Source organism: Vombatus ursinus, unplaced genomic scaffold (assembly GCF_900497805.2).
Source record: "Vombatus ursinus unplaced genomic scaffold, bare-nosed wombat genome assembly UNPS02014833.1, whole genome shotgun sequence".
NCBI lineage: Eukaryota > Metazoa > Chordata > Mammalia > Diprotodontia > Vombatidae > Vombatus > Vombatus ursinus.
In genome coordinates, this window is record NW_020954611.1 from 8,171,412 (window position 1) to 8,243,500 (window position 72,089).

The 72,089-nt window shown below is 40.1% G+C and overlaps 1 protein-coding gene across 1 annotated transcript; it reads right to left on the reverse strand.

The window, feature by feature from the left end:
• Positions 1 to 26,869: 26,869 nt before the first annotated feature.
• PPP1R3C (protein phosphatase 1 regulatory subunit 3C) lies at positions 26,870 to 32,090 on the reverse strand. The gene is made up of 2 exons (XM_027839827.1): positions 31,965 to 32,090; positions 26,870 to 29,265 (listed from the first exon to the last, which is right to left on the reverse strand). The coding sequence occupies exons 1-2, from the start codon at positions 31,976 to 31,978 to the stop codon at positions 28,326 to 28,328; spliced, it is 954 nt and encodes a 317-aa protein (XP_027695628.1). The 5' UTR covers positions 31,979 to 32,090; the 3' UTR covers positions 26,870 to 28,325.
• Positions 32,091 to 72,089: the final 39,999 nt, after the last annotated feature.

Genomic DNA, 72,089 nt, shown 5'->3' on the forward strand with positions numbered 1-72,089 from the left:
AGGGGAGGCTTTCTAGGCAAAGGATGAGAGCAGTATGTGTGTGGGAGGATGTCCAGCTAGGCTAGCACCAAGAGCTCATAGAATAGTAGGGAGTATGTCTATGCATTAATGTGCTTTGTAAATTGCAAGTTAAGTATCTTCTCTATGCTTGTCTGATTTGGGAAATCAGCTATATTTGCTCACTTGGACATTTAGGTACCAGGTAAAGATTAAGTATCAGAATGAATGTGTGAGTCAACAAGTCACTCACTTGTGCCCTGAACGAGGGTACTCTGGCTAGCATCCTTTGGCATTAACATCATAAAGCCCCACAGGAGAGTCAAAGAACACCCAGCTGACAGGTTGATTGCTCAGAGAACATTGTACCTATAAAACTAGCTGCCCCCTCCAATGCTGTTTCAACTAATGTGTTTTTTATGGAACCACTTAAGGACAGGCAGAATATGTTTGTACAGTGTGTTCAGTGAATCCAGGGGTGGAAGAAAAATAGGCTTTTAGGACATTCTGAGATGGTTTGACCCCAGAAAGAAAGAAAGAAGCTCTTCACCAAGAAACTCTTCTGTAAATCTGCTTTAAAAAAAAAAGGAGTAAAAGTGTCCTTGTAAGTAGGAAAAGACAAATATGTTATTGGAAATGATGAATATTTCTGAAAGCGAAAAATTTGCATTATTCAAATAATCAGGCCCCAGTCCAATAGATTCAGGGGCTCCAATGATCACCATCCCCCCTACCCAAAGATAAAAATGGATCTTTATTTTTTCTATTATCTTTTATTTTTTGATACCTAAATCCACTATATTTTCTTCCTTTTTCCCTTTCTCTCCATCTCCTTTCCCCCTTTTCCTTCTCTCCTTTTTTCTCTTCCCCTCTTCCCTCTCTCTTTTCCTCTCTCTTCTTTTTCTCCTCCTCTCCTCCTCTTTCCCTTCTCTCTCCTTCCCACTCCTCTTTCTCTCCCCCTTTCTCCTTCCTTCTTCTCCTCCCCTCCTTTCTCTCTCTCTTTTCCTCTCCCTCTCCCTTTCACCTCTCTCACTCCTTTCTCTGGCTCTCTCCTCCTTTGCTCCTCTCTCCCCTCTCCTCTTTCCATTTTCCCTCTCCCTTTCTTTCTTCTCTCTCTCTCCTCTTATCCCCCTCTTCTCCTCCTCCCTTTTCCCTCCTGCATCATGGCTGATTTCCTCTGCACAGGAAGCTCTCAGTGTGCATCCATCCATGCAGACAATATACTCAAGGCATGACTCCAACTCCCCTGTCCAAAACAGTACCAGAGAGAAGCCTGAGAGCAATGACAGGGTAAGCAGCTTGCCCATCCATGGTCACTCAGCTAGTGTCTGTCTAATATAGAACCTGAACTAAGGTCTCCCTGTCAGATGCCAGCTGCCTCTATCCATTGTACCATGTTGCCTCTCCATCTTTTCATAATGCAAATTTTTCACTGCCAAAGATATCCATCCCCAGCAACACTTGAATCTGTGAGCCCTTCCCTGGCAGGACCCCTATGTTGAACCTATTTGCAGCACCTAGGATAGAGTTGAGCCTCAGCAAATAGCCCTTGAGGTTGAAGATCTTGCTTCAAGGCCATCTCCTCCAGAAAGCCTTCCCCCACTACTCCACCCATACCAAGAGCCCCAAGCCTCCCTAGTCAGATATCCTGCAGCACCTCCCTTCCCCACTCATTTCCTCGCTTGAATAATAATAGTATGAAAGGTTATGGAATTCATTGTTTTACACAGATGTGTCATCCTTTCCCTGTGGCTGTGAGCTCTTTTAGGGCACTTGGACTTATGAGTGCAAAGCTTGGAGCCTAGCACTGTACAGGACACAAGCAGAGGTCCTCAAACACTAGTCACTAGTCACTAGTCACTAGTCAAACACTAGCCAAATTGACCAGCCTGAAAAATGACAAAGTTCTGAGAAAAATAACGACATGAGTTTGCAGCTTAGATGGTACTGTGTCATTATAAAAGAAATTACAATAGTAATTTCTATAGCATTTTAGAGTTTGTGTAGCACTTTACTGGTATTACTTCATGACTCTCACAACAATCCTAGGAGGTGGGTGCTGTTATTATCCCCATTTGAAAGGCAAATTTGAACTCAAGTCTTCCTGACTCCAAGTCTAGCATACACACACATACACACACACACACACACACATACCCCACACTTAATCCACCCCACCCCATGTCACTTTGATATCAAGCTACTTCATAATGAATAAGGCTAAGGTGACCCTTGAGCTATATCTTTATCCTCGATTAATGTTTGCCAATGGTCTACAATAGAGGTGTCAAACATGTAGCTTCACTTCCACTGTGGCCTGAGCCAGATTAAAATGTAATTGGGAAATGTTCAACAAAATAAATAAAAATACAATGAAATATAGATGTTAATATTATTATTTATGTGTTACTTATTATTTTAATATCTAATATTAATCAATATGGTGTTCTAAGTCAATGTGCAGCCCACAGGGATCCTCATGGTCAATTTGGTGGCCCCCATTTCTATATGAGTTTGACCCCACTAGTCTACTGTACTGTGGGCAGGGTAAAGAGCTAAAGTACGGGATTCCTTCCCTAGTCACAGCTATGTAAGTTGGGCTCAAACTCAGTAAACCTAGCCCCTTCAAATAAAGGGGAAATGGAGATAGCCACTTCTTCTGATAATTCCTTTGGCTTTTGAGTGAACCTCGTCTGTGTATTTTGGATGTTCTTTAATCCACAACAACACTTTCCCTCTGCTGAGTCTGTCTTCTCCATTGTTCAGTAGGGTCAAGCCATCTATAGAAAATGGGCGTTTGGCTGAATTTCAAGACTTCTAACTACAAAGCAGCAACCTCCTAGTTACGGCCCTGTCCCTTCTGGTGAAGATGGATTCTACAAAACAAAAATTATTTATTAACATTAACTGTCCTGCCACTGCAAAGGGAAGGGGGCAGCAAGGACTGCTAATGAGAGGCCACCGTGCCAATACGCGGGGCTGTGTTAGAAAGCCGGGGCCTTTGCGCTTGTATTGCTATGCCCCAGTCCAACAAGCTGAGTCAAAAACAGCAGGCTGTCACAGACGAAGGACGAACATGTGCAGCGGCTGAACAGGGCTAACAGACCAAGACAATTCCTGTCTTTAGCCAGCTCCCTGGGAGTGTGGGAAAGGGCAGAAGTGCTGGCATGATTCCTGAAAAGGCCAGTCAGAGCAGGGGATGGAACAGGGAGGCCCAGGATCATAACGAGAAACTCACATTTCGATGTAACTTTTAACGCTTCAAAACTGTTGTTGCCACAACCATTCGGCAAGGTGAGTAGTATTTCAAGGGATCTATGACCCTACTGATGTGGACCACAGTCCAGTCATATTTTCTTATCCTGTGCCATTCTTATCTACAGTCTCCATAACATCTACCCATTGGGTTCAACCTTCCAAGTGCTACTCCGATACACATAAAATGTTTAAAGACCTAAGGGATGGCATCCAGAGTACTATCTAGTGGTAGGTAGTATAAGCACTCATCTCTGTTTTATAGGGCCAGAGTTTTCACAGCTTGTAAGTGTCAAAGCCCAACTCCAAACCCTAGTCTCCTGACTCTAATTCTAGCATTCTTTCCACTACACCATGAGACAAACATGGTGCAGATCTTCATAAAAGTGCCAATGGACCACAGAGTATCATCACTAGAAAGTACCTTAAAGACAATTTGGCTTATATATCCCCTTCTCCCATACCTGTTTTACTGAGAGAGAAGCTGAGGTCCAGAGAGGTTAGCCCATGTATAAATACCTTGGCAACCAATACTGGATATAGACGTAGTTTGAGTCAAGACCACTTGGGTTCAAGTCTGGCCTCTGATACATACCGGCAGTGGAACATTGGGGAAGTCATGCAACCTCTCAATGCCACAGGCAAATCTTCAACACTGTAAGTTGTAGAACAGGAACTAATCTGCTTTGGTTTAGAGATTTTCATCACCAGAGAGTTCCCTATGAACCAAAAAGCACTTTAAACTCCCCATCCTCCTCTGGAGCCTCTCTATCCCCTCTCACTCTCCACCTCCCTCTTCCTCCCCCATCTCTTCCCCCTCCCTTAGCACATAATAAGCACTTGATAAAGTCTTGACGATCAAATGACTGACCATTTCCTACTCAATGTACTGAAAAGTATCCTCGTCTATAAAATTAAGAGGTTGAACTGGATGACCTCTGAATCCTATAAGTCTAATGATCTCTGACTCTGATTCCCCTACAGTCATAGGATATGGGACAGAGCACAAACTGACTAAGTTAGGAAGAATATGGGTAGTTTTCAATTATCCAGGTCAACCAGTGTTCCCCTACAAGGCACAGAAAATTGAGAGCTGGTGCCAATCCAAAACAGAAAATTATCCTGTCCCCAAGGAACCAATAAATTCCGAGGCAAGAATCTGCCAAACAAAAACTCTTTATATTGAGCACAAACTAGTTACAAACTAATAATTTCATCCCTATGAATCTCAGTTTTGTAATCTGAAGAATTGGGTAGGGAGCGGTGCTAATTGCTCCCAGAGAAGTTATAAGGGAAATGTTTTGTAATGTCATCTTAGCTATTATTGTTCAGTCATTTCAGTAGGCCCAACTCCACATTACCCTATTTGGGGTTTTCTTGGCAAAGATACTGGAGTTGTTTACCATTTCCTTCTCTAGTTCATTTTACAGATGAGGAAACTGAGGCAAACAGGGTTAAGTGATTTGCCAAGGGTCACACAGCTAATAAGTCTCTGAGGCCAGATGTGAACTCAGGTCTTCCTGACTCAAGGCCTAGCACTTTATCTATTGCACCATTTAGTTGCCCCATTTAAACTGTAGGGATCAGAGCTAAACATAGCTCTACAGGTGGAGTCTGACCAGGGCAAAGTACACTAGGACCATCTCCATCCTGCTTCTGGATAACATAGCTATCTTAATGTACCCTAATATTGCATTAACTTTTTTTGGTTTCCATGTCACACTTGCAATTCATTCTGAGTTTAAAATCTATTAAAATCCCCTGATTTTTTTTCCACCAAAAGTGTGTTCTAGCCACAGTTCCCAGCTTGATTTTTTTAAATCATTTTTCCATCAGCAGCTTTATTGATTTTGACTCTAGGGAATATCACGTCTCCTCCAGGATGTGATGATCACCCAAAGTCTCATCACTGTGCAGACTGATTCAGTTTTTTATCCTCAGTGTTGACTCCCTCAGTTTCTTTTCCCCTCTGATTGGAGGGTAGAGCAATAAACTCCTCACAAAATCTTCCTTTATAGAGAATTCAGAACTTTCCAAGTAAACAAGAACAAATCATAGAAATAAACAATTATTTCATTAAAGAGAATGACAACAACGAGACACATTCCAAAATTTGTGAGATAGTACTTAAGGGGAAATTTATATCTCTTAATGCTTACCTCAATAAAAGAGAGAAAGAGAAGATCAATGGGTTGGGCATGCAACCAAAAAAAAAGTAGATAAAGAACAAATTAAAAATCCCCAATTAAACACCAAAGTGGAAATCCTGAAAATCAAAGATGAGATTAATAAAATTGAAAGTAAGAAAACTGTTGAACTAACAACTAAAACTGGGAGTTAGTTTTACAAAAAACAAACCATAAAATAGATAAATTAATTGGTTAATTTGATTAACAAAAAAGAAAAAAGAAAACCAAATTATTAATATCAAAAATGAAAAGGGTGAATACACCACCAATGAAGATAAAGTTAAAGCTATTATTAGGAGTTACTTTGCCCAATTATATACCAGTTAAATTGACAATCTACGTGAAATGGATGAATATTTGCAAACATATAAATTGCCCAGATTAACAGAAGAGGAAATAGAATAACAAATAACCCTATCTTAGAAAAACAAATTGAACAAGCTATCAATGAGCTCTCTAGGAAAAAATCTCCAGGACCAGATGGATTCACAAGTGAATTCTACCAAATATTTAAGGAACGATTAATCCCAATACTACATAAACTATTTGAAAAAATGGATAAAGGAGTCCTACCAAATTCCTTTTATGACACAAATATGATTTTGATACTTAAACCAGGGAAAACTAAAATGAAGAAAGAAAACTATAGACCAATTTCTTTAATGAATATTGATGCAAAAATTTTTAAATAAAATACTAGCAAGGAGATTACAGCAATATATCACAAAGATCATACACTATAACCAGGTGGGATTTATACCAGGAACTCAGGGGCAGTTCAATATTAGGAAAACTATCAGTATAATTGATTATATCAATAATAAAAACAGCAAAAACAATATAATCATATAAATAGATACAAAAAAGCCTTTGACAAAATGTAATCATTCTTATTAAAAACACTAGAAAGCATAGAAATCAATGGAGCCTTTTTTATTAATTTATTTTGATTTATCAACAATCACTTCCATAAGCTTTTGAGTTTTAAATTTTTCTCCCCCTCCCTCCCCACCCCTCTCCCCAAGATGGCACGCAATCTGATATAGGCTATACACATACATTCCTATTAAACATATTTTCACATTAGTGATGTTGCAAGAAAGAATTAGAACCAATAGGAGGAACCACCAGAAAGAGGAAACAAAATACAACAGAAGAAAAAAATAGCAAATAGTATGCTTCAATCTGCATTCAAACTCCATAGTTCTTTCTTTGAATGTAGATAGCATTTTCCATCATGAGGCCTTTGGAGATGTCTTAGATCCCTTCTATTGCTGAGAAGGGTTAAGTCTATCAATATTAGTACCTAACTGAATATGTTATTCCCTTCTTGAGCCAAATCTGATGAGTGTAAGGTTCAAACAATGTTCATCTCCCTCCCTTCTTTCTCTCTACTGTAACAGGTTTTTGTGCCTTTTCCTGTAATGTAATCTACCCTTGTCTGCCTCTTCCTTTCCTTTTCTCTCAGTATATTTTCTTAGTTAGATCGGATTAATCCACTTACTTGGATCCATTTAACCCACTTGATTAGATTTTTTTTATCTTTATATCAAAGTCAACTTATACCCACCCCCCTTATGTATACCCCTTTAACATGGTGTAATAACAATACAGGTCTCAAGGGTTACAAGTGTCATCTTCCCTTGTAGGGATGTAAACAGTTTGCCCTTATTAGTAACATGTTGTTTCTTTCTGTCTCATTTACCTTTTCATGTCTCTCTTGAGTTTTGTATTTGAAGATCAAATTTTCTGTTGAGCTCTGGTCTTTGGTCTACTGCCAAAACAAACCCAGGGATTATATGAACATAATTACAAAACACTTTTCAAACAATTACAAACATCTAAACAATTAGAGAAATAATAATTGCTCATGGGTAGGCTGAGTCAATATAGTAAAAATGACAACTCTACCATATTAATTTACCTATTCAGTGCCATGCCAATCAAACTACAAAAGAACTATTTTACATAGCTAGAAAAAAATAGTAACAAAATTCATCTGGAAGAACAAAAGGTCAAGAATATCAAAGGAATCAATGAAAAAAAATAGTTAAGGAAGGTGGTCTAGCAGTTACAGATTTTAAACTGTATTACAAAGTGGTAGTCATCAAAACAATCTGTACTGGTTAAGAAATAGAGTGGTGGATCAGTGGAATAGATTTAATATATAACAGTAAATGACCACAGTAATCTAGTGTTTGACAAACCCAAAGATCCAAGCTTTGGGTGTAAGAACTCAATATTTGACAAAAATTACTGGGAAAACTGGAAAGCAGTTTGGCAGAAACTAAATAGAGATCAACATCTCACATCTTATACCAAGATAAGGTCAAAATGGATAAATGATTTAGACAAAAAGGGTGATATTATAAGTAAATTAGGGAAGAATGGAAAAAATGTACCTGTCATATCTATGGATAAGGGAGGAATTTATGACCAACTAAGAGACAGAGAGGATTACAGGAAGTAAAAGACATAATTTTGATTGCATGAAATTAAAAAGCTTTTGCACAAATAAAACTAATGCAGCCAAAAGTAGAAGAAAACCAGGAAACTAGGGGAAATATTACAGCAAATTTCTCTGATAAAAGTCTCCTTTCTCAAATATATAGGAAACTGATCCAAATTTATAAAAGTAAGAGTCATTCTCAGTTAATAAATGGTCAAAGTGTATGAACAAACAGTTTTCAGAAGAAGAAATCAAAGCTATCAATAGTCACATGAAAAAATGCTCTAATCACTACTGATTAGAGAAATGCACATTAAAACAGCTCTGAAATACTACCTCACACCTATCAGATTGGCCAATATGACAGAAAAGAAAAGTGAAAAATGTTGGAGGGGATATGGAAAAATTGGGAGACTAATTATTACCATTTTGGAGAACAATTTGGAATTACACCCAAAGGGCTATAAAACTTTACTTTTTGACCAGCAATACCATTGCTAGGTTTGTGTTCCAAAGAGATCAGAGAAAATGGGAATGGATCTATTTGTACAAAAATGTTTATAGAAGCTCTTTTTGTGGTGGCAAAGTATTGGAAATTGAGGGGATGCTCATCAATTGGGAAATGGCTAAACAAGTTGTGGTATATGATTGTGATGGAATACTATTGTGCTATAAGAAATGACAAACAGAATGGTTTCAGAAAAACCTGGGAAGACTTAAATTAACTCATGCAAAGTGAAGTGAGCAGAACCAGGAAAACATTGTACATAATAATAGTAATATTGTAAGGATGATCAACTGTGAAAGACTTAGCTATTTTGATCAAGACAATGATCCAAGGTAATTTCAAAGGACTTATGTTAAAAATGCTATCCACCTCCAGAGAGACAACTGATGAATTCTGAATACAAAGTGAAGCACACCTTTTTTTAAACTTTCTTTATTTTTCTTGCTTTATTTTGTGTTTTCTTTGGCAACTTGGCTTATAAAGAAATGTATTTTGCATGCCCTCGCATGCATAATCGATATCAAATTATTTGCCTTGTCAAAGAAGGGGAGAGGCAGGAAGGAAGGAGAGAATTTGGAACTCAAATTTTTCTAAAATGATTTACATGCAATTGGGAAATATCTAATGAAATAAATTTTTACAAAAGAATTTAAAGAAAAAATAAAAACCTTTCCTGCCCAAAAAAAAAACAATAAACCAACTAAACTTTCCAGGTTACTCTGAATTTTCCATCACCTTGGTTTGGACTCTTCAAAGATCATAACCTTTTTTAGTATCACTTGGAGACTCCCCCACACCCCCTTTCAGCTCCCTTTTTGTGTGTTATCTTCCCCCCCCCATTAGATTGTAAGTTCCCTAAGGTCAGGAACTATCTTTCTTTTTCTTACTTGTACTTCCAGCGTTTAGTTCAGTGCATGGCACATAGTAGGTGCTTAATAAATGTTTATTGAATTGAATTAAAAACAATCATCTCTGTTAAACTTCAACTAATTGAGGTTGCTACATGCAGTCTTTTTGTATCCTGATTGTCATCCAGCATTAGAAATCTCTCCCAGCTTTGTACCATATGCAAATGTTATAAGTATGTCCTCTCTGTTCAACCAAGTCATTGATTAAAAATGTTAAACACCTAAGACATACCAGTGAAGATGTCTCTTTAAACCAGGGTTTCTTAACCTTTTTTAAGTCATCGTCTTTTTGGCAGTCGGGTGAAACTTACAGAGTCCTTCTCAGAATAACATTTTTAAATGAATAAAATAAAACACTTAAGAATGCAAAGAAAACAAATTATATTGAAATAGTTATACTTTTTCTTTAAGTTCACTTATCCCAGGTTAAGAACCCTTTCTTTAAATTAGCATTAGCCTGTTTATGACTACTCTTTGGATCTAATCATTCAATTGGCTCTGAATCTCCTGAAGTAGACTGTAGTCATTGAGCACATGTATCTTCATTTTGTTTAGAAGGATACAATGAATTTGTCCAATGCTTTTTTCCGAAATATGGCTATGCTGGATCCACAGTTTCTCCTGATCTACAAATTAGTAATGTTATCAAGAAAGCAATGGTGTTATTAGTGCCAGTGAGTAATAGAACCACAACTTGAACAGAGATCTTTGGCCTGTCAGGCTAGTGTTTTTCCACTAATAGATGTTACTTTGCTATTATTTATGAAACTAAAAAAGTATAAATCCTATTTAGTTAAAAGCTAAAAGATTCATTGGCACAGTAGATTCTCTTGAAATGATTTTTAAAACATCAGCTATAATGGGCCAAAAAGCACAACTAATTAAATTAAGTCATATCAACAAATATTTATTGAGTGCCCAGCATCTTGGAGGGACTTTGTTTGGGTAACATAAACCCCAAACATTTGCTCACAGAGACCAGTTTCTAAGGGTTGACACAAAGCACAGCCATATTTTTTTGGTTAACTTGTCTCTGCAATCTGAAAACTGGATTTAGAAAAATGCCATTATGCTATGGAATTAATTTACTTAGTTGACAAAAAGATCCATTGCAATCCAAAATGTTGATTCACATAGCCTCTCTTGGATATTTTACAAAAGGGTTTAGATTTACATTATACTAAAAGAAGCAGTCATCTAACATGAAGTAGATTTTATTATGTGACTACATTGCACAGGGCAGTAACTAGAAATCTAAGTGCTAGAAGATATGCAAAAATAAATGATTCTGTAGAAGATGGATCTCAGAGGCTCCAATGAACAGCATAAGAGGATAAGAAAGTAGGTCTTTGGGACTGATGAAAAGTATGAACATGCCCACACTCCCTCAATGGGGTTAAGTGATTGAGACTCAATGACTGGCAATCACTGGAGATAATATGGTTAGCACAAGCTATTGTGGGTATGACCAAACCCTTAATGCTGGCAACAGCTATTATAGGAGAGAAATCCTAACATAGTAAAAAATAATCTCTGCCTTGAAGGAACTTGCAAGAAGAAAGAGGAAGAAGAGGAGGAGGGGGAGGAGGAGGAGGAGGAGGAGAAGAAGAAGAAGAAGAAGAAGAAGAAGAAGAAGAAGAAGAAGAAGAAGGAGGAGGAGGAGGAGGAGGAGGAGGAGGAGGAGGAGGAGGAGGAGGAGGAAGAGAAGGAGGAGGATGAGCAGAAGGAGGAGGACGAGGAGGACGAGGAGGAGGAGAAAGAGAAGAAGGAGAAGAATGACAGCTGGTTTAGTTGAATCATAGTGAGTAAAAAGGGGGAATAATGGGGAACAAAGCTGGAAGAGTAGGTTGGGGTCAATCTATGATAACTTTAAATGCATTAAATTAAATTAAATTAATTAAACTAAATGCTTTAAATGTGTTTTTCCCATTCATGTTCATAGACCCCAATTAGGAACTCCTGTTATAGATACAATATATGGAAGTTGCGGAGGTAGATGCAGTTCTGATATAAAGACAAAAATTCTTAACAATTAGAATAATTCCAGAGTAGAATGGGGTAAGATGGCACACTTCGTTGTATCCCCAGTACTAAGTCCAGTTCTTGGCACATAGTAAGTACATAATAATTATTTGTTAAATAATTGATGAATTAATCAGTCCCTTTGCACAGGGTATCCCATGCTTGGAACAAAGATCTTCCTCATTTCTATCTCTTGGAATCCCTAGTTTCCTTCAAGGTTTCACTCAAGCAGTACCTCCTGCATGGACCTCCTCATCTGCTACTGCACTCCCTCAAAAGATGATATTGCATCTATTTTATATATACCTATTTATGCACATGTTATTTCCCCAGCTCCTGGAGGGTGAGGACTGTCTCACTTTGGTCTTTATGTCCTTGGTGCCTAGCACAGAGAAGGCACTTAATAAATGCTTATCATTTTGACTCTGCCAGTGAGCTTTAACTGTCACGATTCTGGGAGTGATTCACCTTTGCTGAGATAGAGCATGCCCTTGACTATGACATGGAGGCAGGAGGGAAGGGGCCCTGAAATAGTACCTGAAGAGGGGGAGCATGTACGGAAGGTATTTGTCCCTTATTGAGAAGCTGATGCAAGACTGAACCCAGAGTCCCAGACAAAAGAGATAATCCACTGAGGTTATCTCCCCTACCTCCTGAAAGTGTTTCTAAAAATAAAAAGGAATGCTCTGAGCCAGCCAGAGGATAGTGTTAATGATTAACCCTTGTAGAGGCCTGCTTGGGGGAGTACATTCAGAGGAGTGTAAACGTACATCACATTTAACTAACAGGTGATCTACCATTAGGAAAAACATTGTTTTGGTCATTGACATGCTGGAAGAATATGGCGCTTAAAATAGTTTGTCACCCTGATAAAATCAGCACTGGTTCTCACCCATATTGACAGTCACCCCATTTTCTGAGCTTTCTAGATTCCCCAACAAGGCAAAAATCAGTAATGGGATGTAGGGGGGAACCATAAGATGAAGAGTGTGGAAACCAGGGTTCCAGTTCCAGTTCTTCCACTGACTGACTAAGTGAACTTGGGCAAGTCCTTTCAAATCTCTGGGCCTCAGTCAGTGTCCTCATTTATACAATGAGAGGTTGGGACTAGGTGATTTCTAACAGTTCTAACATTCTATTTTATAATTTCCAAGATTATCAGACCCCAACCTGAAGGTAAGACACTCAAAAATTCCCTCCTACAAACCCATGGGACGTCACAAAAAGTATAAAAGAAGTGCTCTGCAAACTTTAGAGCACTACATAAATAATAACTGTTATTTTCATTATTAATTATTATTGTATAAAAATAAATGGATTGTAAGTGTACTAACAGGAAAGATGCCTGATTCTCACTTGATTTACCTTGGAGGCCTCCAGCTCCTGACTATGTGGGTCAGTGTTTATTTTTAAATGTTGAGCTTGGGTTGGGTTTTTTTAACCTATGAATTCCCTTAAAGCTTCTGACTAGGATTATTGTTAAGTCACCCAGCCACTCTGAGTAAACATCATTCAGTCATCCCCTCTCCACCAGGGATCTAGTTTCTGCAAATTAACAAAATGATTTTTTAAGGCCTCAGAATTTCAATGTATTCCATTGCAATTCACATTACACACAAACTCTGAATCTAGGGGACCTAGATGGCATGAATGAGTGTAATTTAGTGGTAAAGAATGATATGATATTAGAATGGGAAGGGACTAGAGGGGACATTAAGTTCCAAACCCTTCATTTTTAAAAATTATCTGAAGTTTTTTAAAAGTTTGATTGATGCTTTTTTTTTAATGCCACAATCATTTGTCCCTAATCATTTTCCTAAGAAAAACATTTAAGAAAAACTGACAAACAGTGACTGGATGTGGTAGCACCTATCATCTTCTTTGTCTATATTCCTCCCACTTTTTTACTGCAAGTAGAGAGGTATGTTTTATCATCCATTCTCTGGGACTGAGATTGGTCTTGGCAACTAATCAGAACTCAACTGTCTTTTGGGCTTGTTTTCACTGCAGTCAGTATATACATATACAGACATATATATATATATATATACACACACACACACACACACATGTATGTATGTATGTATATGTGTACATGTATATATGTATGTATATGTGTATATGCATATAGATATCTGATGCCACTCACTTCATTCAACATCAGTTCATACAAGTCTTCCCATGTTTTTCTGAATTCCTCATATTCATCAATTCTTATAGTTCCATAATAAGCCACTATGTTCATATACCACTGTATATTCAGCCACTTTCCAATTAATGGGTACCCATTCCGTTTCTGGAGTTTTGATACCACAAAAAGTGCTACGGCGGATATTTTGGTACATTTGGCACCTTTCTGTCTTTGACTTTGTGGGGAGTAAGGTCCAAAGGGAGAATTACTGCATGAAGTATCATGAATAACTCAAAATTTCAAAGTCTTGTTTTGTTAGATGAGCAAGTTAAGGCCCCAAGGGGAGAAGTAACTTGACCAGGGACACAATACGGATTACAGACAGAGCTAAAACTTAGAACAGCTCATGTCTCAGCTATGCAATGAATGAGAATGTTTATATTTTAGGTGAAGGGACAGTTTGCACTATATTAAAGTCAGTATTGAATGGATGAATAAAAAAGAATTTATGAGACATTTACTGTGTACAGAGTGCACTAGAGAAGGAAATGGCAAACCACTCCAGTATCTTTGTCAAGAAAACCCCACACAGGGTTGTAAAGAGTTGAGCATGACTGAACAACTGAACAGTAACAATACACAAAGCACTGTCCTATTTGCCAGGAAAAGAAATAGAAAAGTAGGAGTCCCTGTTCTCAAGCAGCTCACATTCTAATGAGAGAGATACCACTCCAAGTAAGATGGAAAAGTCCCATGGTTCTTAGGGTATGCAGCAAAATCTAGGGTAACGTACTTTCTTTAACTTCATTTCTATTGATTATATCATATCAGTTTCTGATGTTGAACTATTCAAAACCACCAAGGACTTTGGTGACTAGAACTTTCCTTTTCTGGGTCTTCATTAGCTGTGGCTACAGTTCCTACAGAAGCAGTTACCATGTTTCAGCTTAATGGGAGTTGCTTCCTGGGATGATGATTTTGGGGGCTGGGTTAGAAGCGTGACCAGCAGTTTGGGAGTCATGGCCACTCTCAGAGCTCTAGGGCTTACCTGTTCATTGGTAGCAGTTGACCAGTAGTTGGCGATGGTGATAAGAAAGGTGGATCCCATAGTGATTGTTCCCTTAAGTGATGGCTATGGGTCCAGCCTGGAAGCAGGGCCAGTGGTCTGGGACGAGGGGGAGGGGTACTGCTATTTCCAAGACTCTTGGGTACAGGGACATGGGCTCTCCCCATGGGGGTTTGAGGTGAAGTGGCATGGTGGTAGTGGTTTGGCTTCCCTGACACATGCCACCTCCTGTCTCTCCATCAGGAGACCTTGCTACTTCAGGTAACCTAGCCTCCACCTTTCCAGTTTTCTTATACCTTATACCCCTGCCCCCCTTATCTCACCTCACCTCCCAAGTACTTTTGGACCAGTAACATGAGCATCCTTGCCGTTTCCCAAACAAGACACTGTATGTTCCAACTCTGGGCGTTTTCCCTAACTGTCCCCCATGACTAGAATGCTCTCCCTCTTTAACTAGGCCTCCTGAATTCACTGGCTTTCTTTAAGTCTTAGCTAAAATCCTAGTTTCTACAAGAAGCCTTTCTTGATCCCTCTCAACTCTAGTGCCTTCCCTCTGTTAATTTTCTCCAGTACATCCTGTCCAGAGCTTGTTTGTGCATAGTAGTTCACACGTTGTCTCCCCCATCAGCCTGTGAGTTCCTTGAGAGCTGGGGTTGTCTTTTGCCTTTCTTCATATTCCCTCGCTTAGCACAAGCGCTTGGCATATGGTAGGTGCTTAATAGAAGTTTATTTACTGACTGACTGACAGAAGTAGGCCGGCTTTCCCCAAGTATTGAGACTTGCTGAGTATCTGGGAGAAGCTAACTGACTCAGTTTTTTAGCACACAACCATCAGTGGGATAAGGCGTAATATGGAAAGAAACTCGTTTTGACAAATATCTCTATCTTCTGATTTGGGTTGGGTTTTTTGTTTTTTTTTTTTCACTGAACTCACTTTCTACTAGAGACCAAAATAGCAAAATCATTATAATCATTTTGATGTGATATTGAACACATTTAAATCAAAGAGGCTAAACATTAAGTGCCTACCTCAGGGTATTTACTAGAAGTAGCAGGGAGGGAGGGGCAGAGGCAAAGTTTAGATGAGACAGAGTCCCTGCTACCCTCATGGGATCGAGTAGGGGATAAGACAGTTACAAAAACAATTGCACAAAATAATACATGCTAAGGGAAATGTATCCAAGGGGAGAGGGACGCGCAAAGTGTTACCTGATAACTAAGGGAGTCATTGCAACAGAGGGTGGGATTAAGGGAAGCTTTCAGGCATTTGTGCTGGGTTTTAGAGGATTGAAAGGCATCTAAGAGGCAGGTGTGGGAAAGGCATTCCATTCCCTTTCACCATGAACAAAAGTGCAAAGGTATAAAGCCCTGGAGCTACATGGGAAAGAGTGAGTTGAGTACACAGCTTGGCTGCAGCATAGAGTGCATGAAGGGGAATAATACACAATAAGGCTTGGAAACTAGTGTGGCACTGGATCATGGAGGGCTCTGAATGCCTTGTAAAGCAGTTTGAACTTTATTTAATACATATAAACTTCTCTATCAGGCATATTAAGTTCTTCACAACCTTACCCCTTTTCTACCTTTCCAAGTCTGTTGGCATTATTCTTCTCTACACACTGCAATTCAGCCCTATCAGCCTAGTTGGTATTCCCCACACAGATTGTTCGGTCTCCCATCTCTGTACCTTGGCATTAGCTATCCCCCATGTTTGGAATGCAATCCCTCCTTAATCTCTGCCTCTTTTTTTTTTTTTTTTGGTGAGGCAATCAGGGTTAAATGACTTGCCCACAGTCACACAGTTAGTAAGTTGACAAGTGTCCGAGGCCAGATTTGAACCTGAGTTCAAGGCTGGAGCTTTATCCACTGTGCCACCTAGCTGCCCCTACCTCTACCTCTTGAAGCCCTGGTTTCCGTCAAGATTCAGGCTCAACAGGCACCTTCTACAGGAAGCCTTCCTTCATTCCCCCAGCTGCTAGTTCTGGTGCCCTCCCTTCCAAAATTATTTTGAAATTGTTTTCAATATATTCTGTGTTTACTTTTATATGTATGTGTCGTCTCCCTTGGCTACAGTATAAGTTCCATGAAATTCAAGGACTAGTTCACTTTTGTCTTTATATCCCCCATAAATGCTTATTAATTGATCAATTGATGGACATTATGGAACCATTAAAGGTGTTTTAAGGAGACCGGTAACAAGACCCATTCTATACATAAGGGAAATTCATCTGGTAGAGGTGACAAGGATGCTTTGGAGGGAGAAGAAATGGATACAAGGAGTCATAATATGTTATAAGTAAGCAAAAAAAAAAAAAGAACCAATGTAACTTCTAATAGGAGAGAGTTTAGAGTTCTAAGATGTAAATAGCAATTTTTTCTGTTTGGCCAGAAACCCTGAGGATCTTCCCCTTCCAGACTAGGAGACTTTTTTCCAGACTTACAGACTTTTTTTTTTTTTGACTAGGTAAAAGGGGCCATTTTTTGCTTCATTTCTTACCTAGCCTTAATCACTGAATAGGCATTGCCTCAGACAAAGTGAGACCTGGGAAAGACTTTAGCTTTTAAAGGCCAAGGTCTTCTACTGCATCCAGCGCCATCTCCTGTAGTCCTGATCTATATCTTGCTACCGAACCCAGATGGCTCAGGGGGAGAGACTGAGGCTGGTTATTTTACATAGCCCTGCCTCATTTAAATCCAACTCACTTGCAAGTCAGAATATCACCTTCCCAATGTCATGGTCCTCTTTGAGAACAGAGGACAAACAACAACAATTTTCAGAAGAAGAAATCATAGTAGCTATAGTCATATGAAAAAATGCGCTAAATCACTAATAATTAGAAAAACACAAATTAAAAGTACTCTGAGATACCACCTTACACCTGTCAGATTGACTAACATGATAAAAAAGGAAAATAATAAATGTTGGAGGGGATGTGGAAAAATAGGGCATTGGTGGCATTGTGAACTGATGTAACCATTCTGGAGAACAATTTGGAACTATACCCAAAGGGCTACAAAATTGTGCATACCCTTTGAACCAGCAACACCGCTAGTAGGTCTGTATTTAAAGAGATAAAAGAAAAAAGGAAAGGATCTATATGTACAAAAATCTTTAAAGAAACTCTTTTTGTAGTGGCAAAGAATTGGAAATTGAAGAGATGCCCATCAAGTGGGGAATAGCTGAACAAGTTGTGGCACATGATTGTGATGGAATATTATTGTGACATAAGAAATGACAAGGGGGTGGGCTTCAGAAAAAACTGAGAAGATTTATATGAACAAAGTGAAATCAGCAGAACCAGAAAACATTGCACACAGTAATAGCAATATTGTAACAATGATCAATGGTGAGACTCAGCTACTCCAATGAATACAATGATCCAAAACAATTCCAAAGGACTAAAAATGCTATCCATCTACAGAGAGAGAACTGATGAACTCTGAGTACAGATTGAAGCATATTTTTTTTCACTTTACTTATCTGTCTTGCTTTTTTTTGGTAACATGGCTAATATGGAAATATGTTTTGCATGACTTCACATGTATAATAGGTATCGTATTGCTTGCCTTCTCAATAGATGAGGGAGGGGCTGCAGGGAGAGAGAAAATTTAGAACTCAAAATTTTAAAAAACAAATGCTAAAAAAATAATTAATTAAAATAATAAAACTCCTAGTGTAAGAGCTGGCCCCAAACCTAGTAACTTGTCCAAACTTTTTTCAGAGGAAGGAAAAGCTTTTAATTCTCATTTCTAAAGAATAGAAGGGGGGGCATCACAATTCCTTTCAGGTAACAACAATGTCCCAAAAAAATGTTCTATCTTAAACCTTGACTCAATCTGAACTTAAACACATACAGAGAGAGAGGGAGAGAAAATAGACTTCAGAGGTACCTTTGTCATGCATTCAAAACCACATACTAAAATTTGGACAAACAGTGTCTTTCCATGCCAACTCCTACAAAAACACATCATTCTTTTTTGAAAGCTCTGTGGGCAGAGCTTTTCCCAAGAACAACAGGAATGGTAAATAAAATCTCTCCAGATAATGCAAATGGATAAATACTTGCAGATTTTAAAATATGCATCAAATGCTAAAGAGCATTCCTTGACTTTGCAACTCTATTTAATTTTGTATTTTCTGCAGATTTTACTAAGTGTAGAAATCAACAAAGTTACTATTCTAGAAAGGTATTATGCTCAGGGGTATCAAGATGAAGTCCAGAGGGTCTGTGTCGGTAGAGGAGTAGTTTAGGAGATGGTGGCTGGTGACCACTGTAGTTGAATTGTGTTTTGAAAACTATGTGCACCCACAAACAGTTCACATTTTTTCCACTGCTTCTTATCAAGCCTTCAGAGGCTCAGAATTCCAAATACTAAAAAAAATTGTAGCCTACCAGAAGTTACGTAAACAGAAACAAATCTTCTATTTCCTCCTCATACTTTAGGTTATAGGGAGGAGGATTACATGAATAAATGTGGTTTGAGGGGATGGATATAGAACTCATCTTTATTAAGGCTTTTATTAAGACTTATGGACATATAAAGGTCAATGATTTTGGTTATGGTAGTCGTGCCCCAAAGTACAACCAAAGGAGAAAGCTCCAAGACTAGGAAATTCTTTCATTTAGTCAATCATCAATCAGTCTATCCATCTATGCCATATTTGAGATAATTTGATGTTTATTGAAATTAAATGAATAAAAATAACAGAAGGAGACAACACAGAGAGAGAGAGAGTACTACATTCCCCATAAGGTTATGTACCTCAGTAATGGACTATATTTCTCAAAATTCACGGACCCCAAGAGTTATACTCACTAGAAAAAATTTCCAGGATTCCATTTCCCATGAGACTAAGTGAGGTGGGTTCTAATAACTCAATCAGAGGGAGACAATGAGAAAGGACTCTGGGGGAAGAGGAAAAGTCAGCATACCAGGTCTGGACAAAAGCTGTTTTCAGTGGTGGCATCTGAAAAACCAGGAATCTCAGCCTATTCTTGAGATCCCACAAAACAAGAAAAGGAGATATATGTATGAGCTGTGATGGAGGTACAAAAACCAATAGTGATCCAAGCAAAAATCCAAACACTACTTGAGTCAAGCTGGCCAACCATTAGTCTAGCTGCTCTAGGTATTGGCCATGTTTTACCTATTTCAAAGATGTGAATCTTGGAGAAATTGCTTCCCACGCTACTTTTGTGGGAAGTGGGGATGAGGCTAATATGCATTTAGAAAAAGAAATCCTTTTCTAGGGGGTGGAGCCAAGATGATGGAATAAAAGCAGTGACTTGCTTGAGCTCTCCCCCAAACCCCTCCAAATACCTATAAAAAATGGCTCTAAAGAAATTCTAAAGCAGCAGAACCCACAAAAAGACAGAGTGAAACAAATTTCCAGCCAAAGACAGCCTGGATGGTTGATTGGAAAGGTATTTCGTGCCAGGCTGGAAGAGGAGCACAATTCAGCGTGGGCATGCAGGCCACAGTGAATCTGGAGCAGACCTCAGAGGACTGAATCGTGGGCAGCTGTGGCAGTTTCCAGACTTCTCAACCTATGAAGGCCAAAGTCAACTTAGAAAGTCAGTGGGAAAAGTCTGTTTCAGCAGTGGTGAAAGAGAAGCACAGTGGGGTTCCAGCCCCAGTCCCCGAGCTTAACCTGGGGCAGCGGCTGCATCCTGAGCTTCCAGCCCACAGACTGCAGGGGAATTGAGTGGTTGATCAGAGGGGGATTGCAGGGATCTCTCTGCTGGTGCAGGATTCTCTGGCTTTGCCCGTGCTTGGATCTGGGTCACAGTTCTGAGCGGCAGTCCTAGGGCGAGAAGGAGCACTAGCATGGTGGAGCTTCTAGTAGCAGTGGAGAGGAAATCCTCATAGTTCCAAGACAGAAAAGAGTGCCTGTGGTCACTCATAGACCAGAGCACAGGCCAGGAAAGGAGTAAACACTTTGCCCTTGATCATAGCACCTAGGAAGGACTAAAAATTTACAGGACCCTAGAAGTATCTCTGAAAACAGCTGCACAAACCCCCTGAAGCTTGGGACAGTACATTCTCCACACTGGAAACAGACCCCTACCTTAACAAAGCATTTATAACTCAAGTAATTGGCTGGGATCATGAGTAAGCAGCACAAAAAGAGTCAGACTATATTATCTTACTTTGGTGACAAAGAATTTCAAAACATATAACCAGAAGAAGACAACGAAGCCAAAACTCCTATATCCAAAGCCTCCAAGAAAAATATGAATTGGTCCCAGGCCATTTTGAGAAGCAAGTAAGAGAAGTAGAGGAAACACTGAGTGATGCTAAAGGAGACCCAAAAAAATACTGAAGAAAATAACACCTTAAAAAATATCCTAACCCAAATGGCAAAAGAGGTCCAAAAAGCCAATGAGGAGAAGAATGCCCTAAAAAGCAAAATTGGCCAAATGGAAAAGGAAGTCCAAAAGCTTACTGAAGAAAATACTTCCTTAAAAATTAGAATGGAGAAATTGGAAGCTAGTGACAATTTGAGAAATCAAGGCACTGTAACACTAATCCAAAAGAATGAAAAAATAGAAGAGAATGTGAAATATCTCATTGGAAAAACAACTGACCTAGAAAATAGATCCAGGAGAAAGAACTTAAAAATTATTGGACTATCTGAAAGCCATGATCAAAAAAAGAGCCTAGACATCATCTTTCAAGAAATTATCAAGGAAAACTACCCTGATATTTTAGAACCAGAGGGCAAAATAGAAATTGAAAGAATCCACCAATCACCTCCTGAAAGAGATCCCCAAAGGAAAACTCCTAGGAATATTGTAGCCAAATTCCAGAATTCCCAGGTCAAGGAGAAAATATTGCAGGCAGCCAGAAAGAAACAATTCAAGTATTGTGGAAACACAATCAGGATAACACAAGATTTAGCAGCTTCTACACTAAGGGACCGGAGGCCATGGAGTATGATACTCCGGAGGGCAAAGGAAATAGGACTACAACCAAGAATCACCTACCCAGCAAAACTGAGTATAATCCTTCAGGATAAAAAGTGGTCATTCAATGAAATAGGGGACTTTCAAGCATTTCTGAGGAAAAGACCAGAGCTGAATGTAAAATTTGACTTTCAAATACAAGACTCAAGTGAAACATGGAAGAGGTAAACAGGAAAGAGAAATCATAAGAGACTTACTAAGGTTGAATTGTTTACATTCCTGCAGGGAAAGATGATATTTGTAACTCATGAGTCCTTTGTCAGTATTAGGGTAGTGGGAGGGAAAAAATTATATGGCTAGATAGATAGCTAGGTAGATAGATAGATAGATAGATAGATAGAGGGCACAGGGTGAGTTGAAGATGAAGGGGTGATATCTGGAAAATAAAATTAAGGAGTGAGAGAGGATTATACTGGGAGAAGGAGAAAGGGAGGAGTAGAATGGGGTAAATTATCTCACATGAAACAGACAAGAAAAGGCTTTTACAGTGGAGGGGAAATGGGGGAAGGTGAGAGGGAATGAGTGAATCTTCTTCTCATAGAATTTGGCTTAAGGAGGGAATAACATACACAAGGGGGTATGAAAATCTATTTTACCCTACAGGAAAATAAGGGGGCAAGGGGACAAGAGAGCAGGGGGTTGATAGAGGACAGGGCAGATTGGGGGAGGGGATAATCAAAAGCAAACACTTCTGAGGAGGGACAGGGTCAAAAGAGAGAATAGTATAAATGGGGGGTAGGATAGGATGAAGGGAAATATACTTAATTTTTCACAACAGGACTACTGTGGAAGTGTTTTGCATGACTACACATCTATAACCTGTATCTAGATGCTTGCCTTTTAAATGAGGGTGGGTGGGGAGGGAGGAAGGAAGAAAATTTGTAACCCAAAGTTTTAAAAACACATGTTAAAAAGAAAAAAAAAGAAAAAAATGAAAAAAGAAAAAAAAGAAATCCTTTTCTACACATATACAGGGTGTCTCAAAAAGTCTTTGTGTAGTTTTTTTTCTAACTGGAAAGAAGCGTGTATGTATACATACTTTTATATATTTATACATATATGTATATGCACACACATACACACATCATTTGTGTGTGCATGTGGGTAGATACATTATACATGTACATGCATCTATTTGTTCATGTGTGTACATATATGTGTATAAATATATACATAAACACACATATGAGAAAGATATACTGAATTTCTGGGGAGATCTGAAGCAGGGGAGAATAAGGTGAAGCAGATACTCAAGCATTTGTTACATGTGATACACTATACTTCACCTAGTTTAAAGTTTAACAGTTGTTGGTATGCACTTAGGAAAATAAAGTAAAATCTAGGGCTAAAAAAAAATTAAAAAGTCAAACATCTAAAATTTCCTTCTTCAACTATGACCTTAGTTAAATCAACAATTCCTTTAGATTCTATGAACATTAAGTAAGTAGCTCTCATGCCCCAGGCACTATACTAAGAGCTGGGGAAACAAAGACAAAAAGGAAAGAGTTCCAACTCTCAGAGCTTACATTCTACCAAATGTGGAGAGGAAGGAGGGAGGGAGGAAGAGAAGGAGGGACCGACACCTTGACTGACTTCACCTGCCCCATCTATCTTTACCATCAGGAAGGACCTGGGACTCCATCACTATCTGCTTTCCTCATATTCAGTCATGCCAGCCCCCAGCTCAGTCATTCCCCTATACTACCGTTATATATGCCAGAACCTGAGAGTTGGAAGGGATCTCATTGGCTCCAAACACCAAAGAAATCTCCACCATAACATGCCCTACAAGCCATGGTGTGATGGTGTTTAACAAAATACTCTCTGAAAAATAAAACATACTCACTAACACTTAAATTTAATCTGCATTATTATTCTCTCCATCCCTTTCTTAAGTCTAGACAATCAACAAAACAAATCAAGCCCTGATTTATGGTGTTTTTGCGGATTTACAAGGTGTAGATGCTTACACTGAAAATTTAACAATATGCCCTCACTAGCCAGTTTGAGCACATCCCACCTACAAGTAATCCAACACCTCCAAAGAGGTAAGTCATTCCACTTCCTTTTTTTTAAGAGATCAAATTGAAGCTTTTCCTCATAACAAGATGACATTTACCGCTTTGCAGTTTCCATGTTTTGCATCCGGTTCTGCCCTTCTACGGCTAAATAGAGTAGCGTGACCCCTCCTCCCCATGATAGCACTTCAAATACTCGAGGACAGCTTTTATGTCCTCCCGGAATATTCTCTTCTCCAGGAGCATGTACATTCTTTAGGCCAAGCTGGAGTCTCTTACACTGATTTATAATTTCTAATTTAGAACCTAAAAATGATCCCATATTTGGGGGTTACCACTACCCAAACAAGTGAGATGCCTAACATGAGTCCCTTTGTGTGACTTAGAAGAACTTTTAGCATCTAGATTCAGGAGGGGCCGGGGGAAGAATACTGAAGTGGGAGGCCCAGCACTTGAGTTCAAATCCCAGTTTAGCTGTTTTTGGATGAGTCATTTAGCCTGTGGGGGTCTCCATTTCCTTCCTTATCTGTTAAATGAAAAGGTCATTGATCTCAATGACCTCCAGGGCTTTAGATCTATGATCCTCTAAGTAAAGCAGGCTTTTATTTATTCAAATACTCACTGCCTAAAAGTCTGGGTAATGATGGGGTTACTGTGGAAGGAAAGAACAACAATGGTCAGATGACATCTTAGACTAGGAATAGCAAGCTCCCAAGGGATGGGGATGTACAACCACGCTCCGAGAATTCACAGAGCATCCAGCTATCTGAATTCCTATGTGCCAGTTACCTAGCAACAGGGAAAGGAAAGGGCTAGCATGCCGGGGAATGGTTGACCTTATGCATAGAAGAGCAGACCCTCATTGTCACCTATTACCAGAAGACAAAAAAAATTGTACGTAGCATCCGAGGCACATTCAGAAGGGGACAACTAACTAGCACGCTGAAAAGAGTCGAGACCAAGCTGCTGGAGGAAGATTGCCCCAAGAAACTAGCAGCCCTTAGCATGAAGAAAAGAAGAGCTGGGAAAGAGGGAACAGCGTGACAGCAGTCTTCAAGTTTTTGAAAGGCTGTCATATGGAAGACTTGTTCTACATCGACTCAGGGAACAGAACCAGAAGCACTGACGTGCATAGATACAGGCAGATGTAGGCTGGATTTAAGGCAAAACTTAACAATTGCTGTTGTTCAATCGTTTTAGTCATGTCTGATTCGTTGTGACCTCATTTGGGGTTTTCTTGGCAAAGATACTGGAGTGGTTCACCATTTTCCTCTCCAGGTTATTTTGATGAAGAAACTGAGGCAAACAGGGTTAAGTGACTAGCCTGGGGTCACACAGCTAGTAATTGTCTGAGGTCAGATTCGAACTCAAGAAGATAGGACTTCCTGACTCAGGGCCCAACACTAGAGCAATCCAAAAGTGGAATGGACTGTCCCCAAAGGGATCAGATACCACCTAACTGTTGGTCTTATAACTGAAGTTGTTGAAAACCACAAGCTGATAGATCCACAGTCAGAAGGGGCTACCAAGACCATCTAGTCCAACCTTCTTATTTTGCATATAAAGAAACTGAGGCCCAAAGAGGATAACTGACTTATTCAAGGTTGCAGAAGTTGTTAGCTTCGGAGGTGGAATCTGAACCCAGGGCCTCTGACATCAGAGGCAGGGCTCTCACCACTGTACCACAAGACACTGTAGAAAGTCATATTGTTCATGTATGGGTCGGACTATATGGCCCTTTCAGCTCAGACATTCAGGGAGATATGAGCTAAGGGTAAGGATCCAGATCTAAGCTCTAGAAGAACCTGGACTCACCTTCCACTTCTGACAGCATTCGGGTGAAAGTTAGCAGGGCCCAGTAGCTCATCAACCACACAAAGTACCCCACCCACCCCCAGGCCCTAGTTTTGCTTGAAATTGGGAAGGGTAATAATTTTCGCAAACGAAATAGAGTTCTTCCAGGAATGACTAGATCAAACATTTTGTTTTGATGAACAATTGAGAAAGAACAAACAAATGAATAAAAGAGCATTTATCAAGGTCTGTGTGCACTGTGCTAAGTGAAAGTGATACAGACAGAAAAGCAAAACTGCTCTTCTCTGCTCCCAAGAGCTGAAAACTAGAAACATAAAATCCAAACCCCAAACTAATCCCAGGAGTAAATCTAACAGCACAAGATCTTACTGTATGAGATTAATGAACAGAGCTTAAATTTCACACAGTAAGATTTACAAACCTCAGAGATCATCTAATCTAACCTCCTTGGTTTTATAGACGAAGAAAGTGAAACCCAAAGGAGTCCAGTGACTGGCTCAAAGTCATGCAGCTAGAAAGAGGGTCATAGCTAGAATTTAAGCCTGGTCCTTCAAGTCCAAATTCAGGGCTCTTTCTACCACACTGCCCCGACCCAGATTTGTGCTCCTTGGCTTTTAGTCAAGGCCTCTATCCACCTCTCTTGATCACATACTGTGATCACATGCAGTATGAGGAAAAAACCCTGGCGTCACACAGGTAAGCCAGGGCCCAGGAGGCAGAGATGAGCTGGCCACATCTGCATGTCAGCATAGAAAGGTGAGCTAGAATAGACACTCCACAGAGGTGCAGGGATCTTTTCATCTTATCAGCATTGGCCTCAGGCAGAATAGGCCAAGATCATTCCCATTCTTTAACAAGCATCTTCGTTAATTTGGCTTTAGCAAAAAATAGAATCCTTTCCTCTCATGTTTGTATATGCTCTTCCACTAGTGCCTGGACTTGCTCCAGCAAGTTTTCTGACACTGGTTTTTTCTGATGCACCTGATGCTTTTCACTCCTCAGCCTGCTCTGCTCATCCTGCCTTACCATTCATTGATACTACAAGTTTCTTCCCCTAAACTCCATACACAGAGTAATCTTGAGAGCCAATCCTCCAGTTTCCCTTTGCAATTTTAAGTTGTAAAGAAACTTACCCAGCTACTTCACCTCCCACCCAACTGACTCCTGAAATTACTTTGTATTTTGCATTTACTTCTCTGCACATGTTCCCCATTCCCATAAAATGTTAAATCTTTGAGAGTAGAAACTATTTTTCTTTGTTCCCCAGCACCATGTTTGACACATGGTTGGTGCTTAAATGCTTCTTGAATACCTGACCAGAAATCGGGAGACATACTCAAGCATGAACTCCTAGGGTGAGGAGGTGGTGAAGATTTGAAAGTGATGGGTAACACATTTCATTATAGGATGGCAAAATTTTGAATATGTACTGGATCTCAACTTTTTATCTGCTTTCATTAAGTCTAGCAGATCCCATTAGCCTGATTTTACATTCGTGGCTATAATATGCTGTAGGAAGGGGTGAAGAAGAAAAAAACCAATCTGTTCTTTTATTAAACAATTTATTCTTAAAGTGACAAGCTCACATAAAATAGCTACAGTAGGCTGAAATATTGACAGTAGAAAAGTTCGGTGCCAGCCAACCTCAAATAACTTCATTGCAAAAGTATTCCAAATTAGTATTTTATCAGCATGTCCAAATAAGTTCCTTAAAAGTGACCAAGGTTCACTATTACTTGAAAGATATGTACATCATGCTACTTTATGAACACAAAGGACTAGTGTACATTCAATTGATATTTTACAGAATTGATTTATATACACCAGAGAACAAGTATTACAGTATGACCAAGACAATTCTCACATCTATAAAACAAAGAGAAATATTTCTGCTTAAAGAAACAAGGCAAGAGAGGTCCCTAATTGCATGTGTTTAAGGTGCTGGATTTTTATAGAGACTCTTCTTTTCAAAGACCACATTCAAAGTACAGCTGAAAGATAAGTCACCTTCAATATGAAGGATGCTAGCTATATACAGACACCAATATCAAAGATATATCAGTACTGCAAAGCAAACAGTCTGCAGTGCAGACTTCTAAAGCATACAAACATTCAGGACTTAGCAAACGGCCATTTGAATATTTGGGTTAAGCAACTAAAGTACTGATTAAGGCACTTACAAGGTATTGGGGTTCTACTTGTGTAAAAGAGTCTAAGTGGGTGGTACTAGGAAATAGCAAGGTTTAGTGTTAGCCATTTACAATGAAGAACACCAACATGGCTGCCATTACAAATGAGGTCACCTCTCCTACTTAAAACAGCAGGATTACAAATCTTGATTTATTTAAACTTTCCAACAAGTCGTTGTTTTGGATCAGGGCATTCTTTCTGTTCTGAGAAATGGCTTCATTGACAGCTATGCTCTAGAGTTTTCATTCACTTTTTCACCCTCATTGGTGTCCCATAATGTTAGATGTACCTCCACCAGAGCATGCCCCCTTTCTCACAAGTGTATTTACAGGGCATCTTCCCCTTCTTTGCATTAATCCTCCAGAAGAGGATTGTATAACCTACCCAAATATCATACAGTAATTTCACATTTCTTCCATCAACATACAAATATATCTTTCTCCCATCTCATCACAGTACGTGAACTCCATCTTGTGAACCCTCTTCAGACATACCTCATACCATTAACACAGCTTCCTGTCTCCATCATGTATACCTCCTCATAGCTTTCTTGCCCAAGATAAAAGCTAGTGAACATTAAGAAAGTGCATTGATAAAAATATTATATATATATACACACACATTTATAATACAGAACTGAGGCTTAATGGACTATTGTCTTCCAAATAATCCCTTCCAACTTGGGCACCAAATTGAGGGTCATTTGCTTTCTAGTGAGCGTATCAAACACCCAAACCTATCAAAGGACCACAGCCAAAGCTTCCTATGATTAGCATAGCTAGCCAAATGTGGTAGCTTGGCAACTCAGTTCATCTATATGAGGCCAAGTTTTCCATTCTCCCCCAGCTCTGCCATTCAGGAAAGAGCTCACTAGCTAGCCTCGGACTTCCAAAGAGTGGTGAATCAAGTTCGGCTTTATTTGGTGTCTGGCGGAATGTACAGTCCTGTGAGGCTGTCTGCGTCTGCACCCCATCTGGCTTCCACTGCACATGGACAATTTTGTAATTCTGACCATCGTTATTATCCCAGAATACCTGTCCGTTGCTGTTATAGGAAATGCAGAACTCAATTTTCTCCTGAGTTGGAATGACAAGAGGCAAGTCAATGGAAAAGGAAAACGTGTCAGTATCAGAGCCTCCATAGACATTTTTCATATAGGTACAGTCCACATCAGTATAGGTCTTCCATGTGTCAAAGGTGATTCGGACCTGGACTTTCTTCTCAAAACTCACATTTTTTACTTTCACTGTTCCCGTCAAAATTCTCTCTTGCAGAGAACAGTTCTCCAGGCAGACCAAGTTCTTCTGAAGATGGTTCCGGAAACTCAAGTAGTCAGTTGATGGTTGAGGGAAATCCAAAATCAAGTTTTTCTCTTCATGAAGCTTGAGGCCGGTTGTGATGTCTCCCAGGTCCAACAAGTCAAACTGAAGATCCCACACAGGCTCCTCTTGGAACTCTGAGAAGACATGGATTGCAGTGAGAGACAGGCCCTTGGAGTCTGCAAACACGACTCTTTTCTTGGTACGGCTGGGGGAGTGCTTCCAGTCATTTTGTGTTTTTGCTTCCTGCTTGATGTTGAGACATGGTTTAAGAGGTTTTAACCTGTTTATAAAATTTCTTCGCTGGAATTCATCGTAAGGGCCCAGGAAACTCTTCAGAGGTGGTGAATGAGCGAGGCAGAGTCTCATAGCCACATCCACTGGCATGACTGAACTCGTCAGAGGCCTGGGATCTAAAACCTGAATCATTCTAAGATGAAAGAAAGAAAAAGGAGTTACTTCTTTTGTTTGCTACCCTCCTAAGAATCTTCCCTTCCCAATCCCAAATACATCCTTGTTATCTGTATAACTGAAAGGCATGGCTTAGCGGTCAGAGGTGTAGCCTTGGGCTCAGGAAGAGCTAAAGTCAATCAACAAATATCTATTAAGGGTCTGTCAAGCAGTCTACTAGGAGGTGGGGCTACAAAGGTAAAAATGTAAAAGTTCCTGCCCCCAGGTACTTCAGTCCTGGGGTGGGGAAGCTGGGGCCTCAAGGCCACCATATGGCCCTCTAGGGGCTCAAGTGCAGCCCTCAAGGGTCACATGTGGCCTCAAGACCCTAGGTTCCCCACCTGTCACAGTCTACAAAGGGAAATAACACATACACATAAGTACATATAAAATAAATGATATTTTGACATGTTATTTTTTGTACTCAATGACATATCACTTAACTGCTTAGTGCTTTAGACAACTGAGATTCTAAATTACAGAAAAGTTTCTGATTGCCATTGGTGGCAAGTTTCCTACACCAATGAAATCATAGGTCCAGATTTGGTGGGGAAGGGGAAGATGAGAAGATGATACAGGCTATCCAATTACTGTTAGGGACCATAGCAGGAATCATATGACCTGGGTCCCAGACCCAGAAAGGTACCTGAGTGACTTTAAGTTAAGGCATTTCCTTTCTCTAGACCTCAGTTTCCTCTGTAAAACCAGAGGGCTAGTCTAAATGATCCCTAAGGCCCCTTCTTCCTCTTACAATCTACAAGGGTCTCTTTTAGGGAGCCACTCATTATGAATTATCCACACCCTTTTTGTTTTGGTCTCTGTCCCCCAGCAGTACACACGACCCAAAGTAAGAGGCTTTGATTTTATTGCTCCCTTGATTTACCCTCTAGACATTCTACTGTTTGATTAGATCTCAAGTAAGGTGCAGGGCAAGGACAGAAAACCATACTGAGGGTTCTGAAGTTTATGAGAGAGCTTATAATTGTTACATAAATGAGGTTTGAAGAGTATCTGTATGCTTTATCGTACATTCTTTCTCTATTTCCCACAAATAATTGAGGATCTGCCTATCATCAAGCTGAAATACACGTGCTACCAAATCTCATGAAGGGTTTTGAAGACTCCCACACTAGCTGTACTGGAAATCACTGACCTCCTGCAACCTCCCTCCTCTCCCTCCCTCCCTCTTCTTTTCTCAGCTCTTTAGTCATTTTCACATATTACTAGTAGCCTAAATTTGGTGTCTAGCCCAAGCAGCACCTAGCTGAATATTGCACACAGTAGGTGCTAAATGCTTGTTGGATGAATCACAAGAAATCATTAATTTTTTTTTTCTCCAACCCTAGTCTTGTAAATGACAGCTTTTATATCATGTACTGAATTTATCAATCCAGTTTTGTTAAGTGACTATTGCTTGGATCAGTAGCTGAAGTTTTAGAGGAAGCTTAGGAGGCCTAGACTTGTGATTTCATGAATGCAGGAAACCTTTGGGGAAAAAACTATCGACGATACATAGCCAATGAACCCACATCATCCTGACTCCAAGGCTGTTTCTTCATCTGAAGTTAATAAAACAAGTGCAATGAATATTATTTACTGCTGCCAATTAACCAATTTTTAGTTGCCTCTCTGGTCTCCATCTCCTCAATGGGGGGGGGGGGCCCTAGATGAGCCTTAAGACTTAACATTCTAATTCTAATTCTAGGGTATAAGTGTTGCTATTTGTAAAGGTGACGGATAAGTAGATACAGAGGGCCAAAAATAAGCTAAGATCTCATTTGTGGCCTCCTGTCCCAAGAAATGAGACTCCTCATAGCGAAAGAGTCTGAATTTTTAAAGACTCCTTTTGCCAAGTCATCTTTGGCATGGTTACTCAGCTTTTTTTCCTCTTAGTCCATCTATATGGCAGCTTTAGTGCTCTGGCTTGTCACTCCCCCTCCATCCCCCATTCTAGATTATTTCCAAGAGTTAAAAAACAATAGTTTACTCAGATTTGGAGGGCCCCAGTTCTACCTGCTGGAGCAAACTGGGTTAAGCTTTAACCGAGAGAGAAAAGCTATTTCAAATACAGTTAACTGACTTTTTAAGGCATCATCTCCCAAAACGGAGCTAAGCTCTTTTTTTCCCCCGAAGTTATAAAGTTAAGCAAAGTTGTCGTAGGCTACATTTTTGTTTTGCAGGTTGTGGGAAGGGAGAAGTTGTAAGAAAGTGAGTAATCTGAAATCAAAGTGCACGCCTACTAACATAAGTCTACAGCTTGGATGCAGATGACCTGTAGTCAAGATGAGCCGGAAAGCAAAAGAAGCCTTCAGAAGGCGGCTGGGGGGGGTGGGAACGATGACAAGAGACAGCATCCTAAAACCCTGCTGATCTCCAGGGAGCCAGATGTAAAAAGTAATATATATATTAATATATACGTGTGTGTGTATATATATATATGTTAAAATATATACACACGTATATACTTACATATATACCTGCGTTTGTATATGTATACATATACTTATACATGTGTACACAAACACACACATATATATTCAGCTCTCTTTGTGGTTCCACACCCCTAAACCACAAGTCTCCCATCTCTTCTCCCCAGTTCGCTCTGCATCCCACCCCACCCCACCCCACCCCACTCCCGCAGCTCCGCTTCGGCCCTTGCAAAGCGAGCAGGCGGCTTACCTGGTGCAACTCATCGGGTACTAAGTCAGCCACAGGAGCTTCAAGAGCCAGCAGTACTTTCTCCCCCGCCCAGGGTTTCTGGGTCAGCCAACCTCCTCCGCACTCGCTCAGAGCAGACTGGCGCGGTACGCTGCTGGAAGTAGCTGCTTATCTGTCTTCGAGGCACCGGGGTTTCACGTGAAAGCCAAGCGTCGGCCAATCCCCGGCTGGCTCCGCCTCCGACCAAGCAATCATGGGCCAACTCCGAGACCTAGCCCTAGCCGGGAGAACGTGATCGGCCTGGCCGGGGAGGGCTGGACTGCTGGGAGGAGGCGGACCCAGGATGAGAGGGAGGGGCGGGTGGCCCGGGCCGGCTGAGGACTGGCCAGCTCCATCGCGATTCGACCAGCTTGATTTCAGCCCACAGCCGCGTTACTGGGGTGCGAGCCCAGCTGGAGCGCAGCCCGTAATGGAAATCCTGCGCATTCTGTGAGTGTGTGTATGGAAACCCTGCGCGCATTTCTGTGTGTGAGTCTGGGAGCGTGAGTGACAGCGTGAGGCTAAACTAAGAAGCTACAGACCACGAATAGCTGCCTGCCGGGGTTAAGTCCAGAGAACATTTCATAAAGTGCCCTTTCTCCAGTGCCCTCGTTACTATCTGGGGTGTAGTGGAAAGAACTCGGGATGGAGGAATTCCTCCGAATTTACATCTGTCTGCCTGGCCTGCCTATACGAGCTAGTTCGTCACCTCCTGGCCTCAGTTTCCCCACTTATAAAATGAAGGGGGATTTTTAACCTCTTTCTCAGAATAATGTTTTTAAATGCATAACAAAATATGTCGGATTTCAAAGAAAATCAGATCTACTAAAATACAAAAATCAACCTATTTTAAAAACAACAAGACCTCCGACTCTAAGAGCCTAGACTAGATGAATATCTAAAGTCCTAGTAACAGGTGTCAAGCTAGTTCTCACAAACTCAGTCCTGGAAAGGACCCTGGGGCTTAACTCGTAGATTTAAAGCTCCAAAGGACTCGTCCTCCTCGTTTTAAATCTAAGGAAATGAGGCCCAGTGCTCTGTCCAGGGTCACACAGTTGTAATAGAACCTGTGGACGAATTCAAATGCAGGTTTTCCAGTTCCAAGACTCTATGTAAGACTGAGCTGTCACAAAACCTTCATTTTTACAGACGAGATTGTGACCCAGGGAAAGGAACATGACTTTACTTGCCACATTAATGATTTAGGGGCAGAGCCACTCCCCCAAAGTAGGTGCTCTCTGCTAGGCCCGGACTAGTGTGCTTTCTCCTACCCCTTGCTCCTTTTTAAAAGATGGGAGACTGCCTTCTAGATGAAATAACTTTTGCATCTTTAAGGCATCTCAGTCTGGGGGACATATGCCCATATTTCCATATTCTCTATTCTCATGTACCCATCCACTAGGGGCTTGTCTCCTTGACTCTCTCCTCCCTTGGGTCTCTCCATTTCCCCTTCCCCTCCTCCACCCCACTCCTACCCTCTACCACTACATCACTTATCCATTGAAGCTCAGCAGCTTGCAGTAGTAAAAGGAGAAGATTTGGGGGTGGGGAGGGAAAAAAAGCTGTTTTCTGGTTACATTCTGGATCCAGGTATAAATGACCTTTTTTAATAACTCAGTGTCTTGTGATATCGTCACATCTTCCACCCTCCACTGGCTTGAATAATTGACAGTTGACTGTATGTTTTCTGATGCAACAGCAAGCTTTACTCAATTGGGAAATCCTGGCAGGAATTCCCTAGTGATTCTATCAACTTTATGCCAGCCTAGTAACTCTATTATGGAATCATGAGGGTCCCTATGAAACAGGGAAATAACTATTTTAAACACCGATGGAGCTTGTGGTTAACTCTTCTGGTGCTCTTTTGCATTTCATTTTGTCCTCACTATAGTCCCGTGAAATACAGTTGAACAATTTTTTAATCCCATTTGACAGAAGTAGAGACTGAGGTTCCAGGGAGATAAATGACTTTGCCCAGGAACACCTATGGAATTAGTGGCAGCAGCAGGACAGAAACATGGCCAAAACACCATTAATGTGTCTGCCTTTATTTAAAACACAAAGCATTCCGTAATTAATAGATTGCTAGTTTCTCTAGAACAGTGTTGTCAAATATAAATAGAAACAGGACTTCTAATTGGCACATAAGGAGCCCTGCAGCTCTGTATTGACTTAATTTTAAAATGTAACATTATCTATATTTTATTTTACTTTTATTTATTTTGTTAAATATTTCCCAGTTACATTTTAATCAGCCACACTCAGGAGTATCTTAACTGCTTTGGCCCTCTGGCTGCATGTTTAACACCTCTATTCTGGAAAACAATTTTCCCTCAAGGCAAAACCAAAGCTACAGGATAAAATTCATTCCTTCACTCATTTATTCATCAAATTTAATAAGCATCTATTAATACCACTACTAGGTCTGTATCCCACAAAGATCAAAGAAAAAGAAAAAGGACCTATATGTACAAAAATAATTATAGCAGCTCTTTTTGTGGGGGCAGAGAATTGGACATTGAAGGGATGCCCATCAATTGGGGAATGACTGAACAAGTTGTAGTATATGATTGTGATGGAATCCTATTGTGCTATAAGAAAGGATGAGGGGGATGATTTCAGAAAAACCTAGGAAGACTTATATGAACTGATGCACAGTAAGTGAGCAGAACCAGGAGAACATTGTACACAGTAACAGCAATTTTGTACAGTGATCAACTGTGAATGACTTGGCTATTCTGAACACTGCAGTGATGGGAGACAATTCCAAAGAACTTATGATGAAAAATGCTCTCCATCTCCACAGAGAGAACTGATGGAGTCAGTGTAGATTGAAGCATAATTTTTTTAAATTTTCTTTATTTTTCCTGCTTTATTTTTGCAACATGGCTAATATGGAAATATGTTTTGCATATAATTGATATCACATTTCTTGCTTTCTCAGTGGGTGAGGGAAGGCCTGGAGGGAGGAAAAGAATCCGAAACTCAAAAAAAAAATTTTTAATTAATTAAAAAAAAATGCATTTATTTTTTAATGCATTATCTCCACAGCCAGAAACACTGCTTTTAACCAATTCACCTCCACTGAATAGCTGGGCATTATAGTGTATACAGGAAGAGCCTAGCTTCTTCCTAACCTTGATAAGCTTCCAAACTTTTCTATTCCCTGCCCCCTGGCAAGCGTTTAAATATTTTCAACAGTTAAGATAGACATATGTGAAGTGAAGAGAGAAGAGTTTATTAAGCTCGTTAAGTCCCACCCAGCTGTATTCCTTTTGGACTGCTTTGACTTCTTCAACAGGAACCTCATCTTGGGAAGTCTCATCATCCTACAAGATCCAATCAGGCTTGGTATTCACACCCCATCCAACTGCCCCTTTGATTGAGGGGTGAAGCCGTGAACTCCTGGACCTCCATTCAGAGAGGGAACAGAGGGCAGATAATGTCCTCTTTTCCTACCAACACTTCCCTATCCCTTGCTTCCCACCCACCCCACCTTTTCAACTTTCCTTTGTTCTTGCGTATTTGTATTTGTTTGTTTTGTTTTGATGAGGCAATCAGGGTTAAGCCACTTGCCTAGGGTCCCACAGCTAGTGGGTGTTATGTGTCTAAGGACGGATTTGAACTCAGGTCCTCCTGATTCCAGGGCTAGTGCTCTAGCCACTGCCCCACCTAGCTGCCCCTCAGCTTTCCTTTGTGTACTGGCTTCCTCTATTAGATTATTAACTCCTTGAGGACAGGGATTATCTTTCTTTTTCTATTGAGTCCCTAGTACTTAGCACAATGGCTGGGCTGGCCAAATCTCATTTATCTGTGTTACCAGGACTGAAGAAGAACATGGATAATTAAATAACTCAATCTCCAAACCTATCTAGTCTTTTCCACTCAGCAATAAAATTGTTGCCTTTTGACTCTTCTCATGAACATATCTACCTTCTGATGCCTAGTCAAAGGTCAGAAGATGGGATGAGTGCCCCCAGGGAGCACAAACTATCCCCAAAGTGGATATTTGGTTTTAAGGTAATCAAGAATTACTTGTACTTCTGAGACACTATCACAGGCAGCTAGGTGGCGCAGTGGTAATAGTAGGTGCTTAATAAATGTTTATTATTATTCTTGACTATAAGTTTAGCTCACAAGTGCTATGGGAATTCAGAGGCTAGAGAAGATCACTGTACCTAGGCTATGGATTTATGGATCTTGAGGCAGGAAGGAATTTCAAAAGAACATCTGGTTCAAAGCAGATGAAGTTGGAAAAGGTTAAATAATTTTCACCAGGCCACAGAACTAATATGGTAGGAAAGCCTAGTAGTTGGAGAAGATATGGGACTTGAGCTAGGTCCAAAAATTTCAATCAATGAGAAGAAAGTATCATCCTGAGCATCAAAAAACACTCGTTAAGTGTTTTTTGAGCATACCTCTTGACTTGTCCAAGGTCACACAGGCTGTTAGTAGAAGCACATGTTATTCTTTTATGTGTATGTAAGGTTTTTTTGAGCCTTTTTTAAACATCACAATCATTTCTGGACCTACCCACCCCATCATACCTGAGCATACCTCACTGCTTCCAGTGGGTTCATTCTACCAGATCAGGATAAAGTGTAGCCTTGAAGGCTGAAACAACTTGTGGGTGGGATTACCTGAACCATCCAGGGGCAAAGAACTCTGCTGGGCTTTGACAGTAGAAATAAGGGATGTTAGAGAGATGGGAAAAATTCATAAAAATATAAATAACATTCATTGATGCATTCAGTGAACATCTATTAAGTGTCTACTATTTATAAGATCTTGGACTAAGAGAGATAGGAAGAAAGATAAATGACAGTCCCTGCTACCCTCCAAGAGCTTGCAACCTAGTTGGAGAAAATAAGATACATACAGAGATAAATGATACACATTGGAATATCATAAATGCATAAGACAAAATAAAAGTCTATTAGTCTCGAGGAGGGAGAAATGACTTTCAGATGGGGAGAAGGTGGGAGGGGAAGGGACAAAAATCAAGGAAAGTTTGATAAAGGAGTAACATTTGATCTTGGGCCTTGGTGACTGAGTAATATTTCCACAAGCAGAGTTGGGAGGGAGGACAGTCCAGATACAGTGAGCGATGTTAGCAAAGTGCTAGGGGCAAGAGAGCACAGGATGTGTTTGCAGGATAGTGAGTAATACAGTTTGGCCAGTGTGGGGGAGAGGGAGGAATTTGCAATAAAATAAGCTATAAGCACAAGGTAGCAAAGGCATGGTGCCAATGAGGAGTAAATGCTACTGGGGCTCAGACAACTGTGGGCTGAGGTGGTTGGAGAAGGCAGGAAGGAGCATGGCAAGGAGTAGAGCCAGAGCCAAGAGTTCATCTTGGGGGGTGAGTGGGAGGCAATGGGGCACAGAAGATGGAGGCTAGAAGCCAAATCCCACCTTGGACACATACTGGCTGTGTGACCACCAACAAATCACTTAATTTCTTAGTGCTTCCAGCAGTTCTGCACCAATGGAGGGAGTTTCCATACTAAGAGTTCCTTATACTGATGCTATCATGTGGAAGAAGGAGGAGAAGGAGGAGGAGAAAAAGGGGAGGAGAGAAAAAGGAAGAAGAGGAGGAGGTCTAAACAAAAAGATCATTACCAGTAAAGGGGATCCAAAAATGCTTCCTGGAAGAGGTGGCATTTGTGCTGGACGTTAAAGGATGAGAAGGAATCCAACAAGAGGAGGAGTTGCATTCCAGACATCATGAATGGGGTGAGCCATGAGAGTGGGAGAACAGAGAGTCATCTATCTTGCCTCTAACATAGTACAAAACACATATCACTCTGGAAGAAGGGGATACTATCACCTGGCTCACCCTTGAAGAATGGAAAAAATAGTCAGGGGACTGTAACAAGGGCAACAGCACTGCATACCTTCAGGTAGAGAGGCAGTCAGGCCTTCAAGTGATCTCGGACATAGGGTAAATGCAAATGAGTACTTCCTGTCCACTGGAATCTCCTGGACCCCAAGAGGTGATATCCTTTGTGTCCACCTGCTTCCCCAGGAGTAGCTCACTTTGAAAAGACAGCAGCTGGGGCAGCTAGGTGGCGCAGTGGATATAGCACCGGCCCTGGATTCAGGAGGACCTGAGCTCAAATCCGGCCTCAGACACATAACACTTACTAGCTGTGTGACCCTGGGCAAGTCACTTAACCCCATTGCCTAACCCCCCCCAAAAAAAAAAAAGACAGCAGCTCTCTCTATCCTGTATCAGGTCAATAAATGGTTACCTCAGTATGACTTTGGCAGGGAGCTGCCAGCAACCACCACTGGTCTTTTTCCTTAATTCTCTATTTTAACCAGGAGATGGCAAACATCACTGTGTGAACACAAACACACGTCAGCTCTGGCCAAAGGTACCACATTAGCCTGAGAGATGATGCTGTTTATTTTCAGTATGGAGTAGAAAGTAGTGAAAAGTTCTGGGCAGAAGATGGAGAAAAAGACAACTTTCCAGATCGTCCTGAATCATTTCTTTCAGTGTGTCATCCTTGTTTGTCCACCAAGGAAAATTATCTTCAGCCTAAGAAGTCCAGAACAAAAATGGCCAACAGGAAATTTAGTTATAATAAGTGAGAAAATAATAAGAGCATACCTCACTGCTTCCAGTGGGTTCATTCTACCAGATCAGGATAAACTGTAGCCTTGGAGGCTGAAACAACTTGTGGGTGGGATTACCTGAACCATTCTCTCTAGAATCAAAGAATCAGAGTTCAAATTCTGCCTCTATTACTACCCATGTGACCTTAGGCAAGTCACTTAACCTTCGTGGCCTCAGTTTCCTCATCTGTAGAATGAGGGAATTGACTAGATGGCATCTGAGGCTTCTTCTGGCTCCAGAGTAGCAATTCTTCACCTATTCGGTGTCATAGATCTCTTTGGCAGTATGGTGAAGCCTACAGACCTCTACTCAGGATAATATTAAATGCATAAAATGAAATATAAAGAATGACAAAGGAAACCAATTATATTGAGTTACAGTCATCAAAGTACTTTTTGAAAGTAAGTACATGGACCCCAAGAAGGCAAATGTTGCTGGGTTATATAGGATGTGGAGGGGAGTAAGGTATTAGACTGGAAAGATAGAAAGGGTCAGGCTGTGAAGGCCTGAGATGCCAGAGAGAATATTTTGTATTTCATTCTGGCAATAATAGTGAGCCACTGGAGTTTAGGGGTGGTGACATGGTCAGACCTGTATTTTAGGAAAATCATTTTGGCAGCTGAGTGAGGATGGTTTGAAGTGGGGAGAGACTGGAGGTAGGGAGACCAATCAGCAGACTATGGCAATAGTCAGGCATGAGATGACGAGGGTCTACACCAGGGTGGTGACTGCGTGAATAGGGAGAAGAGCACCCATGCAAGGGATGTTGTGAAGGTAGAAATGCAAGACACGATAGCGTACATGGAGTAAGTGTGAAAGAGAAGGAAGTGACATCGAGGTCCTAGTGGGAAGATCAGGAGAATATGAATGCCCTTGATTGTAATAGGAAAGTTTAGAAAAAGAGCCAAGATGATGAGTTCAACTTTGAATTAAGTTTGAGATGCTGGTGGAGCATTGGTTTAAGATGTCTAAAAGACAGCTGCTGATGGGAGACTAGAGCTCAGGAGAGAACTTAGGGCTCGATATGTAGACCTGGTGGTCATTTGCATAGATGCTAACTAAACTCTTGGGAGCTGATGAAATCATCAAGTAAGATATATCACCAACTAAGTAGAGAGGGAGACAAGAAGAGGGTCCAATACAAAACCCTGGACATGCAGGATGTCCAAGGGTATAAGCTGGAAAACAAACTAGCAAAGAAGACCACGAAGGAGCGATCAGACAGGTAGGAGGAGAACGAGGAGAGAACAAGGTCACAAAAGTGCAAAGGGAAGAGTGTCCAGGAAAAAAGGATGTTTGAGAGTGTCCTGCAGAGAGGTCAAGAAGGATGAGAAGTGAGAAAAAGCCATTCAATTTGGCAATTAAGAGATCGTTGATTAAAAATAAACCAGTTATATAGTGAGAGAGGATAATCCATTTTTTAAATAATTGAGTGAGTGTTAACAAACCTTCCAGGTTTTATAGGATCCTAAATTTAAAGGTGTAAGAGAGCTTAAAGTCATTTAGTCCATTTTTACAGAGGAAGAAACTGGGTCCAGAGGAGAGAGAGAGAGAGAAACAATTCTTGTATCACAGAAGCAGAGTCAAGAAAAACCAATGCCCATTTTAGCCATGTCCATGACTGTTCCTATCATCTCTCTATCATGAGGTAGAAAGATTTAAATACGATGATCAATCTCTAAAGCTATTCAGGAGAATAATTCCTAAATCTGCTAGATTAAAACAAATATTAACTACTACTTTTTTCTATCCTACTAAATAGGTCAGAAGGCCCATTTTATGTCCCTTAGACTTCTCTGGGGTTCATGAGATGATAACCTTAGAGTTCCAAGAAACTTTAGAGGCCATCTGATTCAACCCACTCATTTTACAGATGAGGAACCTAAGGCCTAAAGAAGTCAAGTGACTTGCCCAGGGTCACACAGGCTGTTAGTGGAAGCACATGTTATTCTTTTATGTGTATGTGAGGTTTTTTTGAGCCTTTTTTAAACATCACAATCATTTCTGGACCTACCTACCCCATCAGACTGAACCTTCCCTCTGCATAGAAAAATAATTCATCACAAAAACAACTCATACAATGACCCTAGATGACAATGTCTGCAGTGTCCCACCCTCACAGGGACATGCTCTTTTACAAACTGTTAAGTTGAAGCTTAGGGCCAAGCTGGTAAAGATCACAGGGACAGACCTGGGTGAGAACCCCAACTCCTAATCTAGAAACAATAACTGTTTTCATCTACTAATAAATGAGGCTGGCTCTTCATAGGTCTTTCAGTCAGACTGGATAGTAATTTAGCACCTTGTTGAATTACTTAAGAGAAATATATTGGTACTAGATGATCTTCCAGGTTTGACAGTCTATGTATGAGTCTGAGCTTCTCATTCTAGAGTCCTCCACAGAAAATAGATTTAATTAGAAGTGACTGAGAAAGTGATAGTATACCTACTAAAATTGGGATAATACACATCCTGTTTACCCAAGAGAGGATGCAAATTCATGAATCAATTCATATTTTTGAAGCCTTCCCTGATCCAACCACAACAATTTCTTTTTCCCTCTGCACTTTCATTTAGTTTGTCTCTCTATAGTGGTACTTACCAGGTTCTCCCTTGTATTACATAATTCATTTAAGTGTCTTTTCTCCCCTGTTATATTGTAAGCATCTTGAGGGCAGGCACATATCTTACTCATTTTTGCATCCTCTACAATACCCCAAAGTTGCTTTAAACATAATAGGCACTCATGGTGCAATGAATGTCTGTTGAATGAACGGTTACTTGAATTTGGTGAACCAGATGACAGCCAGAATGCAAATTGCCAAGGAATTCTTTCCAAAATGGTCTTAAGAGGACCATTGACAACAGGCCAAAGAGAGGTAGGTGCCCTATTCAGTTGTCAGTCAATGGTAAAAGTTATTTCAAAAGTTACACAGGACAGTGCCAACCAAACTTTACAACATGTTCAACATAACTACCACAGTGATGGGACAAAATGTCCTAGCACACTGAAGGTTTATTTCTAGGTCATGAGCCCAGATTTTTTTATGGTGCTCTATTAAGAATATATTTTATATATATATATATATATATATATATATATATATATATATATATATATATACACACACACACACACACATAAGTCACACACACATACATTCACACACACACATATATGTGTGTGTATACATATGTGTGTATACACACACACAAACATACATATATGTCCTTTTGTGTGTGTATAAAAAAGAATTATTCTTAGATCTTTGTTGTTGATCATTATACCTGGTTTTCTAAGCTAACTTTTCCCTTCTTTATCTTCTAGCTTTACAGCTCTTCATCCTAAATCCCATCTACCCTTCTTCACCTCATGCAGTCACTCCACAAGTATTTATTAAATACCCACTTTATACAGAGTCAATGGTAGGACCTAAAGGAGACATAAAATCTAAATGACACAATACCTTTTCTCCTAGAGCTTACAGTCTAGGAGAGGGACAAGAACTAATGCACATCACTCTTATGCATATTATCATGTGATAAGTACAATTGAGAGGTGCACAAGGAATGCATCGAGTGAATTTCAAGCAGGAAGATAATTGATAGTTGGTCAATAAGCATCTATAAAGTACCTACTATGTGCCTGGCACTGTGCTAAGTGCTGGGGATACAATGAAAGGTGAAAGACAATCCCTGCCCTCCAGGAATTCATGACTTAATGGAGGACACAACATGAAAATAACTACATACAAACAAGCTATAGACAAGATAAATAGGAAATAATTGATGGAGGGAAGGCACTAGCATTAAGAGAGACTGAAGAAGGCTTGCTGTAGAAGCTTAGCTGAGACTTGAAGGAAGCCAGGAGGCAGAGATGAGGAGGGAGAGCATTCCATGCAGGATCATCGGAGAAAATGTCCAGAGTCAAGAGATATGAGCAGCAAAGAGGTCCATGTTATTGGATCACAGAATATGGCAGGGTGCAGGGTGGGAGTGCTGTAAAGCACGAGAAGACTGGAAAGGGGGAGGGCAGGCTGAACTGTGAAGGGCTTTGACGATATTAGGTCAGGCTTCAGGAAGGAGGTGGGAAACAAATAAATAAATAAAGAGGGAGAAAGAGAACATTCCCAAATTCTGATCTCCTTCCTTGATTGCTTCTGTGAAAAATAAAGAACCATAGACATTTTCAGCTGGAAAAGATACTTAGAAGTCATTGAGTCCAAATCTGTCATTTTATAGGTAGGGAGACTGAGACCTGAAGAAGTCAAAGGACTTGCCCATGGTCATCCTGACAGTGAGCGATAATTCCTCATAAATTAACACCAAGGCCTTGCTAAAACTCAGGACTTTCCCCTCCCAGTCCAGTGTCAAATCTCATATCCAATTTCCAAATAAGAAAAGATATTCACAAATAGAACCAAACTTAATTTTTTAATTAAAAAAAAAGTCATCCTCATCATCCCCCCACCCTCACCCTGCCATATCTCCCTTTAACCAATTGTTCTTAAGACACACTTCTCTTCTTTTCCTCTGCTAACAATGGACATAGCGCTCCTCTTTGCATTGTTTTGTTTTATCCTTGAGGGGTAGGGTTACATCATGGTTAGTGCACTGGATTTGAAGTCAGGAAGAACTCAGTTCAAACCCAGCCTCAGACACTCAATTTCTTATATTTCCCTGGGCAATTCACTTACCCTCCCTTAGCCTTGGTATCTTCATCCATAAAATGGGCATAATAATAACACCTCAGGGGATAGCTATAAGGATCAAATGAGATAATTTATGTAAAGCACCATATAAATGCAAGCTGTTATTATCATTATTACTACAAGTCTCTTCACCCTTTTTCTGTTGGTTGCTCTTCAACTTTTCCAAGTTTTTCCTTATAATCAGGCAGCAGGATCATCAGTGATTTCTAAAACACCATGCAGATGCCATAATTCGGTTTAGAGCCAGGAGCTAGCAGAGACACATTGACTTTGGAAGAAATAATAATGATCTCTGAAAAAGTTGATGAAGAGCATTCTGGTATTCATCAAACAACTTACAGCTTGCAAAGTCTATATGTGGGGGTTGGGAGGAGAGTTACACACACACACACACACACACACGCCCCAACTTTTTCAATATGCTTACAGATTATCTAGAATCAAGCAGGCAAGCAAAGGTGTAAGCTAGGTTTAAACAACTCCGAGGTATCTCCATTGAATGAATCAATTCAAAAAGGATATAAACTGGGTGCAAACAAGTTTTTAATCAACTTCAGTGAAATGAAGAGCTTTTAAGCTATTGAATGAAATCATATAATGACACACAAAAAATGTACTAGGATTAGTTGAGAGAATTAGGGCTTTTGTATATGAAAAAAGGGATTGGAGCAGGAAAAGTCAAGCTATGGGAACACCCTGAGAAGATAGAGCCCTCTCACCTGTACCACAGGAAAACAAGGGGCAAAGAGGGGGAAAAAACCCATAGGGAATGTCATATACACCTTCCTTCCCTCATTGATCTTATCATCAGTGAGGCTGGACCATTAACAACTAATGCAGCCAGGCAGGAGCTGAGAAGAGATAAAGTAGACATACTCCTAAAAGGACCCTCACAGTCCAGAAGAAAGCTTTACCAAAAGGGAATCTCATGGTGACTCCACAACGGGAGGAGAGGAATTCCAGTAACCAGAAGCTGTGAGTTACCCTTAGGCCAAATGGGCTAAGTTTAAGGCTCCTCTCCCCAGAGAACTTGTATGTGGGAGAGTGTCCCGCAGTCTGGGAGGAATGTTTTATACCAACTATTCTTAATATAGCTTTAAATTGTGAGTATCACTTTATAAAAGCTAACTATGCGCGGCTAATTGATAATAAACGGAGAGTATAATCACAATTGCTAAGAGTTCAAAAGTAAGAGTATTAGAGAAAGTAAAAAAGCCCTCAGTTACCCCTCGATCCCTGAGAGAAAGAATAGTCGGCTGCACTCTGGGGACTCAACCCAGTGGAGGGAGGGGAAGAAAGGCTACATACGCGTGATTTCACTTGATTTCACAACAATTTGGTGAAGTAGATAGAGCAATGACTATTCTCCCCATTTCACTGATGAGAAAAATAAGGCTCACAGAAATTAAATAACTTACCCCTGGTGGAACATCTAATATTCAGGAATACCAGGAATTAGATCTAGGTCCAGTATTCTTTCCACTATACCCCAACAGATACTGTACATGTGCACAACATTTAAATACTTTAAAAGAAGCTCACTGAGGGGAGTGTCGGAGGGTAAGCATTTGCTCAGGCCCTGGCCCTGTGATATAGGGCCAAGGCAGGGAGTGCTAAGGTTCCTTTAACTCTATAATTTTATAAACTTAAATAAAACTTGAAAGTCACCTTAATCTTTAAACCTTTAAACTTATTTAAAGTCACTTTAAATTAATTTAAATTTTTAATTAAATATTTAATTAAAAATTATAGTCACTTTAATCTTTAAACTTATTTAAAATACAATCAGAGTTAAAGGAACCTTAGCACTCATGCAGCCGAAGCCCTTCATTTTGCAGATGAGAAAATCAAGTTTCAGAACAGGTGAATGACCTGCCTAAAGTCACAAAGCTACTCAGTAACTAGGCAGCCATTGTATTTCTCTGGCAGTCCCTCAAGCTGGGACATTCTCCCTCTATTGTCCCCCCTGGCTTCTTTTAAGTCCCAAATAAAATCCCACGTTCTACAGAAAGCCTTCCCTAATTCCTCTTAATTGCAACACTTTTCCTCTTTAATTATTTCCTATTTACCCTGTATATGGCTTACTTTGTATATATTTGTTTGCAAGTTGTTCCCCCATTAGATTGTAAGCTCCTTGAGGGCAAGGAATGTCTTTTGCTTCTTTTTGTATCCCCTGTGTTTAGCAAAGTGCCTGGCACATAGTAGGCATTTGATAAATATTTATTGAATTAAACAAATCTGCTCTGTATCTACTCTAATTGGGGAATGTAAGCTCCTTGAGGGCAGGGACTTCTTTTTTTGTATCCTCAGTGCTTAGCACAAGGCCTGGAATACAGTAGGTGCTTAATATGCTTATTTATTAATTGACTTTATATATAACATTGAGAGTACCCTTCATGTATAGCAAAACCCCATCTACAGCTTAGTGTATGACCCTTCAGGAAAAATACTGCATCACTCTGTGGTCAAATTGGTGATGACTTTCTCTGAACTAAATGGGTCCTTGACATAACATGAATAGTCTATCATCAAATCCATACCCAGAACTTTTCTAGCTTGGTATATCCTTTTATTGTGTTGCTCTAATATAACCTCCAAGGACCAAGGGTCTCAGTGCTTAGCAAGGTACCTGATACTCAGTAGGTGCTTAATAAATGTTTATTAAGTGAATGAAAGGATCACTCTATGTCACAAATAGGCAACAATAGATTTTAGTGGCATCCTGGTAAATGTAAGTACCCACTTAATTTAACTTGGATAAAATTTTACAACAATCAGAACTAACTTGACAGTGATGCAGCCTTGTGAAATCATGAACTCCCCATCACTGAAAGTGTTTAAGCAGAGGCTGGATTGAAAAAAAACCTACTTCTAGGGTTTGCTCTAATATAGAAAGGATTTCTATACTGTGTAGTACAAGATTATCTCTAAAATCCTTCTCCCACTAGATCAGGCTGCAGAGTATACCAGCTCTATACACTGGAAAAACGTGAGTATTGAAGAGGAGATATCTGTGACCCAGACCATCCATCCTAGGGCAGTACAACCTAACCCATCTGTCACAGTGATCTAGTTTCAGCCATGTATTTTTTGTGCTAGAATGAGATACCTGAGAAGATCGTTCAGGATGCTGCTACTTTGGCATCACTTGACCTTTGACTAGTTGGAAAAAAAGCTCACATGATACTTCTTACCCAATCATTAATGCACCAAAGAAAAATTTCTCTTACATAATGAAAATAGTCACATCAGTTATTGCTAATGCTAATGAACTCAAATCCCAAGAGCAGCCACTCCAAGTTAAAAAAAAAAAAAACCTGGCTCAAATAAAAACTCCAATTTTTAATAGTTTAAAGTTTATGTTTATTTTCAAGTTTTAAACATGTTTTATTGAGAATTTTTTATATTGATATCAAATTTCATTTCCCCACATCATAGAATCCTCTCTTGAAAGAAATAGGTACAATTAAGCAAGACAAACCATCATTGATCATTCCTAACAGCGTGCCTCAATCTGCACCCATAGTTTTACCACCTCTCTAATGAGAAAAGAAAGCTATGCCTTATCATCAGCCCTCTGGTTTGATTGGTCAATGACGTTGGCTTGTGTTCTGATGCCTTTTTGTGTTTTCCTTTATGTTATTATAGTCATTGTATATATTATTGTCTTGATCCTACTTACTTTGCTCTATATGTTTATATAAACCTTCCCAAGATTCTTGGAATTCTTTACATTATTTTATTATTGCACAAATATATTCCAATACAACCATATGCCACAATTTGTTCAACTTCTCCCCAATTGTTGAGCGTGTTCTTTTCTGTGGTGTGCAATGCATTTTCTTCAAAACAATCTTGTGGGGTAGGTAGTACATGAATTTTTAATCACATTTTGCAGATGAGCAATCTGAGGCTGGGAGAGATTTAGTGATTTCCCCACAGTCAAACATCTACTGGGCGTCAGGCCTCTCAAGTCTGAGCCCCATATTCTCCATACCCGTGCTGTGTCACACAGAGTCACTATGGTGGGGAAATAGGCACAGTTATTGAAAGCCAAGTCCAAAAACCAATTTTGTGGTAAAGATTTATTTTCTGAAAAAACAAGCTTTGGATTCACCAGATGAATAATGGCTTGGTTCAAGTGCCTCCCTAATTCCCCCAGTTTTTAACATCCTCCTCTTGGAAATTACTTTGTATTTATCTTCTTTATGTATTGTATTTACTTATCTGTTATGTGTGGTTTCTCCCAAAACAATGGAACCCCTCCTCGAAGGGTTCCTTTATTTTTCTTTTTTCTTTTTATCTTTTTTATCCCTAGTTCCTGGCTCTGTGCCTGGAATGTAGCAGGTACTTAGTAAAGGCTCATTGAATGAATGAATGAGTGAATGAATGAAACAATTCCACCAGTTATGTACCTAGCATATGAGGAGAGGATGCTCCCTGGACAGTTCTCCTAAAAAAGGTCACCTCAGTTTCCCCTGAGACAGCATTTTAGACAGGGCTCTCCTTTATAAGCCTTGCTGGCAGAAGAGTCAAGGATCAGCAGGTACTCTCTTCTAGCCTCTCCCCATAGAAAAGATCAATTTGGTCACATTTGCCATGTGCCTATAGTCACTGAGGTTACTTGCGTAATACACTGAACATTCTGTATCAAACCCATGGCCAGAGGTTGTTACCTGTGAGTTTTCACAATCACTTAAATAAAAAATAAATAAAACAAGGGGCTCTAGTCACCAGACTGTGGTTTCTTTCCTGATTTTCAGTTCAGGTGTGCTGTATATTAGAAGTATCTTACTCAACATGTCAGATTGTCTACCTTGTCACTTATCCTGAGGAAATGTTGAAACTTACAGCTGCCTCCTGCCCAGTGCAAACTTCTCGGCCATCCTTCTTGCCCACACACTGGTGTATGCTCAGGTAACGTAAACTATTTTCATATTGGTCTAAGAAAAACTTAAGCTGCTGAAAGACAGAGAGTTAGCCCAGGGCTAACCCTGGATTCAGCCGAACCTAGATTCAAGTACTGCCTCTCACACACACATGGCTATAGGAATATGGGCCAGTCACTTTACCTCTCAGTTCCCCAGGCAACTCACTATAAATTATGGGCAAAAGCTACTGCATCAGTGTAAGAAGTATCCCTACTGGGAGATCCCTACACTAAAAAAAAAAAAATTACAGGTATAAAAAAACTGTGGAAAATATCACATTTTATATTCAAAAACCAAGGAAACTTAACTTGGTGGGTTATTTGGCATTTGGGTCATATTCACACTATTGCTATTGCTCCTCTCCATTAGTAGAGTTGTGAATTAGAGCTGACCATAGATTGATAACATTATTCTTCTTGCTGCTTTCCTACCCTCTCCAGAACAATGGAACCTCATCAAGGGTGCCTCATTTCATGTACTAGTGGTGTTCCTAAAGATTTCTATGTAAATCTAGTGTTTGTCTATTTAAAATGAGGAAGGGGGGAATTCCTTATTTGAAGGACTCCTTCAGTAAATGGTTAAAAAAAAAAAGCACCTTCTCTAGGGTCAGAGGACCTGGGGTCAGCTACGTCTCAAATATTTACTACTTGTGTGGTATTGGCCAAGTTACTTATGCTCAGTGGGCCTCAGTATCCTCCTCTCTAAAATGAGAGTTGCCTGAAATGACCTCTAAGGTCCCTTACAGATCTCAATCTATGTTCCCAAGGTGTCTCTGATGACTTTTAGTCAATCCCTCTCCCTCTGACATACTAACCCAAGCCAATAAAACAGGCTCCAGCCACCACTGCTTCCAAAACAAAACTGACCTGAACCTGAAAACCATCCCAGTTAATTGGAGCCAAACAAAGGAAGCTGTAAATAGGACAATAAGCAAATTTTTCTCTTCTGACAAGCTGTGGAGATGATGAAGAACCCAATAGTGAAAATGAAAGAGATTCCAAAAGCTCAGCTTTGGTCCACAGGCACTCAAATTCCATTCCATTAGACAAGAAAATGATGAAATGGACCATGGTGGAAAGTATTCTCTAAAAGCAAGGTTGAAATTTCAGACGATAGTGTGGAAAACTCACCTCCTTCCTGAAGAAAAGTAGATCCAAATAACCCACAGTTTTCAAGTTTTCAGTGGTTTTGATGGAAACCAGGAAGCCCTTGACTCAAACTTCTACACAGAATTCTCCTCACTCCCTATTGAAATCTTTGAGCATATTAATCAAGAAAGTACATGCTGGGATAATTAATTATACAGTGTATTGTATTGTATTGGATATTCTCAGGTAAAAAAATAATTTCAGTAATATCACATTTATTTTTTTAATTTATTGTGTTTCTCTAAATCCTAACAGATCTTTTCCATTTTTCACCTGTTTGTTTTCCTCCTTCCAGCTTCATCCTTAAATATTCTTGGGATAATCTGCATCCACATCTGGAAAATGAGAATAGTAACAGCACCTATCTCTTAAGATTGTTGTGAGGATCAAATGAGATAACATATATAAAGTGCTTGGCAAATCCTTTGACAATCTGAAAGCATCATATAAATGTCATTGTTATTATTTGTGAAGTATTCCATGTTTTTAATCCTCTATTTGGCTTTTAAAGCCCTTCATAACCTAGCCCAGGGGTGTGGAACCTGTGGCCTCAAGGCCACATGTGGCCCTCTAGGTCCTCAAGTGGCCCTTTGACTGAATCCAAACTTCACAGAACAAATCCCCTTAATGAAAAGAATTTGTTCTGTAAAACTTGGACTCAGTCAAAAGACCACACCCAAACAGTACCATTGCACTATGTCCTTGTCAGACCCCATACGAAGTACAGTATTCAATGCTGGGTGCCATATTTTAAGAAAGATATTGAAAAGCTGGAGAAAGTCCAGAGGAGGGCAGGAAGTCTGGTGAGGATTCTCAAAACCATGTTATACATAGACCAGTTGAAAGAATTGAGGACATTAACCTACAAAGAGAAGACTTAAGACGACATGATTGCTATCTTCAAGTACATGAAAACTATCTGACCAATAAGTAATTCAGCTGTTCTGCTTGCCTTCAGGATAAAAAAGCTGGACAGGATGGGTGAAGCTTGCAGAAAGGCATACATATGGTTGTCCCAAAGTGAAATGAGCTGCCTGGGGAGGTAAGAGCTTCTCCCCTCCCCTCCCCTACCTTCACCAAGGTCAAGCAAAGGTGGATGACACTTACTGAGAAAGATGTCAAAGGAATTCCTACACAGGAACAGGTTGGACTGGATAGGCAAGGCAGCCTCTGAGATCCTTTCTACCTCCCTGATTCCATAATTCTGGAAAACAATCTAATAAATGACAGGCCAGAGAAACTCTCTTTATTCAAGCAGACCTTCAATTTTCAAAAAATCTGTGAAGATGATAAAAATAAAGCCTCCAAAGACACAAAACTACTGTAATTGACAGATGAGGGGAGGGGAAGAAGATGAAGAGTTATAATCAGAGAGGATTTTTCTCTTCTCCTTTCTCACTGCCCACCCCTCCCTCAATCCATTTCTGATACATTGGATAACATTTAATAATACCTAGCAGTTTAAGGTTTGCAAAGTGCTTTACCCATGCTAGCTTATTTGATCCCCACAATAGTCTTGGGAGGTAAATGCTATTATTACCCCTATTATACAGGTGAGGAAACTGAGATACAGATCTTCAAAGTGATTTTCTCAGGGTCACACAGCTACTAAATGTCAGAGGCAGGATTTGAACTCAGATCTTCCTGACTCCAGGTCCTACACTCTATCCAACCTGCCACCTAATTAGCTTTCTTTTCTTATACCTACACTAACATGTCAGTCCAATGCCTCCACCCAGCATGGACATAACCCTGGATTTTCAAAGGTGATGACAGCAAAATCCAAGCTCTGTAAGGTCCTAATAAGTCAGAGAGCCTCTGGGTTCAGGCCTGGTGAGGAACCCTACGTCTCTTATTTGAGGGCCAGCTTGGCTAAGTTCAGAGAGAGGGTGTCAAGTTTTTCAACCATAGCAACTCTCAAAAATGGTCTACCATCCTGTAGAGGAATTTGATCTTCATCACCAAGATGGGGTCCACACCAATGAAACTTCAGAACCCTGAAGTATCTGAGACACTCTTACTATGATGCTAATAATGCCTTCTTTGATACTCCTAAACTATCTATTAAATTTGATTATTTGTAGCCAGAGACTTTTGTCTCTTTATCTCCAGTGCTTAGCATGGTACCTAGCACCTAGTAGGTGCTTAATAAATATTTATTGATTAGTATTGACGATCCTAAGCTGTCAAAAACTAAGAGATGAAACTTTTCTTCAAGTTTAGAAGCTTGGAGCTAGTTCTATAACATTTTGAGAGAAATGGATTTGATAAATTTATCATTTTTAGTAAACCCTACTTTTTAAAAAGTACAATAGAACAAACAACAATTTTATAAGCAAACTGAGTCATCCATATACATACCCATTAAGATAAAACCTGTAAAAGACATTGCAAACTCTAAAGTGCTATATGAATATTAGCTATTATGATTACACACACATATGTATTGCATATATTCAAAATTTCCCATTTCCTCTCTTCTTCTTAAAAATTTTTTTGGAAAAAAAAAAGGTTTTCTTGCTTGGTTTCAAAATGTCAGGAAATTTTACCTGTGTACTGTTGGTTACTAATGACTTCTAACTTCTCTCTCCTCCTTATGGAAATGTCCTCCACAAGAAGAATCCCTTTAATCAGTCATTGAAACTTCACACTGACTCTAAGCCAACATGTTATCACTTCTAATGATACTTAAATTTTGGAAGGTATAGACTCAGTCTCAGTAACAATTTCTAGCTGAATGATTATTCTAGGAGCCCACTGCCCTCAGAGTACATATTTCAGTGAAAGTTGAAGTTTGTTTTTTGTTCTTCTGTTCTGAAGAGGACCATGACATCAGGAAGATGATGCCATGAAATGCAAGTGAATTGGATTTAAGTGAGGGAGGGCTGTGCAAAGTCACCAGCCTCACTCTCTCCTCTGGAGCCATCTGGACCCAGTAGCAAGATATAAATCAGGATGACTGGAGATGGCCCTGAGGAGTTGCAACAGGGGCCTGGCCCAAGCCCATGGTAATGATGTTGGACCAACCAATTCATGTTTCAAACCTAAATCCTATAACTGTGGATCCAGTGCAACATCTACTGTGCCATACTGTCTCTCATGTCATCACCTCATCATACCATGCCATTGCCATGGTCACTTACATCCTACCAGGCTACCCCTGCCTAACAGAAGGTCAACTCTTCCTCAGGGAGTTTTTGTTGTTTTTTATTGTTATGTTGTTTGTTTGTTTTTTTTACAAGAGGTACAGATTCCAAGTATAGGATTAACTCTCAGCAGGGCTAGTAACTTCGGCAGCAAAATACTTTTGGCATCTCCCTCCACAGCAAGCAGCCATTTGCTGAGGTAATGGTTTTATCCAGAATGGAATGAAACAAAAACACAGCCTATGCCTGGGCAGGTGTAGGAGAACTGCATTGTTATCAGTTTAATTTATGATGTATGCTTTCATATTTGTTGATCATAAAAAGTCACTGGTTGCCTAGAAACCACATTTACCTGTCAGCTTTCCAAGGGAGCTGAGGTTTCTAAGTAAAGCACCCTATTGTATGAAAGCCTAGGCAGAGGGGCACTATAACTGAGATCACCTTTTAGAAAAGCGAAGCTCAGAAGCAAAGCAGTGGGAGAACTGATTCTCATTTTGCAAGCAGCCTTAAGCCTTTGAAGACTCAAATATACCAAACCACCATAATTAATCACAAAATTCAGATTTTGAGAGTCAGGAGAGACCTCAGAATCCATCTAGTCCATCTATGAAAGGAATCCCCACTAGAATCTACCCTACAAGGGTCATCTAGTCTCTGAAGACCACCAAGGAGTGGTCCACCATCAGCTCTCAAGGCATCCCATTCCACTTTTGGACAGTTCTAATCGTTAGGAAGTCCTCCCTAACATCAAGTCCAAATTTGTCTCTTTGCCTTTTGGGGTCCCCTATCATTCTGAATGTTGGTACAACTTGTAAAAATGCCTAATTTATTTCTATGAGCAGTCTATGCCCTCAGTGATGATAGCTCATCGTATCAACATTTGAGTGAGAGTTTGGGTTCTCTTTCATAGGAGATCCAAATCAATTAAGTTGCTTCCTGCCCCTGATAAGAGTTCAGGCCCAAAGTCTTGTCCACAGATTCCTGGAGGCAAAGCCCAGCCAGCATGTAGAGATGGGGAGGAGAGAGGAGTATAAAGAGTTACAGGATGATACTAGGGCCGAGGTTGTTGAAACTATTTTATCATGGAACTCTGGCTATCTGTTGAAGTCAATGGACCCCTTATCAGGATCATGCTTTCAGATGCATAAAATAAATATGCAAGAATACAAAGGAAACCAATATCAAAATATATTTTTTAAAGTTCCCAGATACCAGGCTAAGAACAGAGAGGTTTCTGCTATAGGTGGAGAAAACAACTAAGAGAGCTAGAACTTATTGAGACTTTGAAAAATAGGATGGGAATGGGGGGGAGGTAGGATTAGAACAGAAAAGAATCAAAACTTTAGAGGTAAAAAAATACTTTTATTTTATTCTGCACATTGGGAAATGGAGGCCCAGAGAAATGAAGCAATTTGGTCAAGGTCACACAGGTAAAAGAGCTAGGATTCAAACCCGCAGCCTCTGACTACAAACCTGGCACTTCGTGAGACTCCCAGAGACTCCTGCCCAAGGAATTCCAGATTCAGCAGTTTTTAGTACATGTTTTCAAAAGTTTTACCTGCAGCAGCTTCCTAAATCCATAATTATACATGATAATTCCAACCTTTGTAGTAAAGTGCTTATTCTTCAGAGAGATTCGTTAAAGGACTAGAAGTAATTTAAAAAAAAAAAAGAGCCTTCTAGGTAAAAGGTAGTCAGGTGGTGAGTGAATAGTGTTGGACCTGGAGTCAGGAAGATATGAGTTCAAATCCTACTTTAGTCACTGGACAAGTCACTTAACTGCTCTGTGCCTCAGTTTTCCAATCTGTAAAATGGTGGTAATAATAGCAGCTACCTCATAGGGTTGTTCTGAAAATCAAATAAGTTAGCATATCTGAAGCATTTAGCACACCTTCAGGTTCCTATATAATTGCTAGCTATTAGCTATTATGATAATAGCACCCACCTCACAGGATAGCTATGAGGCTCAAATCAGACGATATATTTCAGGGGAAAAGGGAAGGGAACCGTTCCCCAAAAGTGACACTGCCATACAGAGGTGGCAGTCATGGGAATAGGATAGATGCCATTGTCCCCAGGTGCACTGACAAGCTCATAAGATGTGCCCTCTGATCCAAGGCCCCCAGAGCCACTCAGGGATCAAACTTAGATAGTTTTAAACAAAGAACTGCCGTGGCCCTAATAGGAGATTTTTGCATCACCCTTGCGGCAAGACAATGAGCTGGTCTGGACCACTGAAATGAGGGCATTCTCTAAATTCCCTAATAAGGAATGAGGAATGAGGGGCAGGAATCCAGGAAACTTAACTCTAACTATGCCACAACAAGCAATCCAGGGCAGGGGTATAATGACCGGTATCTGGGGCAGTTAAATCTTTGCATCCATCCATCCATCCTGAGGACTGGGCCCATACCAGTCAAGCCAGCTTTTGCCAGTTCACACATATGTAAAGCACTTTGCAAACCTCAAAATACTACACAAACGCTAGCTATTATTATTATTATTAACGATTCCTTTTTTGAATGTAAGTCGTGAGTATTAAAAGTTGCAAAGTGAGACTAAAAATAGCATCTTACATTGTATAGCAATATATGGTTACCATCAGCAATATGGTCTTCTGCAGATGTGACTAAGCCCGTCAGATGTGGCAGTACACACCTGGAATCCCTGCTTCGGGATCCTTTGAGGTCAGTTCTGAACTGCATCAGAGCTAAAGTCGATGGGGTGTGCACACTAAGTTGGCACTGGTGGTGGGAGAAGAGGGCCAGGCCACTTGGCTTCTTAAGAAGGGATAAACTGTTTTGCTGGGATTGACCAGTGGTAGTCTCAAAGGTTGATTTAAAATCACTGTAACAAAGCACAGTTGCCAATGAATTTTATTGTGTTTGGGAGGGGGGTATCTAAATTTAAAAATGAAAACATCTCTTAATGTCTTGAATGTTCTGCGAAAAATGGGAATTTTGAGGTTCTTATGTGATAAATGGGTAAAATCTAATTTCTGACAATGAGGAAAATCTCTTGAGTAAAAGAAGTTTGGTAAAATGCACTTTATTTTAATGCTGCTAACTTTTCCCCCTTTTTTATGTTAAGTTGTTGGGTTACCAAAGCCTGTGCTTGATAATGAGTTCTCTCTCTGTTGTATTTAAGGTGATAGATTTTTCTGAATTAGCCTTATAGCATTGTTGAGAATATTGAAAATTGAAATAAAAAGCTATTGGGAAATGCAAACAAAACAAAAAAAGCCAAGGACTTCTATATTTAGATGGCAAGACCCCACCTCAAAAAAGGGGGGAGGGGAAAAGGGTAGGGGGAAAAGTGGCTGAGCCATGACAAGTCATATCACAGGGTAAAGATATCAACTGCCCAGTGGCTAATTTAGCTAAGTACACTCCAGAGTTCCAGTAAGAAGGGCTGACTGGACTCTAGCTCTATGATGATGGCTGAGGGCTGGCACCCTGAATGATTTATACCAAGCTATATTATTTGCTAACAAATAAAAATAATAAATCTGTGGCAACCTTCTTCCAGCAATCTCAGAGTTCTTAATACATAATCTTGAAATCCATCTCCAGGGACTTTGCTCACAGGTCAGCCTCTCAGGAGCTGGTCAGTGGCAGCAGAAGCCCAGCTGCCACCCTAGGTAGGCTTTGAGGATGACTAATGGCAGTGTATGTCTCATCGTCCAGAAAGGATATTACAAGGGACCTCTGCTATTCTGAGGGATATATTTAGAGGCTTCCCCTTCCCCTTTTGGACATCTTGAGCTCTGGCTATACCAAGAACAGAAAAGTTGAAAGAGCACTAGAATGGGAGACAGGAAACTCAGATTGGAAGGCAATATGGTGCAGAGGAAAGAATGCTAACCTTGGAGACATATGACCTGAGTTTGGATGCTGCCTCTTACACTGATTATCCATGTAACCTTGGTCAGTAAGTCAATAAACTTTTATTAATCACCTACTATGTGCCAATCACTATGTGCTAAGTGCTGGGCATACAAAAGCCAGGCCCTGCCCTCAAGGAGCTCATAATCTAATGGGGGAGGGGGAGGGACACAACATATAAAAAGAAGCTGAAAAGATGGGACTACCCCCATGAGGGAACATGCTGAAAGCCAGGAGAACAGCTGGATTGGAAATCAAGAAATGGCTGGCCTAGGTGCCCTGCCCTCCTTAAATGGAGGATCTGGGAAGAGTCCTCTCTCTACCCTCCACCTTCCACCCTCTATCCTCTTTAATCTGAAGGAGAGAGGACCCTCAAAGGTAGGGGTACTAATAAGGTATGAGTCCTAGGATTGTTATGATCTTGCAAGATCATGAGGTTCCTGGAAGCATAATAAGGTCCAAGATGAGTGCAACCAATGGAAAATGAAGAGGTTAAATTAATTAGCTTTTCTGGGCCTCAGTTTCCTTAAGGAGAGGGTTGTACTAGATGACCTCTGTACTGTCATCTAACTAGAGATCAACAGTACCTGGCCCAAAAGTAGATTTCAGGAAGTCAGTGAATTTGAATGGGAAAAAATTACGTCTTTATTTTGATATAATTGGTTTCCTTGGCAATACTATGTATTTTGTTGTATGTATTTAGGAATACTATCAAAGGAAAATTATTAATATAAAAATTATATTCTGCAATTTAGCTTCAAGTTCATGAGAAACAATATTATTTAATATATCATTCATCTACAGCCAAGTCATTTCTAACTTGGAAAGAGAGTACAATCTGGCAAAGTCCCTCAGTGTGACTCTCTCTTCTCTGCCCCCAAGATGATTTCAGGTAACATTTGGAGGAATCTTGAAGAAGACCAAGACATCTTAAAATATAGTCTAGGTTAACATTCTATAATTGAACAACCAGTTCACCATCCCAACTCCTCAGCACCCACTCTCCTCATTCCTGGAGTTAAATAAAAGGACATCCTCCATCGATATCTTAATTCTTTCTCAATGAGAGAGGTGGGTGCTGGTCTGCCAGTCACTTCAGGTGGGGCAAAGAAAAAAGGGAATGCCTTTAGATGGATCAGTAGCCAATCACTTCACCATTTATCCATTTCCCTAAGAAAAACCTTTTGATCCTAAGGGCTTTTCCAAGGATTTTAAAGGAAAATATTATTTCTTACTATTTCTAGGGAAACTAAAAAAGGTTTATTATCCCATGGTATTATTCTGAGGAGACCATAGGATTCACTAGACTGCCAAAGAGGTCCATGACACAAAAAAAAAGATTGAGAACTCTTGTTCTAGATTTCTTATCCTATGATCCAGGGGAGAAATCTTGACTCCTACCTCTTATTATCTGGGGAATCTTAGACACTCTCTGGACCTTAGTTTCTTTATCTCTAAGATAGGGATAATACTTTTTACTACCTATCTCACAGGGTTTTGAGAACTTAATGAAAAAAAGGTTTGTAAAAGTATCTGATAGGAATGAAGTGCTATATAATGTACAGTAGGCTGTTGCTATTTTATTTTCTTTTAACACTTCATGATGAATTCTATAACTTACATTTCCATGGCCCTTTAAAACTTACTAAGTGCTTTTACATACACTGTCTTCTCAGGGACTTCTTCAATCTATGCCACACATATATACAGATTAAAAGATAACTAATAATACAAGACAGCGTGTGAATGAAAAGTGCCAAGTGAATGGCAGGAAAGATTACCACTGACTGGGATGGAGGACTTATGGAGAACAGGTACAAAGTATAACCTTGAAGAAAAGGATGGGTAGAAATTAGGTTAAGTGGAGAGGAGTGGGGAGAGAGGGGCTAAGACATTTCAGCAAGAGAAGGCCATAGAGGTAGGGGGATGTACAAGGTTTATCCCAGACTTCTCTGAGAGAAGATGAGAGTAGAGTGCCAACAAGTTCTCACTTGTATTAAAAGCAAGGCCATTCACTGAGAATGCCTTCTTTTATCCTCTTCCTCATCTCACACCTCTCAAATGCTTTCCCTACCATCTCCTCCTTCACCCCTGTCTCACATGAAGACGTGGTCCTTCTCCTTGCCAAGGCAAACTCCTCTGCATACACCCTTGATAGCATCCTCTCCCATCTTCTCTGACAAATTGTCTCCTCTATCATCCCCACTTTCTAATCTTCAATATATATGTATATATGTGTTCTTTTCCTGCTGCCTCTGAACACAGCCATGTCTCCCCTAAACCCTTGCTTGATCCTACCATAATCTCTACTATCTGCACTCCTAGATCTCTCTTCTTCACAGCTAAACTCCTTAAAGAAAGCTATTTATATGTGATACCTCCATTTCCTCTCCTCTCTTCTAAATCCTCTGTAAACTTGGTTTCTGACCCCATCATTCAATTAAACCAGTTCCTTTTGAAGTAAGCAATGATCTTGTATGTGACAAATCTTTTTGGCCTTTTAAGCCTTTTCTCGATACTCATTCTTCCTGACCTCTCTGCAGCCTTGGACAGGATCGCTCACCATCTCCTCCTATATATTATTTCCTCTTTAGGTTTTTGTTGATGCTGTTCCCTCTCCTAGTTTTTCTCCAACTTGACCACTCCTCAGTCTTCTTTGCTAGATCTTCATCCAGGTCATACCCATTAACCCTGGGCATTCACCAAGGTTTTGTCCTTGACTCCTCTCTCTATACTTATCAATTCCCATGGGTTCAATTATCATCTCTAGGCAGATGATCTGCAGTATATATCCACCCCTATCCTCTCTCCTGAACTCCAGTCTACCATCAGTAACTGACCTTTGGATATCTGAAACTGAATATCTCATAGATATCTCAAATTCAACGTGTCTAAAACTTATCTTTACCCCCAAAACCCTTTCATCTAGTCAACTGTCTGACACTAAGGACATTTCTCACATTAAGGACACTACCAGCCTCAGAATCATCCAAGCTTACAATTTTGGTGTCAACCTCAACTTTTCTCTCAAACTCACTCTACATATCCAATCTATTGTCTAGTCTCATTGTTTCTACCTTCACATTTCTCATATAGGTGCCATTCTCCCCACTCACACAGCCTCCACTCTGGTACAGGCCCTTGTCGCCTCACACCTAGGCTGTTGCAATAGTCTGCTAATTGGTCTTCCTGCCTCAAGTCTCTCTCTATTCCAATCCATCCTCCATTTTGCTGCCAGAAAGATTTTCCTAAAATATAAATTTGACCATATAACCGCTTCCCCCTCTCCAATAAATGAGCTCCAAGGACTTCCTGTTATCCCTAGGACCAGAAACAAAGTCCTCTATCTGGCACTGAAAGTTCTTTATAGGCCAGCTCCTCCTTACCTTTCCAGTCTTCTTACGCTTTACCTTCCTCTATACACTCCATCTTTCAACACTTATTTTCCCCCATTCCTGGAAATGCTCTCCCTTCTCATGCCCACCTCTTGGCTTCATCGGCTCTTATAAGATTCAGCTCAAATCCCACCTCCTAGCTGAGGGCTTTCCCAGTCCCTGCTATGGTTAGTCCCTTCACTCTGAGATGACCTTTCATTCACATTTGTTATTGTTCAGTTGTGTCTGACTCTTCATGAGCCCATTTGGGGTTTTCTTGGCAAAGATGCTAGAGTGGTTTGCCATTTTCTTCTCCAGTTCATTTTACAGATGAGGAAACTGAGGCCAACAGTGTTAAGTGGCTTGCCCAGGGTCACACAGCTAGTAAGTGTATGAGGCTGGATTTGAACTCACAAAGATGAGTCTTCCTGACTCTAGGCCTGATGCTCTGTGCATTATGGAGCCACCGAGCTGCCGCCTTCACACCCTTTATATGTACATAGTTGTCCACATGTCGTCTCTCCCGTTAGAATGTAAGTTCACTAAGGAAGCAGGGATAGTGTTTCTGCCTCTCCTTAAGTCCCTGGTGCTTAGCATAATTCCTCCCAGAAAGTGAGCATTTAACAAGTACTTGTTGACTGATTGTTTACTTTTCTTACAAAGCGGTGTTAAAGTGGGAAGAATGCTAGATTTGGAGCAGCTAGATTACACGGAGCAACAGCCCTGGAGTTCAAATACAGCCTCAGACACTAACTGTGTGACCCTGGGCGAGTCACTTCACCCTGACTGCCTCCTAAAAAAGATGCCAGATTTGGAGTAGGAAGATCCTGGTTTGAGTCCTTGTAAGTAAGCAGCTTGGCTACGTACTATTTGTGTGACCCCAAGAAAGTCACTTAATTTCTCTGGGCTGCGGTTCCTTCATCTGTCAAATGAGGAATCTAGACCAAGCTCCCTTCCAGCTCTAAACCTATGACCTCATTCTTCCATCCTCAGTTACTGCTCTTCCCCTATGCGTCTGCTCAGTTCTTTCTGCTCCTTCTCTTCACCAGTTCTGCCCTCTTTTCCAGGCTCTCATGCCTCTTCTTCTTTTTCACTGTCTGCCTTCCTCCAAACAGCAAACTTCTTCCTACTACCAACCATTCTAATGAATTTATCCATAGCCCATTTTATTTTAGCAACCCAATCCAAATTTTACCCCAACAAGGTGAATCAATTCATAAACATTTACTGAGCAAATCTGTCATGTGCTAGGCACCATAATACATGAGAATTCAGCACTGGAGAATCCATACTGTCTTAATTAGCTTCCATTCCAAAGCCTTGTGGGTGGTCCTGGGACAAATCTAGGTTCTTCCAGGGTGTCTGTCAACAATGGTCACTCGCAGGATTTGCATGAAGCAAGATTTAAAAGACCACCAAGAAATCAGAAATCCTTCTCATCTTCTACCATAGTACCTCAAGGTGGTCAGAAGGCAAAGTGCGACCAAGGGACCAGGGACCAGGCTTCTTTTCTTTTCCTGCAAAGTCTCAGGAAGAACTTTTAGGTTTCATGGTAGAGATCCTGAGGTGTGTCATCAATCAATAAATACCAAGAAACTATTATGTCATCCTCTGTATGTACTCTGCAAGGTCAATTGTAGGAAAATTATAAGATGAGAGATTTAAAGCTGGAAGGGCCCTTAGATGTAATCTAGTTCAGCCCCTTTATTTTACAAATGAGGTCACTGAGGCCTAGAATGTTTAAGGTCTCACACACAGTAAGTGGCAGAGTCAGAATTCAAACTCAGGTCTTTTGACTTCACCTCACCAGGCTATTCCCTATTCTCAAAAAGCAATCCAGTAGGAGAGACAAGACTTACACATGAAACAATCAGAGAACAATATTAAAAAGTATATAATTAGTTGCCTAATTCGCTTCATAAATGCTCGTTCCAAAAAAAAAAAAAGGATTTAGAACCAAATAAGTGTCTACCCAAATTTCGGATACTAAAAATAGTAATAAAGATTGGCCTTCTGAGTCGAGAATGATGTGAGTGCAGTGACCCTTAACTTCATTAGGATTCCTATCTGGCTCAAAATGTTCACCTGATATTCATGTGTGGTACTATCTTCCCTCCACATGCTCAGTTGAGGTGCCAAAGTCACAAAAAGAGATATGTTTCATGTCCAACAGCTGTTTAAGCAGAAATATGGAGCCAAATCTATAGCTAAGAAAAAGTTTAGACCTCTCAATCAGGGTTAGGCTCTGGTGATGAAATACATAAATCCTTTTTGGTGTGCATTGATGATTGAGTACAACAGGTTCCCATCCCTACATATGGAATGGAGGTCACATTTGGAAGAACATCTGAAGGATTTTTAACCATATTTGAACACAGGCTCTCGATCTTCAAACATGTCAAAGACCAATGACGTACCTAGAGAATCTTGTTTCTATATGACTCCTGTTTCAGTAACAGGCTCTGCTAGAAATAAGCCTCAATTTCTTTATAAGTAAAATGAAGGTGTCAGTCTATATGATCTCTTCAAGTCTGGTCTGGCTCTTGCTTCCTGGGATTCTAGGATGTGAATTTTTTTGAGGACCCTCTGTGGACAGACACCACATCTTAGACTTTATGGGAAATTTCTAAAGAAGCAGCACATTGCCTTCTTATAATCATTGATCCTAGAACTGGTAGTAATCTTTAGAGGTCCTAAAATCTGGCCCCTTGGCCTTCAGGAAAATAAGATCGTTAGTCTCATTTTGTAACCAAGGCAACCAAGGCCCAGATTGATAAACAACAAACTTAAGACTGGCAAAGCATTTTAAATATATGATCGCAATTGAGCCTCACAATAACCCTGTGAGATTGGGGCCATGATCCCCATTTTACAAATAGTTACTAAGTGTTAGAGGTGAGCCTTGGACATACTCTCTCTTGACTCTAAATCTAGTATTTTGTATCAGGTCTAATCTGTCTGCCCAAGGTTACCCAGTTTGTAATGGCACATTAGAGACCGGAACTCAAGTCTGCTGCCTTCTAGAATAGTCCTATTTCATTATAAATTTTTTTTAAAGCTTTTACTGTTGCACTTCAAATTTTCTCCTCATTTTGTACAGAACGGAAGTACTAGGGGAACCTATCTTTGGTTTTTCTAAAAATTCAAGGGGAAAAAAACCAAATGTCATCTTTTCCAGGTGGTAGCTTATTTAACTACCAGGGCAAAGTGCCCTGCCTGGCACTGGCTTTGATGCCCAGTTGACTACTCCCTCCATTCTTGTTTCATGGCACTGTCTCTAGGTGGGAGGAAGTAAGTGTTCACTGCTGTCAGCAGGCAGAATATGCTAGAAAATAGCCACCATTTGGGCATCCCACTTAAAGCAGCATTTTTCCTGTAGGAAGAGACACCTGGAAAATAATTGCCCAAGAAGTAACCAAATGCCTGTGTATCCTCCTCGGGGTTGATGCCTACACTTTCCAGCAGATGGTAATGACAATTTATGCTCACTAGTAACTACTGATTCAGACCCCTGGCCTGGAAGGCAAAACTTCCATTGGCCCCTCACAATCCTCTCAGGCATCTTCATTATTTTGAATGTTCAGCTAAAATATATATCCTACCTGCTCTTTTAGGAACTTTGGTGAAGGATTCTCTTTGTGTGTGTGTGTGCGTTTGTGTGTGTGTGTGTGTGTGTGTGTGTGTGTGTGTTCAGACTTCTGAGGCATCACTTCATCAGCTGTGGAGTGAGATGTGGCAATGATTTCCCAGCAACATGAGGCAGTAGGAAGGACTGAAAGCAAAGATCATCCTCTCCACACCCCACCCCCATGTCTTCCAGTTTTCACTGCCATGAGACTGCTGGTAGGCATGAGATAATTACCAGCCCTGGAACCTAGCCATGATTCCCCTAGCAGCATTCTGGGCCCCAATAGAAATAGTACAGGGGCCTACCAAAGGTACTTCCCTTCGGGCAACTCCTTTGAAACCTCTCTGCCATGGGCTCAGCATTGCCTCCCAGCGACAGCTCCATCAGCCTCATTTTCAGGGCATTCTGAGCTAAGAAGGGCTCTCTGGGCCAAGTAACTAGTCTGCACAAATGGCATGGGCTGTGAGGAAGGTTTTCTCTGTGGGCAGGAGTGAAGAGGCTTAGATGAATGAAGGTGATAGCCAGAACTATAATTAGAAGGGACACGAGTACACCTCTGGTTCAGGAAAGCTGGCCAACTGCATCCTTCCTCTGTTCCAGCGAGCCCCTTAGAATTTCATAATGCATTCAAGATCACCAAGTGGAAACACGTGTAATGTTTTCGCCTTGAGTAGAGAAAAATAAAAGGAGCCAGCTATTTCTTAGAGCTTTAGCTATAAGTGAATTCCTTTGGTCCTTCAGAAGACAGGACACCCTCCTGAGAGGGTCTTGCCTCAGCTACTCTCTCCTTTGCAAGGCCCTCCCCCAGCCTCCACCTTAATGGGTCTTGATTCACCAGGGTTCTCCCCAACCTCCTTCTTCTTGGTGTGTTTTGCTTCCTCAGGATCACCTCGATTACAAAGGGATGGGGAGGTTCACCAGTGTTCTGTGATGAGCGGAGTCTCTTCAATGGTCAGCCCAAGCACCATGTTTTCTGAGGATCCTTCCCCGATCCATGCCACCTCTTCCTCGTGAGATCCATCTGCCGCCATGATTTTCTCTGTATTATTCCTTGGTGTATCCATGTTATATATGACCTCCTGCAGAATATAATCTTCTAGCAAGCAGGCACTTTTATTTCTCTCATTGTATCCCTAACCCAATGCTTGGCACATGATAAGAACTTAACAAATGCCCCTTGAATTAAATTAGATGAATGCAGCACTTCAATCAAACTACTGGTTTGTACATTTTGACAAAATTAACATACATTTTGACTAAATTAATATATATTAATTAATGTGTCATTTTGGTTAAACCACTAGTTTATATATTTTGACTGAATTAATGCATATTTTGACCAAACTAATGAACACTTTAGATGAATTCATGTTTGCTTCAGTCAAACCAATAGCAAATTGATTTAAACAAGTCATTTAACAAATTTCCCTCCTTTGGAATTAGCAACATGAAGAAATGGGCACTGACTCTAAATTCAAATACAAGTAGCAGATCTACCACAAACAGACTATCTAAGTGGAGGAGGTACTGGGCCTAGAAAGATAGTCAGGAAGTAATGTACTGGTAAATATTTAACAACCAGCTGGGGGAGGAGGAAGTACTCTCAACAGACTTTTATATCCAATCTACATCATTGACATTTTCTACGCTTTTAAAAACTGAGATAAACAACAAAACAACAATTTAGACTCTGATATGTAGCATTTGCTGATTTTCAAGATGTAAATGCTCACACTGAAAATTTAACAATCAGTTCTCCCGATAAGGTTCAAGCTCTGTCTTGTATACCCTTGCATCCTAGGGAAGGTTCTGGTGATTACAATCAGTCATGGGTCACCTCCTGTTCATGTTTACTACTGGGGTAATTACATGCTGTTTCTTTCAAAGAATGTTCTGTTTTCTACATAGGTACTGCCTTATTCCTGGATGTTGTTCAATAAAAGTGAAAGATGGGGAGCCTCAGGGGCACACTTAGGCACAAGGTTTTCACAGCTGATCATCATTACATTACTGTTACTTTTCACAATGGATCTTCCAGTTCTTTTCACTTCTCTTTGCATCAGTGTCTTATCAATAACATTGTAAAGAAAGATCTTAGCCAATGGAAAAGTTGTCACAAAAATAAAGATCAAATTCCAGTTTTTAAAAACCAAAGGAATGGGGTATATATATTTCAAACTATAGGGCAGTATATGTGACTTTTACTCCTGGAAAAATTCTAGAATAAATTATAAACGGTTATTAAGCATTTAGGAAGGAAAACAATGATTGCCAAATTCAGCATGATTTCAAAAACAGGCCATACTAGAATGACCTTATTTACCCTTTTGACAAGGTAGCTAGATTTGCACATAAGGGAAAATCTATAGATATTTTCAACTTAGATTTCAGCAAAACATTTAGCAATCTTTTATGATATCTTAGTGGACAGATTAAAGAAATGTGGACTAGATGACAGAAACCTAGCTAGATTTAGAACTGCTCAAATGACCAGACCAAAGAGCAATCATCAATGGGCCCATGTTCATTTGGAAGGTATTCACTAGTAGACTGAGGCAGAAGACAGTGCCTTTTTCCCCACCCAGTGAGCAGAGCTCAACTTTAACATAAAGTTAACATATGCGTCTACAGATAGATAAATACATACACACACATACATATTATCAATAACCAGATGAATATATAGAAGGCATACTTATCTTATCAGCAGATCACAATATAGCTGAGAGAGATAGTTAAAACTTCGGATGACTGAGTCAAGACCCAGAAAGATCTTCACAGGCCAAAATAATGAACCAAATCTAAAAAGATGAAATGTCATAGCATGCAGTCTTAGCGTAATACAAACTAAACAGGAGTCAACAGTGTAACATGAAAGACAAAAAAAATTAACAAAATCTTAGGCTTCATTAGTGTTCATTTTAAGAGTGGTGACAGTTCTACTATACCCTGACCTACCCCTACAACTCAATTATTGTTCTTAGTTCTGGATGCCTCATTTTAGGAAAGACATTGACCTGAAAGTGACCAGGAAGGTGAAAGAATTGGAAGCCATGCCATATGAAGAATAGCTTAAGGAATAAAAGATCTTTCTTGTGGAGAAGAAAAGACATAGGGATAAGCTAGCATATGTATTCTCACATATTTGGAAGGCTATCATGTGAAAGAAAGACTAGATTTATTCTTATTGGTCAAAGAAAGAAGAACTAGGAACAACAGACAGACATTTCAGAGAACCAGAACCAGGCTTGCTAGAAGGAAAAACTTCCTAACAATCAGAGCTGTCTAAAGGTGAAATGGGATACCTTAAGAGGTCATTTGCAGGACAGGACATCAATCAGTCTCAGTACAGATTGCCCACCAGTAGATAATTTCAATTAGAAGTTGGATGATCACTTGGCAGTGATATTATAGATCAAATTTTTGGTCAAATTAAGGTATGGGAGAGAAGTTGTACTCTAGAGTTCCTTCTGATTTTTAGATTTGCAAATCATACACTGAAAACGTCTTACTTTTCATTTTAGTTATTTGTGTGTCTTTCATATCTTCTTACTCATCTGTGATCTCCATGAAGGCAGGGGTTGTGCCCTATCTGGTCTTTGAATTTCCCTCTCTGTCTTCCCCAATCCAGCACAGTGACCTATACATAGTATATATCAATCAGTAATAGCATCACCCTAGATAGTCCTTCTAGTACAACCCTTTCTTTTGACAGGTGAGGAAACTAAGTCACAGAGAGTATAAATGACTTGCCCAATATCACACAGGTAGCAAGTAAGAGAGACAAGATTTAAAACCAAATCTGCTGATTCCAAATCTAGAGCTATTTCCATATTGCTGTATCAGAATTGAGAGTCAATAACCCAGGGTCCATCAAGGTCACTGACTTAACACATCAAGCGGCAGGCTCGGCTTGGAATTAATCATCTCGAAGATTCCTTCTAATTCTTACATTCTATAATTTTCTAAATGTGGCAGGCATCAGGCATCTAGGCTTCTTTACAGCCAGACCACTAGGCTAACCTTTCTTTCCCCTAATACCACTCCACTTCCTCCCACTCCATTTTCTACAAGCTTTGAAAAGCTAACTAAGAAGTAGCTTTGTCCAATGCCTACACAAGCTATCTGAGTTCTAGCCCCAGTTCCGGTAATTCTTGCCTGGGCAAGACATTTCCCTACTCCAAGACTCAGTTTCCTCGCTCATCAAAGGAGTGGGTTAGACTAGATGATTCCTAATGTGACGTTTAGGTTTAATGTAAGGAAAAACTTCCGAATGGTTAGAGATCCCTAAAGCAGAACAAGTTGCCTACAGAAACTCATAGGTGAAAGGGCTAGAGCTAGAAGCGACCTCTGAGACCATTGAGTCCAGCCTCATTCTCCAGAGGAATTTAATATACTCAATTTAAGCACAGAGGTTAAATGACTTGCCTAAGGTCACACAGGTTGTAAGAGTCAGAGAGGCAGAATATAAACCCAGTTTCTCTGACTCCAGAACTAAGCAGTCTCTCCACTCTCCTACTGGTTCCATCTCAGCCATTGGAAGTCTTCAAGACAAGGCTAGATGACCACTTGTCAGGTATATTGTAGACAAGGTTTTTGTTCAGGTATAGGTTAGACTAGAAGCCCTTGAGTTCTCTTCCATGATCAGGATCTTCTAATTCTAACATTCTGTGAGTTCTATCATTAGGCAAGGAGTTAATTTAATGAAAATTACTTGAATAATCAATCTGCCTTTGTGCCCCTTTCTGCAGTTCTCTGAGGAAAGGTTCAATGTTTGCCATGAATGAGTTTTTTTGTTAATCTTTTGTAACGGAACACATAGAAACTTTAAATGTTTTCCTATCATCTTGCCTTTCTAGTCCTCCTATATCTGCCTAAGTCTGATAAATCAGTTGAATCAACACTTTTACATACAATTTTTTTCAAGTCCTGTCTAGTTTTCCCAGGTTTCATAACACTCTTGCTGATCAACAAAAACCTTCAACTGCAAAGTGTTTGATGTCAAATTGGAATTTTGTTGTTGTTATTGTTTAATCAATTAGTTGTGTCTGATTCTTCCTGACCCCACTTAGGGTTCTCTTGGCAAAGATGGTAGAGTGGTTTGCCATTTCGTTCTCCAGCTCATTTTATAGATGAAGAAACTGAAGCAAACAGGGCTAAGTGACTTGGCCAGGGTCACAAAATTAGCAGATGTCTGAGGTCCTGATTTGAACTCAGGTTCCCTGGACTCCAGGGCTGGCACTCTATCTACTGCACCACCTCACTGTTCAATTGGAATTTAAACATATATAAATATATATCTTAAGATATGGAATGATTTGTCTATTTTTTGCATTGGCAAACTATCTTAGTAAACATGCTTTTATGCATCTTTTAGATTATTAAATTTTTAACAGATTAAAAGCATTTTATATGCTTCATTGTGGTCCATTGTTCTTATTCCACAGTAACTGCCCCTTAAGTTCCCCTCATCCAGACACCATTGAATCCTTCCTAGTAGTGAAAAAAAAAACATTTAAGCAAAGCTAATGGTCCAGCAGTTATGTCTGAGAGGGTTTGTGTTTCCTATTTGGGACCTTTACCTCTCTCCCAAGGGAATGAGATATACTTCATTATCAATTCTCTAAGACTAAGAATGTTCATCACCACTCATCAGAGTTCTAGTGCTATTCTATCAACTTATCATTTAGATAGTCCTTGGGTATGTTGTCCTGCTGGACCTATGGAAGATCTGCTCTCTTTGAGCAGATCGTCTACAAAGCACAGAAATCCCTGTGGACAAGATGGCAGAGAATAGGTTGCTGTCTGTAACAATGAAGATAGAAATTTGCATTAGGTGATTAAATCAGTAAGGTTCTTTAGTCATTTCCAAATGAGGTTTTTAAAAATGTGTCTCTGAGGACTCTTGAAGAGCAAGAGACATTTCTTGAGGGTGTGCCTTAACACCCAAAAATCACCAAAAAGAAGCTATTATTTAGTGATAGTGATACCAAAAGAAAAAAGAGTGTGAAGGAAACAATTAAAAATACATATAAGAGGGAAGAAGGAAGACCAGAAAGGAACACAGACTAGGAGGGTAGTGTTGGAACCACTATGGGAAATTTAATATATCTTTATTTAAAAACTAAGATTTATGTAGTAGAGTTTCATAGTTTCATATGCAATTATCTTTTTCTATTTCATATATGGAAAGATTCATGTTGGCTGATACTTGTCAAGTACATAATAATTTAAAAAATTTTAATGTTTATAATCAAGAAGCCATTATGTTTAACAACCTTTAGCTATTTCTTCATCCATTAGAATCTGAGCTCCTTGAGAGCAAGGGTTGTGTTTTCCTTTCTTTGTATCCCTAACGCTTAGCACAATGGCTAGCACTGGGGTGGGGAACCTTTCCCTGGACTAGCACATAGTAATACTTAATAAATGTTTTTTGACTATAGTAATATTTATTTCATGGGTCACATCACACTCAAAAATTCATTCGGAAAGGATATTGAGCTCTATATTTGATTACATTAATACTCTAACATCAAATAGGCTATCCACAGGACCATAAGTTCAAAGTCTTTCTATCTTGGGAGAATATGCCATAACCTTTGAGAACCCAGAATCACCTCTATACCAAGTTAAAGTATCATGGGATTTTGGTGAGATGGAAGCAACCAGAGGAAGGTCTCTAGATCTTTGAGCAGATCCTCTTCAAAAGACAGAAATCACTGTGGACAAGATGGCAGAGAATAGGTTTGTACCAGTGAAGAAAGATATTTGCACCTATAGAATCACAGTTCCACTGAAACATTGAAATATTGAAGGCCAAGCAAATGCCTAACCAATGGTCACTGGCTCCTCTCCTCACACCACTCTGCACCCAATTGGCCTGCCTCTGGCTGACAGGCAGACAGAGCTAACAGCTACAATGATCATTTTTGAAGTTATCTTTTTTTTTATTTTGTTTAATGAAACTTCCCAGAACCACTTACCTTTGTTTGTTTGCTTTCTAAAGAGCAGAGACTGATATATCTGTTATTTACTTTTTTAAGCTGCTCAAGAGACACAAGTAGAGATCTAGGTTTTATAGGAATGTTTCCTCCATGAATGTGCTATTAGCTCATTATATAGTTAGCATTTATATAGTGATTTAAGATTCATAAAGCTCTGTACTTATGTATAGACTTGACCCTCACAACAATCCTGTAAGGTAGGTGCTATTATTAAGACCATTTTACAGATGAGAAAATTGAAGCTTAGAGAGGTCAAGTAGATTTCCCAGAGTCACATATCTAGTAACTTGTCTAATGCAGGATTTGAACTCAAGTCTTCTTGACTCAAAATCCAGCACTCAATCCACTATGCCACTTAATTTCAGATGTACATGAAGCTTTCATTTTTCAGTGAGGACCTAGGATGGCTAATATTAATAAATAAAAATATTTTTTAAAAAGTAGACTCATGACTTTCCATCACTGTGGCTTTGCTCATACTGTTCCTTTCAGCTGGAATATCCTCTCTATCTTCTCTACCTTTTAAAATCTAGCCTATCCTTTAAGGCCTAACTCCAGTACCATTCTGTATCCTTCATGAAGCTACCTTGCATGATTGTAGTCACATGTGATTTCCCTTCCTCTAAACTTCCATAGTACTTTGTTCAACCATTTGGAAGGCAACTTCAACGTCACCTCATTCAAATCCTCATCCCATTATGTGAATATCCTCAACAAGTGTTCATGTGACCCTTGCTTAGACACTGCCAGTGAGGAAGAACTCATTACTTGATAAAACAACCCATTCCATGGTCATAAAGGTCTAATTAATTAACAGATATTAAATTAAACATACCTCCCAGGTCCCAGCAAGCCCCACCTCAGCAAACCAGTGGGAGAGCCTGAGCCCCAGTGCCAGGGAACAGGCAAATGCCAACACCAGCACTCCAGGTGCCTTAGCATAGTCAGGGGAACTGGCAGACTCCAGCTCCGAGAGCCACCATATGCTTGGGGGCAAGAGGAGGTGTCCTGTGGTGGCCAGACCTTCAAATGCTTCACCATTGCCCAGATGGGTATCCTACAGCAACTGGACCTCCATGTGCTTCAGCATGACTCCAGCCTCTCCAGTGGCAGGTCCTCCATGTGCTTCAGTGTAGCCCCAGGGAAACACAGAATAACCCCACTGGGCCTCAGCATATGCCAGACACCACCATGGCCTACAGCCACTAGCACAAGAAGCTGGAGACAGTGATCCTTCCACCCTAGGAGCAGAGTTCAAATTTAAAAGAAAGGGAAAAGGCCAAAAAAAAGGGGGGGGAAGGGGTGAGCAGAAAACAACAGAAGAAGAATCTGACCATAGAAAACTAAGAAAAGGACAACAATGTCAAAACACCTATGGGCAAAACCCCAAAGAAAAATGGGAAGTTGTCTCAAGCCCAGAAAGAACTCATGGAAGAACTCATGGAGCTTAAAAATCATATAAGAGAAGCAGAAGAAAAATAGGAGAAAAAAATGAGAGTGACGCAAGAGAATTATTTTAAAAAGACTCAACAGCTTGGAAAACTGCTTAAAAGTAGAATTGGTCAAATGGAAAAGGAAATACAAAAATCCAGTGAAGAAAACAATTCCTTAAATAGTACGACTGGCCAAACGGAAAAGAAAGTACAAAAGTTAATTGA